Below are 71,929 nucleotides of genomic sequence, written 5' to 3' on the forward strand. Positions count from 1 at the left end.
AATTAAAATGGACTTTGATATACCTTGGGATCCGGGTGGATCGATTACTTGATCACTTTATGCCTAGCTTAATGGCTTTAAAGAAAGCGCTGCCAGGGAGATGCTACCTCTTGAGCACTGCGTTGGTTTTCCCTTGAAGAGGAAAGGGTGATGCAGTAAAGTAGCATAAGTATTTCCCTCAGTTTTTGAGAACCAAGGTATCAATCCAGTAGGAGACCATGCTCGAGTCCCACACACCTACACAAACAAATAAGAACCTCGCAACCAACGCGATAAAGGGGTTGTCAATCCCTTCACGGTCACTTACGAGAGTGAGATCCGATAGATATGATAAGATAATATTTTTGGTATTTTTATGATAAAGAGAAATAAAGATGCAAAGTAAAATAAACGGCGCCAGAAATAGCTTGTTGACGGGAGATTAATATGATGGAAAATAGACCCGGGGACCATAGGTTTCACTAGTGGCTTCTCTCAAGATAGCATAAGTATTACGGTGGGTAAACGAATTACTGTCGAGCAATTGATAGAATTGAGCATAGTTATGAGAATATCTAGGTATGATCATGTATATAGGCATCACATCCGTGACAAGTAGACCGAAACGATTATGCATCTACTACTATTACTCCACACATCGACCACTATCCAGCATGCATCTAGAGTATTAAGTTCATAAGAATAGAGTAATGCTTTAAGCAAGATGACATGATGTAGAGGGATAAACTCATGCAATATGATATAAACCCCATCTTTTTATCCTCGATGGCAACAATACAATACGTGCCTTGCTGCCCCTGCTGTCACTGGGAAAGGACACCGCAAGATTGAACCCAAAGCTAAGCACTTCTCCCATTGCAAGAAAGACCAATCTAGTAGGCCAAACCAAACTGATAATTCGAAGAGACTTGCAAAGATAACCAATCATACATAAAAGAATTCAGAGGAGATTCAAATATTGTTCATAGATAAACTTGATCATAAACCCACAATTCATCGGATCTCGACAAACACACCGCAAAAGAAGATTACATCTAATAGGTCTCCAAGAAGATCGAGGAGAACTTTGTATTGAGATCCAAAGAGAGAAAACAAGCCATCTAGCTAATAACTATGGACCCGAAGGTCTGAGGTAAACTACTCACACATCATCGGAGAGGCTATGGTGTTGATGTAGAAGCCGTCCATGTTCAATGCCCCCTCCGGCGGAGCGCCGGAAAAGGCCCCAAGATGGGATCTCACGGTACAGAAGGTTGATGCGGTGGAAATAGGGTTTTTGCTCCATATATGATGTTTCCAGGGTATATGGGTATATATAGGAGGAAGAAGTACGTCGATGGAGCAACGAGGGGCCCACGAGGGTGGAGGGCGTGCCTGGTGGGGGTGGGCGCGCCCCCTACCTCGTGGCTTCCTCGTCTGTTGCTTGACGTCCACTCCAAGTCCTCTAGATCACGTTTGTTCCAAAAATCACGTTCCCGAAGGTTTCATTCTGTTTGGACTCCGTTTGATATTCTTTTTCTGAGAAACACTGAAATAGGCAAAAAACAACAATTTGGGCTGGGCCTCCGGTTAATAGGTTAGTCCCAAAAATAATATAAAAGTGTATAATAAAGCCCATTAATCATCCAAAACAGAATATAATATAGCATGGAACAATCAAAAATTATAGATACGTTGGAGACGTATCAGGAGACAACCCAGAAGTTTTAGAGAGTCATTTTATTCTGTTGTGTGCTTTTATAAAGTTTAAAAACAAAAAAATATAGAGGGGAACTTAAAACTTTACAAAAGGAAAAGTGAAAGCGAGAAGGACGAGCACCGTGGAAGCGGGGGCATGCCTTGAACTTTGTTCATGCCCATGGAAACTTTGTAAATCTTGAATTACATAAACTTTTCAACAAAAATAATTATCCCCTTTTACAAATCCATTGTATTATGAAAATAATGTGCCAAGATTTGCCTTTAGGATGATTAGATTGTTTGTTGGTATGTGCGGTGCAAAAACAGAAACTTTTGCCGTAGTGTGTGATTTTACATAATTCTGAATTTTTTTACACAGTGCTGCTATGCAAATTGTTTATTTTGTCCTAATTTTTCAGAATTTTTGGAGTTACAAAAGTATGGTCAATGTTCAGATTACTACAGACTGTCCTGTTTAAGACAAATTCTGTTTTTGATGCATTGTTTTGCTTGTTTTGATGAAGCTATCGATTCTATCGGTGGTATAAGCCATGGAGAAGTTACAATACAGTAGCTACAATGAAAAAACAAAATATGAATGGGTTTGCAACAGTACTTGAAGTAGTGATTTGCTTTATTATACTAACGAATCTTACCGAGCTTTCTGTTAAGTTTTGTGTGGATGAAGTGTTCAAAGATCGAGGAGGTCTCGATATGAGGAGAAGGAGGAGAGGCAAGAGTTCAAGCTTGGTTATGCCCAAGGCACCCCAAGTAAATATCCAAGGAGACTCAATCATCTAAGCTTGGGGACGCCCCGGAAGGCATCCCATCTTTCTTCAACAAGTATCGGTATGTTTTCGTTTTCGTTTCGTTCATGTGATATGTGTTAATCTTGGAACGTCTTTTGTGTTTATTTTTCATTTTTCTTTTATGCACCATGCTGGTATGATATAGTCCATGGTTGATTTATAGAATGTTCATTACACTTCACTTATATCTTTTGAGTATGGCTCTATAGAATGCTTCATGTGCTTCACTTATATCATTTGAAGTTTGGATTGCCTGTTTCTCTTCACATGGAAAAACGTCATTGTTGATCGCCCTTTTGCTTCACTTATATTTATTAGAGCATGGTCTTTTCTAGAAAGAATTAAACTCTCATGCTTCACTTATATCTATTTAGAGAGTCAACAGGAATTGTTCAATTGCATGGTTAGTCATAAAATCCTACATAAAACTTGTGGATCACTGAATATGATATGTTTGATTCCTTACAATAGTTTTGTGATATAGAGATGATAATATGTGGGAGGTACTAGTGGATGATCGTGTTTAGTAAGATATTGGTGTTAAAGTTTGTGATTCCCGAAGCATGCATGTATTGTCTCCCGTAATGCTATGAAATTGGAGCATGATTTATTATTGATTGTCTTCCTTTGTGTGGAGGTCGGGGGCGAGCGATGGTTAACTCCTACCAACCGCCCCCCTAGGGGCATGCGTAGTAGTACTTTGCTTTGAGAGATAAAAAACTTTTGCAATAAGTATATGAGTTCTTTATGACTAATGTGGGTCCATGGATTATACGCACTCTTACCTTTCCGCAATTTGCTCGCCTCTACGGTACCGTGCATTGCCCTTTCTCACCTCGAGAGTCGGTGCAAACTTCGCCGGTGCATCCAAACCCCATGATATGATACACTCTATCACACATAAGCCTTATTATATCTTCCTCAAAACAACCATCATACCTACCTATTATGGCCTTTCCATAGCCATTCTAAGATATATTGCCATGCAACTTCCACCGCTTCCATTTTGATGACTTGAGCATTCATTGTCATATTGCTTTACATGATCATAAGATAGCTAGCATGATATTTCCATGGCTTGCCCGTTTTTTATATCGTTGTTACGCTAGATCATTGCACATCCTGGTACACTGCCAGAGGCATTCATAAAGAGTTATACTTTGTTCTAGGTATCAAATTGTAATTTCTATTTCTTTTGAGTTATAAGTAAAAGAAGTGTGATGATCATCATTATTCATTATTAGAGCATGTCCCGGTGAGGAAAGGATGATGGAGACTATGATTCCCTCGCAAGTCGGGATGAGACTCCGGTCTAAAAGAACAAAAGAAAAGAAAGAAAAAGTGAGGCCAAAAAGAGCCAAAGAAAAGAAAAATAAAAGAAAAGAAAAAGGGAAAAAAGAAAAAAAATAAAAAAAATGAGAGAAAAGAGAGAAGGGGCATGCAAATACCACACTTGTGTTTCAAAATAGCACCATGTTTAAGATAAAAGTTTAATATTGACATAAAAGTAATAATACTTCAAGCATACTAACCAAGCAATTATGTCTTCTCAAAATAACATGGCCAAAGAAAGTTCATCCCTACAAAATCATATAGTTTGGTCATCCTCCATTTTCGTCACACAAGAATGCTCTCATCATGCACAACCCCGATGACAAGCCAAGCAATTGTTTCATACTTTAGTAATCTCAAAAAATTTTCAACTTTCACGCAATACATGAGCGTGAGCCATGGATATAGCACTATGGGTGGAATAAAATATAATGATGGGGGTTATGTAGAGAAGACAAAAAAAGGAGAAAGTCTCACATCAACGCGGCTAATCAACGGGCTATGGAGATGCCCATCAATTGATGTTAATGTGAGGAGTAGGGATTGTCATGCAACGGATGCACTAGAGCTATAAATGTATGAAAGCTCAACAAAAGAAACTAAGTGGGTGTGCATCCAACTTGCTTGCTCACGAAGACCTAGGGCATTTGAGGAAGCCCATTGTTGGAATATACAAGCCAAGTTCTATAACAAAAAATTCCCACTAGTATATGAAAGTGACAAAACAAGAGACTCTCTATCATAAAGATCATGGTGCTACTTTGAAGCACAAGTATGGAAAAAGATAGGAGCATTGCCCCTTTTTATTTTCTATTTTTGGGCCTTTTTTTATTGGGACAGTGCTCTATGAATGATGATCATCACACTTCTATTTATTTACAACTCAATGATTACAACTCGATACTAGAACAAAGTATGACTCTATATGAATGCCTCCGGCGGTGTACCGGGAAATGAATCAAGAGTGACATGTATGAAATAATATGCATGGTGGCTTTGCCACAAATACGATGTTAACTACATGATCATGCAAGGCAATATGACAATGATGAACGTGTCATGACAAACGGAACGGTGGAAAGTTGCATGGCAATATATATCGGAATGGCTATGGAAATGCCATAATAGGTAGGTATGGTGGCTGTTTTGAGGAAGATATAAGGAGGCTTATGTGTGATAGAGCGTATCGTATCACGGGGTTTGGATCCACCGGCGAAGTTTGCACCAACTCTCAAGGTGAGAAAGGGCAATGCACGGTACCGAAGAGGCTAGCAATGATGGAAGGGTAAGAGTGCGTATAATCCATGGACTCAACATTAGTCATAAAGAACTCACATACTTATTGCAAAAATCTACAAGTCATCAAAAACCAAGCACTACGCGCATGCTCCTAGGGGGATAGATTGGTAGGAAAAGACCATCGCTCGTCCCCGACCGCCACTCATATGGAGGACAATCAAAGAACACCTCATGTTTCAAATTTGTTACACAACGTGTACCATACGTGCATGCTACGGGATTTGCAAACTTCAACACAAGTATTCCTCAAATTCACAACTACTCAACTAGCACAACTTTAATATCACTACCTCCATATCTCAAAACAATCATCAAGCATCAAACTTCTCTTAGTATTCAACACACTCAAAAGAAAGTTTGTACTAATCTTGAATACCTAGCATATTAGGACTAATTTCACAATTAAAGCAAATTACCATGCTGTTTTGTAGGACTCTCAAAATGATATGAGTGAAGCATCATAGAACAATAGTTTCTATAAAACAAAACCACCACCGTGCTCTAAAAGATATAAGTGAAGCACTAGAGCAAAAACTATATAGCTCAAAAGATATAAGTGAAGCACATAGAGTATTCTAATAAATTCCAAATCATGTGTGTCTCTCTCAAAAGGTGTGTACAGCAAGGATGATTGTGGTAAACTAAAAAGCAAAGACTCAAATCATACAAGACGCTTCAAGCAAAACACATATCATGTGGTGAATAAAAATATAACTCCAAGTAAAGTTACGATGGACGAAGACGAAAGAGGGGATGCCTTCCGGGGCATCCCCAAGCTTTGGCTTTTTGGTGTCCTTAGATTACCTTGGGGTGCCATGGGCATCCCCAAGCTTAGGCTCTTGCCACTCCTTGTTCCATAATCCATCAAATCTTTACCCAAAACTTGAAAACTTCACAACACAAAACTCAACAGAAAATCTTGTGAGCTCCGTTAGCGAAAGAAAACAAACACCACTTCAAGGTACTGTATTGAACTCATTATTTATTTATATTGGTGTTAAACTTACTTTATTCCAACTTCTCTATGGTTTATAAACTATTTTACTAGCCATAGATTCATCAAAATAAGCAAACAACACACGAAAAACAGAATCTGTCAAAAACAGAACAGTCTGTAGTAATCTGTAACTAACGCGAACTTCTGGAACTCAAAAAATTCTACCAAAATAGGACGACCTATATAATTTGTTTATTGATCTACTGCAATTGGAATCAGTATTTTATCACGTTCTGGTGATTTTTAACAATTGTTTTTGTGAACAGAAAGTTTCTGGAATTTTCAGCAAGATCAAATAACTATCATCCAAGAAGATCCTATAGGTTTAACTTGGCACGAACACTAATTAAACACATAAACAAATCTAACCAGAGGCTAGATCAAATATTTATTCCTATACAGAAGCAAAAAGAAAAAAAAACTACAATAAAATTGGGTTGCCTCCCAACAAGCGCTATCGTTTAACGCCCCTAGCTAGGCATAAAAACAAGGATAGATCTAAGTATTATCATCTTGGGTCTTTAATTTTTTTAGCGGAGTTATGCTCGAATCCGGGAGGTTCTTTACGCTTCCCTTCATATTCCAAGATTTTCTGATCTAAAGAATCCAACCGCTTATTGCAAAGAGTAATCAACATATTCATGCGGTGAAGATTCCACAAACACTCTTAAGTGGTTCAAGAGATTTTTGTAAAATTTTCGTTACTTCGCAACTTTTCTCAAAAACTTGCGTTTCTTCCGGGGTATGATGAGGCCCCTTTTGTTGAGGTAGTGTTCCCACTATACCCTCTATAATTTCATGCGCAACACTGATCAATTTCGATAAAATTGCCTTTGGCAACGCAATCCAAGAGTTGTCTATGAGACATATTCAGTCCAACATAAAAATTGCGAAGCAAAATTCTAAAGTTCACCTGTAGGGTACAATTACAATAAGATTCCATCATTCTAAACCAAGCATCTTTTAAGTTTTCTCCTTGTCTTTGTTTGAAGTGAAGAACTTCAAACTCGGGAGACAACAGAGTAGATAGAGGACTAGCCATAATGACAAGGCAAGCAAGAAAGCGAAGAACGGAAAAGAGAGGGCGAATAAAACGTCAAGGGTGAAGTGGGGGAGAGGAAAACGAGAGGCAAATGGCAAATAATGTAATGCGAGGGATAAGAGTTTGTGATGGGTACTTGGTATGTCTTGACTTGTGCGTAGACTCCCCGGCAACGGCGCCAGAAATCCTTCTTGCTACCTCTTGAGCACTGCGTTAGTTTTCTCTTGAAGAGGAAAGGATGATGCGGTAAAGTAGCGTAAGTATTTCCCTTAGTTTTTGAGAACCAAGGTATCAATCCAGTAGGAGACCACGCTTGAGTCCCACGCACCTACACAAACAAATAAGAACCTCGCAACCAACGCGATAAAGGGGTTGTCAATCCCTTCATGGTCACTTACGAGAGTGAGATCTGATATATATGAAAAGAAAATAAAAAAGAAAAATAATAGAAAAGAAAAATGAAAAAAAGAAAAGAAAAAAATGAGAGAAAAGAGAGAAGGGGCATGCAAATACCACACTTGTGCTTCAAAATAGCACCATGTTTAAGATAAAAGTTTAATATTGACATAAAAGTAATAATACTTCAAGCATACTAACTAAGCAATTATGTCTTCTCAAAATAACATGGCCAAAGAAAGTTCATCCCTACAAAATCATATAGTTTGGTCATGCTCCATTTTCGTCACACAAGAATGCTCTCATCATGCACAACCCCGATGATGTAGCGACCCGACCTCAGACAGTCAAGTCTCTGTGTATCTGTGCCATCCCTGGATCAGTATGCTGGCACACACAGTACATCAATGTATATATCAAAGTGCAATCACATGTATAAATAACGTAAAACCGATATATACCTCATAAGTCTCAGCGGAAACAAACAATCGGGTGTGGAGTCCCATCAACGCCATCGGCAGGTTGAGTGTAGACCGTAACCCAATCAATGAAACTCACTCGTCGTAGAAATAATCCTGCAACATGATACATTGCAGCCGTGTAGGTCAGTACATTGAATGTACCGGCAAGATCACTGTAATAAAAACAGATGATAAACTATACTATATGCAATATGGCTTTGTGGCTCTGTATCTGAGTTTTGTTTGCATAAAATCTGGTTTTATTTTCCTATAACAAAGGAACATCAGGAGTCTGTACTACGGAGTTTTCTATCATGACATGGTTCCGCCAACCGATGTCTCATAGCCCAAAATCATCATAACTTGCCCACAATTATGTTATCAGTCCGGTGTTGAGAGTTCCGAGATAGATCCAAGTCCAGAGGCTCAAATTGTCCATAACCGGGGACACGGCTAATCGATTAGGTTTTAACCCTCTGCAGAGGTTTGTACACTTTACCTGCAAGATTCGATCCCTCTTTTTACGTTCTCGCACTTCAGGGTGTTTGAGAACAAGATGACCGAAACATGGTCTTCCAAAGAGTTCCTCTGACCACTGTCCGGTGCTCATCCAATCCTACCGTAGTTCTACATCTGCTAGTACCGTCCCAGCCAGAGTCACAACTAAGGTCAACCAAGCCAGAGCCCATAGTGACTTGCGGTTGCACAGGTAAGCTTCCGGGCATGAAGTATTCTTCCGTCTCTTTGAGTCTGGGTGAAGCTTTCCGCAAGATGTCATGGCGCTTCTCCATGCATCCCGGCCATCCACTGGTTGCTCCAGGGTGCCCGTCAACCGTCCTTCACCCAGTAGTGTGTATTGAATTCTTGTCTCGAGTCTCGAAATCTTGAAGTCTTGAAGTCCTGAAGATGCAGTCCTTGCCGATGCCATCATGAATTTGTCTTCATTGACGTAGAGTCCTCCATTCTCACACCACTCTCGTGCACTCATACCAAATCCCGTCTACTATAGCGTAGCATTAAAACTATATAACGTCCCGGGCTTGGTAACAGGGAGGTGGGTTCCTACCTCATGCATTCTACTCAACTACAAGATTCAATAACACTACTGGAGGGATTGTTGAAAGGGTGCTACTACATGCAAATAAAACATAGGTATGAAAAACATGGTCAAAGTGAACTTGCCTGGTATTACTTGATGAAGACTATATCGCTCTCAGAGAAATCCTGATAGTGCTATTCGTCGCTCTCCGAAGAAATCTATTAAGTCAAACATAGCATTCATATAAGCAAACATCCTAGCAAACAATTCTAGCACTCAAAATAACAACCAAAACAAGGAAAATCAATAATAAAACTCAATCGCAATACAAAGAAACTACAAAGAAACACTACTAAGGAAAGTCTAAGACTTTACTATAAACAATAAAATTAGTTTTCTTTGTCCTACATAAAACTAAACAACAAAATAAAGCTCTAAACTCATAAATTAACAGAAAATAAAATGTAAAACAACTAATTTAACCGAAAGTATTTTTCATAAACTTTTAATAGCAAAAAGAAACAAATAAAAAGCTTTTATAAAACTATAACTATGACCTATACAAGTTTTCATACAAAACTAAAGAAACATAAATTTTTAAAATAAGAATAAAATTGTCTACTGTTTTATAACAGAAACAAAACTATATTTGTCAAAAGTGACAAAAAATAATAATTTAAAAACAATTAAAACTATAAAGAAAAGACTAATTAAAACTAGAACTAAAATAGTACTATTTCGCATAAAACCCTAATTAAAAATAAATCACTATATGCTAATGAATATACAAAACAACAACAAAATAGTAGCAAAAAGAATCAATCAAAAATATGTTCTAGAACTCAAACTAGAGCCAAAACAGCGTTTGAAGCATATTTGAAATAATTCAAATTCAAACTACCCAAATACAAAATTTCAAGTAACTAACATAAACTTCACAAAATTTTGAAACTACAGCAAAAGAAATCACTCAATTTGGAAGTAAAACATAAACGTTATAAGCAATCAAAAATTGAAACTATTTCTGTTTTTAAAACAGAAACGAAAATAAATGAGAAAAACAACAAACGGGCAGGTGCTACGCATTGGGCTCCTACTGGGCCTAAGAAGTGGGCGATCTGAACTAAACGACGCTCGGCCGATCTTTAACAGACTAGCGCGCGTGCACAGAAAAGAAAAACCGGCTAAACCGATTAGATCTAAACCGTAAATAAACCAAAGCTAAACCGATCTAGTAAAAATAACCTAACCGTCCAGATTAGATCTAATCTAGGGCGTCTATTTTAGATCGGACGGTGGAGGGGGAGTGGAGTGCTCACCGCGGTGGAGGTGAACTCCGGCGAGGTCGCCGGCAGCGGTGGCGGCTCCTCCCGTGGGTCTCCGGCTTCAGGGAGGGCTCCGTTCGACGTGGGCGACGGTGACGAGCATGAAGGTGGCCTCGGCGTGGCTCGGGGACGGCGGTCTCGAGCGGGGCGAGCTCGACGGCGGCGGTGATGTCCGGTGGTGAAAGGGGCGACGGCTCCAGGGATCCTTGGCGACGGCGGAGCGGCTCAGGGAATGCGGAGGAACGAGGGGAGTCTGGGGGTTTGCACGGGGGCGTCGGGGAGGTGTGTGGTACTCGGGTGGGTGGCAATGGCGGCGGTGGCCGAGGTGAGCTCCGGCGAGCAATGTGGCGATGGCAGGAGGTTTGGGGAATCGGGAAAGGGCGGAACGGGTTGAGGGGGGGTATAAATAAGGGGGAGGTCGACTTTGAGGAGGGGGCAGATCGGGGAGAGGTTCCCGAGGATCATGGGATTTGGCGGCGCGGCCGGTGCGTTCTGGCGCGGGCGGGGCTTGCGGAGGAAGAAGACGACGCGGGTCCCCACTGTCAGCGAGTGCGGGAACGAGGGAGAGGTGCGGGCGATCGGGTGGTAGCGACTCGAGCGCGGCGCTGGCTGGCTGGGCTGGAAAGGCCAGGTGGGCCGGGGAGAGAGGTAGGGGTCCGCTAGGCTTCGGCCTTTTTTCTATTTATTTTTAAACATAGACAGGAAAAAAAACAAATCACAAATACATAAAATTATTATATAGGCATATAATATATCAAATTGTTCAGAAAAAGAAATCCTAAAAGTTGAACTATTTCTAAAGTCCAAATAAAATCAACAAAAACTCAAATAAGGCAAACTGTGCTACTGTTGCAGTAAAGCCCAATAAAATCATTCTTAAAATACCAAAATGATTTCAAATTTATTTTCTCCTAATTTTTCATGGAAGGGAATCATTTTACCCTTATTTCAATATATTTTAGTTTCGGAGAAAATAATTTGAATAAAGAACCAAATAACTACAAATTGAAAGGGGGTTTCAAAATAATTCCAAATGACTTTCAATTTTGATTCTTTTTAACTTCCAACTCATATTTCATATAATTGAAGAAGTCATTTTATCTTATCCCATGAAAATCATTGGGTTGCATAAAGTTTCAGAATTTGAAATATTTCCAAATAGAATTCAAATCTTTTCAAAAACCCTTTTGATTTCAAGGAAGAAGTCATGTCATCTTCACTCTAGGGTTTTGTGATGAAATGGGTTTGAATTCATGGACGTCAAATTGCAAAGATGAAAGTTTTGGGAAAGTCCTTTTATTCCCTCTCAACAAAACTTCAAAAGTTTAAAATTCCAATCAATTACACTCAATCAATCACTCAACAATCAATCAAACAATCATATATTTTAATTATTATAACATTCCAAAATTTAGAATTTTGGGATGTTACAGATGACAAGCCAAGCAATTGTTTCATACTTTAGTAATCTCAAACTTTTTTCAACTTTCACACAATACATGAGCGTGAGCCATGGATATAGCACTATGGGTGGAATAGAATATAATGATGGGGGTTATGTACAGAAGACAAAAAAAGGAGAAAGTCTCACATCAACGCGGCTAATCAACGGGCTATGGAGATGCCCATCAATTGATGTTAATGTGAGGAGTAGGGATTGCCATGCAATGGATGCCCTAGAGCTATAAATGTATGAAAGCTCAATAAAAGAAACTAAGTGGGTGTGCATCCAACTTGCTTGCTCACGAAGACCTAGGGCATTTGAGGAAGCAATTTGTTGGAATATACAAGCCAAGTTCTATAACGAAAAATTCCCACTAGTATATGAAAGTGACAAAACAAGAGACTCTCTATCATAAAGATCATGGTGCTACTTTGAAGCACGAGTATGGAAAAAGATAGTAGCATTGCCCCTTTTTATTTTCTTTTTTTGGGCCTTTTTTTATTGGGACAATGCTCTATGAATTATGGTCATCACACTTCTATTTATTTACAACTCAATGATTACAACTCGATACTAGAACAAAGTATGACTCTATATGAATGCCTCCGGCGGTGTAGTGACATGTATGAAATAATATGCATGGTGGCTTTGCCAGAAATACGATGCCAACTACATGATCATGCAAGGCAATATGACAATGATGAACGTGTCATGATAAACGGAACGGTGGAAAGTTGCATGGCAATATATCTCGGAATGGCTATGGAAATGCCATAATAGGTAGGTATGGTGGCTGTTTTGAGGAAGATATAAGGAGGCTTATGTGTGATAGAGCGTATCGTATCACGGGGTTTGGATCCACCGGCGAAGTTTGCACCAACTCTCAAGGTGAGAAAGGGCAATGCACGATACCGAAGAGGCTAGCAATGATGGAAGGGTAAGAGTGCGTATAATCCATGGACTCAACATTAGTCATAAAGAACTCACATACTTATTGCAAAAATCTACAAGTCATCAAAAACCAAGCACTACGCACATGCTCATAGGGGGATAGATTGGTAGGAAAAGACCATCGCTCATCCCCGACCACCACTCATATGGAGGACAATCAAAGAACACCTCATGTTTCAAATTTGTTACACAACGTTTACCATACGTGCATGCTACGGGATTTGCAAACTTCAACACAAGTATTCCTCAAATTCACGACTACTCAACTAGCACAACTTTAATATCACTACCTCCATATCTCAAAACAATCATCAAGCATCAAACTTCTCTTAGTATTCAACACACTCATAAGAAAGTTTTTACTAATGTTGAATACCTAGCATATTAGGACTAATTTCACAATTAAAGCAAATTACCATGATGTTTTGTAGAACTCTCAAAATGATATAAGTGAAGCATGAGAGAACAATAGTTTCTATAAAAAAAAACCACTGCCGTGCTCTAAAAGATATAAGCGAAGCACTAGAGCAAAAACTATATAGCTCAAAAGATATAAGTGAAGCACATAGAGTATTCTAATAAATTCCAAATCATGTGTGTCTCTCTCAAAAGGTGTGTATAGCAAGGATGATTGTGGTAAACTAAAAAGCAAAGACTCAAATCATACAAGACACTCCAAGCAAAACACATATCATGTGGTGAATAAAAATATAGCTCCAAGTAAAGTTACCGATGGACGAAGACGAAAGAGGGGATGCCTTCCGGGGCATCCCCAAGCTTTGGCTTTTTGGTGTCCTTAGATTACATTGGGGTGCCATGGGCATCCCCAAGCTTAGGATCTTGCCACTCCTTGTTCCATAATCCATCAAATCTTTACCCAAAACTTGAAAACTTCACAACACAAAACTCAACAGAAAATCTCGTGAGCTCCGTTAGCGAAAGAAAACAAAACACCACTTCAAGGTACTGTATTGAACTCATTATTTATTTATATTGGTGTTAAACTTACTGTATTCCAACTTCTCTATGGTTTATAAACTATTTTACTAGCCATAGATTCATCAAAATAAGCAAACAACACATGAAAAACAGAATCTGTCAAAAACAGAACAGTCTGTAGTAATCTGTAACTGACGCGAACTTCTGGAACTCAAAAAATTCTACCAAAATAGGACGACCTATATAATTTGTTTATTGATCTACTGCAATTGGAATCAGTATTTTATCACGTTCTGGTGATTTTTAACAATTGTTTTTGTGAACAGAAAGTTTCTGGAATTTTCAGCAAGATCAAATAACTATCATCCAAGAAGATCCTATAGGTTTAACTTGGCACAAACACTAACTAAAACATAAATCCAAATCTAACCAGAGGCTGGATCAAAGATTTATTCCTAAACATCAGCAAAAAGCAAAAAAAAACTAAAATAAAATTGGGTTGCCTCCCAACAAGCGCTATCGTTTAACGCCCCTAGCTAGGCATAAAAACAAGGATAGATCTAAGTATTATCATCTTGGGTCTTTAATTTTTTAGCGGAGTTATGCTCGAATCCGGGAGGTTCTTTACGCTTCCCTTCATATTCCGAGATTTTCAGATCTAAAGAATCCAACCGCTTATTGCAAAGAGTAATCAACATATTCATGCGGTGAATATTTCCACTAACACTCTTAAGAGGTTCAAGAGATTTTTGTAAAAATTTTGTTACTTCGCAAATTTTCTCAAAAACTTGCATTTCTTCCTGGGTATGATGAGGCCCCTTTTGTTGAGGTAGTGTTCCCACTATACCCTCTATAATTTCATGCGCAACACTGGGATCAACTTTGATAAAATTGCGTTTGGCAACGCAATCCAAGAGTTGTCTATGTGACATATTCAGTCCAACATAAAAATTGCGAAGCAAAATTCTAAAGTTCACCTCTAGGGTACAATTACGATAAGATTCCATCATTCTAAACCAAGCATCTTTTAAGTTTTCTCCTTGTCTTTGTTTGAAGTGAAGAACTTCAAACTCGGGAGACAACGGAGTAGATAGAGGACTAGCCATAATGACAAGGCAAGCAAGAAAGCGACGAACGGAAAAGAGAGGGCGAATAAAATGTCAAGGGTGAAGTGGGGGAGAGGAAAACTAGAGGCAAATGGCAAATAATGTAATGTGAGGGATAAGAGTTTGTGATGGGTACTTGGTATGTGTTGACTTGTGCGTAGAATCCCCGGCAACGGCGCCAGAAATCCTTCTTGCTACCTCTTGAGCACTGCGTTGGTTTTCTCTTGAAGAGGAAAGGATGATGCAGTAAAGTATCGTAAGTATTTCCCTCGGTTTTTGAGAACTAAGGTATCAATCCAGTAGGAGACCACGCTCGAGTCCCACGCACCTACACAAACAAATAAGAACCTCGCAACCAACGCGATAAAGGGGTTGTCAATCCCTTCACGGTCACTTACGAGAGTGAGATCTGATAGATATGATAAGATAATATTTTTGGTATTTTTATGATAAAGAGAAATAAAGATGCAAAGTAAAATAAACGGCGCCAGAAATAGCTTGTTGACGGGAGATTAATATGATGGAAAATAGACCCGGGGGCCATAGGTTTCACTAGTGGCTTCTCTCAAGATAGCATAAGTATTACGGTGGGTAAACGAATTACTGTCGAGCAATTGATAGAATTGAGCATAGTTATGAGAGTATCTAGGTATGATCATGTATATAGGCATCACGTCCGTGACAAGTAGACCGAAACGATTCTGCATCTACTACTATTACTCCACACATCGACCGCTATCCAGCATGCATCTAGAGTATTAAGTTCATAAGAATAGAGTAATGCTTTAAGCAAGATGACATGATGTAGAGGGATAAACTCATGCAATATGATATAAACCCCATCTTTTTATCCTCGATGGCAACAATACAATACGTGCCTTGCTGCCCCTGCTGTCACTGGGAAAGGACACCGCAAGATTGAACCCAAAGCTAAGCACTTCTCCCATTGCAAGAAAGATCAATCTAGTAGGCCAAACCAAACTGATAATTCGAAGAGACTTGCAAACATAACCAATCATACATAAAAGAATTCAGAGGAGATTCAAATATTGTTCATAGATAAACTTGATCATAAACCCACAATTCATCGGATCTCGACAAACACACCGCAAAAGAAGATTACATCTAATAGGTCTCCAAGAAGATCGAGGAGAACTTTGTATTGAGATCCAAAGAGAGAAAACAAGCCATCTAGCTAATAACTATGGACCCGAAGGTCTGAGGTAAACTACTCACACATCATCGGAGAGGCTATGGTGTTGATGTAGAAGCCGTCCATGTTCAATGCCCCCTCCGGCGGAGCGCCGGAAAAGGCCCCAAGATGGGATCTCACGGTACAGAAGGTTGATGCGGTGGAAATAGGGTTTTTGCTCCATATATGATGTTTCCAGGGTATATGGGTATATATAGGAGGAAGAAGTACGTCGATGGAGCAACGAGGGGCCCACGAGGGTGGAGGGCGTGCCTGGTGGGGGTGGGCGCGCCCCCCTACCTCGTGGCTTCCTCGTCTGTTGCTTGACGTCCACTCCAAGTCCTCTAGATCACGTTTGTTCCAAAAATCACGTTCCCGAAGGTTTCATTCCGTTTGGACTCCGTTTGATATTCTTTTTCTGAGAAACACTGAAATAGGCAAAAAAACAGCAATTTGGGCTGGGCCTCCGGTTAATAGGTTAGTCCCAAAAATAATATAAAAGTGTATAATAAAGCCCATTAATCATCCAAAACAGAATATAATATAGCATGGAACAATCAAAAATTATAGATACGTTGGAGACGTATCAGGAGACAACCCGGAAGTTTTAGAGAGTCATTTTATTCTGTTGTGTGCTTTTATAAAGTTTAAAAACAAAAAAATATAGAGGGGAACTTAAAACTTTACAAAAGGAAAAGTGAAAGCGAGAAGGGCGAGCACCGTGGAAGCGGGGGCATGCCTTGAACTTTGTTCATGCCCATGGAAACTTTGTAAATCTTGAATTACATAAACTTTTCAACAAAAATAATTATCCCCCTTTACAAATCCATTGTATTATAAAAATAATGTGCCAAAATTTGCCTTTAGGATGATTAGATTGTTTGTTGGTATGTGCGGTGCAAAAACAGAAACTTTTGCCATAGTGTGTGATTTTACATAATTCTGATTTTTTTTACACAGTGCTGCTATGCAAATTTTTTATTTTGTCCTAATTTTTCAGAATTTTTGGAGTTACAGAAGTATGGTCAATGTTCAGATTACTACACACTGTCCTGTTTAAGACAGATTCTGTTTTTGATGCATTGTTTTGCTTGTTTTGATGAAGCTATCGATTCTATCGGTGGTATAACCCATGGAGAAGTTACAATATAGTAGCTACAATGCAAAAACAAAATATGAATGGGTTTGCAACAGTACTTAAAGTAGTGATTTGCTTTATTATACTAATGAATCTTACCGAGCTTTCTGTTAAGTTTTGTGTGGATGAAGTGTTCAAAGACCGAGGAGGTCTCGATATGAGGAGAAGGAGGAGAGGCAAGAGTTCAAGCTTGGTGATGCCCAAGGCACCCCAAGTAAATATCCAAGGAGACTCAATCATCTAAGCTTGGGGACGCCCCGGAAGGCATCCCATCTTTCTTCAACAAGTATCGGTATGTTTTCGTTTTTGTTTCGTTCATGTGATATGTGTAAATCTTGGAACGTCTTTTGTGTTTATTTTTCATTTTTCTTTTATGCACCATGCTGGTATGATATAGTCCATGATTTATAGAATGTTCATTACACTTCACTTATATCATTTGAGTATGGCTTTATAGAATGCTTCATGTGCTTCACTTATATCATTTGAAGTTTGGATTGCCTGTTTCTCTTCACATGGAAAAACGTTATTGTTGATCGCTCTTTTGCTTCACTTATATTTATTAGAGCATGGTCTTTTCTAGAAAGAATTAAACTCTCATGCTTCACTTATATCTATTTAGAGAGTCAACAGGAATTGTTCAATTGCATGGTTAGTCATAAAATCCTACATAAAACTTGTGGATCACTGAATATGATATGTTTGATTCCTTGCAATAGTTTTGCGATATAGAGATGATAATATGTGGGAGGTACTAGTGGATGATCGTGTTTAGTAAGATATTGGTGTTAAAGTTTGTGATTCCCGAAGCATGCACGTATTGTCTCCCGTTATGCTATGAAATTGGAGCATGATTTATTATTGATTTTCTTCCTTTGTGTGGAGGTCGGGGGCGAGCGATGGCTAACTCCTACCAACCGCCCCCCTAGGGGCATGCGTAGTAGTACTTTGCTTTGAGAGATAAAAAACTTTTGCAATAAGTATATGAGTTCTTTATGACTAATGTGGGTCCATGGATTATACGCACTCTTACTTTTCCGCAATTTGCTGGCCTCTACGGTACCGTGCATTGCCCTTTCTCACCTCGAGAGTTGGTGCAAACTTCGCCGGTGCATCCAAACCCCGTGATATGATACACTCTATCACACATAAGCCTTATTATATCTTCCTCAAAACATCCATCATACCTACCTATTATGGCCTTTCCATAGCCATTCTAAGATATATTGCCATGCAACTTCCACCGCTTCCATTTTGATGACTTGAGCATTCATTGTCATATTGCTTTACATGATCATAAGATAGCTAGCATGATATTTCCATGGTTGCCCGTTTTTTATATCGTTGTTACGCTTGATCATTGCACATCCTGGTACACTGCCAGAGGCATTCATAAAGAGTTATACTTTGTTCTAGGTATCAAGTTGTAATTTCTATTTCTTTTGAGGTATAAGTAAAATAAGTGTGATGATCATCATTATTCATTATTAGAGCATGTCCCACTGAGGAAAGGATGATGGAGACTATGATTCCCTCGCAAGTCGGGATGAGACTCCGGTCTAAAAGAACAAAAGAAAAGAAAGAAAAAGCGAGGCCAAAAAGAGCCAAAGAAAAGAAAAATAAAAGAAAAGAAAAAGGGAAAAAAGAAAAGAAAAAAATGAGAGAAAAGAGAGAAGGGGCATGCAAATACCACACTTGTGCTTCAAAATAGCACCATGTTTTTGTTGGGGAACGTAGCATGCAATTTCAAAAAAATTCCTACGATCACGCAAGATCTATCTATGAGATGCATATCAACGAGAGGGGGAGAGTGTGTCCACGTACCCTCATAGACCGAAAGCGGAAGCATTATGTTAACGCGGTTGATGTAGTCGAACGTCTTCACGATCCAACTGATCCAAGTACCGAACGTACGACACCTCCGTGTTCAGCACACGTTCAACTCGATGACGTCCCTCGAACTCTTGATCCAGTAGAGGGTTGAGGGAGAGTCCCGTCAACACGACAGCGTGGCGACGGTGTTGGTGATGTGATCCGCGCAGAGCTTCGCCTAAGCACTACGACGCTATGACCGAAGGCGTAAACTGTGGAGGGGGGCACCGCACACGGCTAAGAGAATTCTTGGTGTGCCTTTGGGGTGCCCCCTGCCCACGTATATAAAGGAGGGGGAGAGAGGCCGACGGCCAGGAGGGGCGCGCCATGGGGGAGTCCTACTTGGACTCCTAGTCCAAGTGGGGTTCGCCCCCCCTTCCTTTCTTCCACCGGAGGAAAAAGGAAGGAAAGGGAGAGGGAAAGGGAAGGGGGGCGCCGCCCCATCCTCCTTGTCCTATTCGGACTCCCTAGGAGGGGGCGCGTGGCCATCCCCCGTGGGCTTCCCTCTCTCTCCCTTAGGCCCACGTTGGCCCAACACTTCCCCGGGGGGTTCCGGTAACCTCCCGGTACTCCGTAAAAATACCCGAATCACTCGGAACCATTCCGATGTCCGAATACAACCTTCCAATATATGAATCTTTACCTCTCGACCATTTCGAGACTCCTCGTCATGTCCTTGATCTCATCCGGGACTCCGAAAAAACTTCGGTCACCAAAACACACAACTCATAATACAAATCATCATCGAACGTTAAGCGTGCGGACCCTACGGGTTTGAGAACTATGTAGACATGACCGAGACACATCTCCGGTCAATAACCAATAGCGGAACCTGGATGCTCATATTGGCTCCTACATATTCTACGAAGATCTTTATCGGTCAAACCGCATAAGAACATACGTTATTCTCTTTGTCATTGGTATGTTACTTGCCCGAGATTCGATCGTCGGTATTCTTATACCTAGTTCAATCTCGTTACCGGCAAGTCTCTTTAATCGTTCTGTAATGCATCATCCCGTAACTAACTCATTAGTCACATTGCTTGCAAGGCTTATAGTGATGTGCATTACCGAGAGGGCCCAGAGATACCTGTCCGATACTCGGAGTGACAAATCCTAATCTCGATCTATGCCAACTCAACAAACACCTTCGGAGACACCTGTAGAGCATCTTTATAATCACCCAGTTATGTTGTGATGTTTGATAGCACACAAAGTGTTCCTCCGGTATTCGGGAGTTGCATAATCTCATAGTCAGAGGAATATGTATAAGTCATGAAGAAAGCAATAGCAATAAAACTAAACGATCATTTATGCTAAGCTAACGGATGGTTCTTGTCCATCACATCATTCTCTAATGATGTGATCCTGTTCATCAAATGACAACACATGTCTATGGTCAGGAAACATAACCATCTTTCATCAACGAGCTAGTCAAGTAGAGGCATACTAGGGACACTCTGTTTTGTCTATGTATTCACACATGTACTAAGTTTCCGGTTAATACAATTCTAGCGTGAATAATAAACATTTATCATGATATAAGGAAATATAAATAACAACTTTATTATTGCCTCTAGGGCATATTTCCTTTAGTTTTTCATATAGAGAGTTTCCTATGTTGTCACTTTCATATACTAGTGGGAATTTTTCATTATAGAGTTAGATGCACACCCACTGAGTTTGCATGTTGAGCTTTCATACACTTATAGCTTTTAGTGCATCCGTTGCATGACAATCCCTACTCCTCGCATTGATATCAATTGATGGGCATCTCCATAGCCCGTTGATTAGCCGCATTGATGTGAGACTTTCTTACTTTTTTGTCTTCTCCAAATGAATATCTACCACCGTATTCTATTCCCCCCATAGTGTTATATCCATGGCTTGTGGTCATGTATTGCGTGGGAGTTGAAAAAGCTGAAGCGCGCTAAAAAGTATGAACCAATTGCTTGGCTGACAGCGGGGTAGTACATGATAGATACTTTGTGTTAAGAAGATGGAGCATGACAAGACTATATGATTTTGTAGGGATAGCGTTCTTTAGCATTGATATTTTGAAAGACAAGATTGTTTGTTGGGATGCCTGAGCATTGATGTCTTTATGTCAAATTGAAGACTATTGCTTTGAATCACTCTTGTCTTAACATTCATGCCATGATTAGATATATGATCAAGATTATGCTAGGTAGCATTTCACATCAAAAATTATCTTTTTTATCATTTGCCTACTCGAGGACAAGTAGGAATTAAGCTTGGGGATGTTGATACGTCTCCGTCGTATCTATAATTTTTGATTGTTTCGTGCCAATATTATACAACTTCCACATACTTTTGGCAACAATTTATATGATTTATTGCACTAACCTATTGATCCAGTGCCCAGTGTCAGTTCCTGTTTGTTGCATGTTTTTTGTTTCGCAGAATATCCGTATCAAACGAAGTCCAAACGCGATAATATTTTACGGAGAATTATTTTGGAATCCTGATATAAGTATCTAGGGAGAACATGAGGCTTCTCAGAGCTCAGCGAGTCTCGGCCGTCGGATCGGTTTTTTGATGCGTTGTGGACCGTTCGATCTCGCTCCTGGTCGATATCAGCCGTTGGATCAAAAAAGTTACTGCTACAATGAATAGTAGACCGTTGTATGCCCTCCAGTGTGCCACCGCCTGTAATTTCGCTGCCCTGCCGAGGGCATTTCTGTCATTTCACGTACAGGGGTATAAAAAGTGGGCCGCTGCCGTGGGATGACCTAAGCCGCCTCCTCCCTCCCGCACCCGCGCCTCCCCCGCGCCCAGCTCCTCCCGCCTCGCCTCTCTCTCCCTCGAAACCCTAACCCGCGCCCACCTCCCAGCCCCGCCGCCGCCGCCGTCGCCTCCTCTCCTCTTCCTCCCGCCCGCGCCTCCCTGCCCCGCTCCCGTCCAGGGCCAGCCCCACACCGCCGTCATCTCGCCTTCGCGTCCTCTTCCTTCCTCTCCTCCCCATGGGGAGACGGCGGCAAGGACGGCGCGCTACGCCCGCCCCCTCCGCTCCACAAGAGCCCTCCCCGTCCCCGTCTGCGCCCTCGATCTCGAGGACCCCCGGTCGCCCTCGGCCCCGGTGTCCTACCGGGTCCTGCTCGCCGTCCTCGCCTGCGTCGCCCTCGGCGTGCTCGTATTCGTGATTTGTGGGAGGTGGAATCAACGCAAACGGGGGCCCACAGCCACCATAAGGCACCAGGGCGGGCCCCTAACGCGTGGTGGTGGTTTGTGCCCTTCTCGTAAGTCGGTTGGAGCTCTACTTCGGGCGCAAGGAAGCTTATATCCGGAAAAAATCGTGTTAAAATCTCAGCGCAATCGGAGTTACTGATCTCCGGGAATATAAGAAACTATTTTCGGCCAGAAAATAGGAACGCGAAAGAGAAGAGAACAGAGAGGGAGGTCCAATCTTGGAGGGGCTCCCGCCCCTCCGCCGCCATGGAGGCCATGGACCAGAGGGGAACTCTCCTCCCATCTAGGGGGAGGCCAAGGAAGAAGAAGAAGGAGGGGGGATCTCTCCCCTCTCTCCCGGTGGCGCCGAAATGCCGCCGGGGCAATCATCGCGTGACGGCGATCTACTCCAACAACTCCGTCATCTTCACCAACATCTTCATCACCTTCCCCCATCTATATTCAGTGGTCCACTCTCCCGCAACCCGCTGTACCCTCTACTTGAACATGGTGCTTTATACTTCATATTATTATCCAATGATATGTTGCCATCCTATGATGCTTGAGTAGATTTTTGTTGTCCTATCGGTAATTGGTGAATTGCTATGATTGGTTTAATTTGCTTGTGGTTATGTTGCTGTCCTTTGGTGCCCATCATATGAGCGTGCGTGTGGATCACACCATAGGGTTAGTTGTATGTTGATAGGACTATGCATTGGAGGGCAAGGGTGACAGAAGCTTCTTCCTACCATAGAAATTGATGCATATGGGATTGAAGGGGGACCAATATATATCTTAATGCTATGGTTGGGTTTTACCTTAATGAACGTTAGTAGTTGCGGATGCTTGCTAATAGTTCCAATCATAAGTGCACAGAGTTTCAAGTAAGGGATGACATGCTAGCAGTGGCCTCTCCCACATAAAAACTTGCTATCGGTCTAGTAACGTAGTCAATTGCTAAGAGACAATTCCGCAAATCCTACCACCACTAATCCATACTCGTTTTACTAAGTTAATTGTCTCTTTACCCAAACAACACCTAACTTTTATTTTCACGTTCTTTAGTTTCTTGCAATCTTATACTACCACATCTTTCTTGTTCTTGAGTACCATTTGGTCCCTATGACATTATAATCTCCTCACTTGGGCCTCACCACAAGAGACCAAACCTTGTTGTAGGTGTAGTTGTTGAGTTCTTCATGTCTATCATCTAACTAATCCAGATCTTCCAAAGCCTCCTCTACCTCTTGAGGGATTTAATACAAGAGTCAAACGAGTGATGTTCACCAAAGTTTGCCAAACGTTTACGAGTGGTTACCCCTATGCAAATGCTACCAATGATGTTGTCAGTGAGGCGATCTAGAGTTTTCAACTTGGATGCCACTTTGTGTTGGTTCAAAGCAAGTGCTTCATTCTTCAGTGTGATGTGAACGCTGTGGCGTTGCTTGAACTTGATCTTGAGAACGACCTTGGGCCTCGATATATGGCGCATCATCACTTGGTTGAGCTTGCCATTGATCTTACTCGGGATCATGAGGGGCTAGTTCTTGTTCTTGGATTAGTACTTTCTTCTCTCGTACGCGGCTCGAGAAAAGTGACTTGGATCAGTGATACTTTTTTGTACGTCGGCAATGGGGCGAATTGGCCATCCTACAATGCTAACACCGACCAAGCCAAACCAAATGCTAAAAATCTCACCATATCAATGGGTCCCACCACAAAAACAATTGGTCGCAATTGATTCTCAGTTCTCCAATCCTAGAAAGCTTAGTGAAGTTAAAGGACTACGTGGACAACTAAGTAGGCCATTCATGTGGCATATTACCATTTGATCATAGATTTGTCTAAAGAGTTTGTTGGACTATTGATGCTTACTAACTAAATGCGCGCGTTGCAACGAGGAAATACATATTCTAATGAGTTAATATTTCTAACGAGTTAATATGATTATGCACTAAAAATTGGACTTTAAGTGGGGATTGAAGCTACACTTATAACAAAGAAAAATATCCCCCTAAAAAATATCTTTTAGTGTGGAGTATTTCAAGTGTGATAAACTTAATCACAGATTTAGTCACATTCCTCATCGCACACGGCATTCCTTTCGCCGTTTCCGCCCCTCGCCGGCGCCCTCGTCCCCTCCTACTCACGCCCCCTCTCTTCCTCGATCGGCTCGTCCGGCAACTGCCCCCACTGACCGACGCGCCCCGCCGCTACTGCGCTTCCTGCTGCCTCTAAAGTTCTGCGCTCCCCCCCACCCCCCACCCCATCGTCTCTTCGCCGCGTCTCCGCCGCCTCCCCGCGTCTGTCTGCCCCTCTGCCTCTGCGGTCACATCCTCCCACCGTCGGAGTGACCTGGAGATCCGCCCGGACCATCTTCGCCGCAAAATCTCGCCGGAGGAGTCGGCACAGAACTAGGCGTCGCCGGATATGGCCATGGCATCACCTTGGCAAGCTGGGAGATACATAAACATCGAGGGGATGGCGCGCCCGGTGGCGGTGGACCACCGCATCAGCCTCCCCTACTACTTCCGCATCGCCGACAATCTTCTCCGCCAGGTCAAACCCTAACCCGAGATTTAGAGTCTCTGCTCCGCGATCCCGTATTTTGGTGCTGATACTTCTCCATGTAACCGGCAGTTTCGGGTTCAGGGACGCTGAATCCATTTGTATTTGCTACGCAATCAGCGTACATACTGTCAATTAGCTCGCGGGCGTGTAACATTTGGGTCGTTTTATGTGGTGCACAGGCCAACATATATCGAGAGGAAAAGAACCTCATCGACCTGTACATTATCCTCCTGAGATACTCGAGGTGGGTTGTGCTCCTGTGTTGGTATATCTTAGCATTAGCTTGTCACAATATCTTAAGCTTGGTGTTGATGGTATGCTGACCACTGTTTACTGGCAGCCTGTTGTCTGAGACGATCCCGAAGCATCGTGATTACCATGCATTCAAGTCAAGAGAAAAGGAATTCCTGAAGAAAGGGCCGCATAACTCCGATGTATTACCTCTCTAAGCTTAATGATTATTTCGCCTACTGCTTCAGCATTTATTAGATTGCTTAATGAGTAACATAGAAGTGTAGTGTCAGAGTTTGTTATTTTTATTGGAACAGAAATATGTCAAATACTTATGCTGACTAGCTCAAATTTCTTGTAGAAACTCTTGAATGTTATCAGTGAGCTAGAGTCTCTGAAGCCGATTGTGAAACAGCAAATTGCTGAGCTTAATAGAAGAGCTGCAGAAGAACGTAATGGTCCACATGAAACCTATGCTGGAAATGGTGCAAGCATTAGGACAGATCAGCTTGCTGCAAGTCCATATATGGTACAGGTATACCATTTATTTCCCATCTGGAAGTTTTTATGCCACCTTTTTTAACAAAGGAAAGGGTTATATAATGCATATTTCTTGGCATCTTTCTTATACTATTGTTTTATTTCTTTTTTCATGGGATTTACATTTTTCTCATGCAGCCAGCGTTTGGAAACTCAACAGGACCATTGCAGAAATCATCCTCTAGGTGGAACCATCAAGAGGCATCGCCACAGGGTGTTGAACCTGATAGGCATCTAGTCAAATCGTACGTTTATCATTCGATCCTATTAATGTCCATGTTATACCAAGACCGATCTTATTTCGGAAATGGCCACAGGGTGTCGAGCCCTGTACGTGACCGATTCTGGAATCAGTGATTTGGAATTGGTCTTGGTATTTCTTAAAAATAAGATTTTGTTTGACTGCATTTTGGTTAACATGTATCCTCCTTTTCTGAAACTGTTCTCTATAATGAAATGAAAAATCAACGCAATTGTTTTTACATAGCTACTGAAAATCATGTTCCAATTTCTATTCATCTGTAACTCATCTAATCTCTTTGGTTATTTGATCCAACTTGCAATAGATGGGCCTCTGCTTCTTTTTATTGCTATAAACACATGAACTGTCATATACAACTGTTTACATACTGTATAGTCGTTGGCTAATGCTTTCGTTTAATAATTAGGGAGAAAATAATTTGCTTCCTCTGTGTAACTTACGCAGATATGCCAGTTTACCATATCCAAAAGATGAAACACTATCCAGACATTCAATACTAGGACCGAATGGGCTTCATGGCCAATGGACAAGACCTGTTAGTGGTGTGAAGGTATAATTATTATGTTCTCAATTTGCTTTATATGTTTTATTTAATGACATGAAACTATTGATTATGAGTTCTATAATTGCTTGTTTTACAGGTCCAGTATCCAAGTTACCCCGAACTGAACCAAAGCAATATCACTAGGTGAGAACTTGTAAAGGTTTTAGCTTATTCTCCATTTCTTTGTATAGATGCCAGCCCATACAGCTAATGTAGGTATAACTATTTCTGATTATATGCCCCTTTTGTTCCATTGCTTCTGCAGTTTAGTTCCAGCAATCTTGAACCAAAATGACTCACATGGTCCTAATACAACATCACTGGATGGATTGACAAATAACAATGGTGATATGCAGTCTGTTCTCTCACTTGATGATGGTCAATGGTCTTTACCAGTAAAAGAGCCAGCCTCTGTGTCTCCTGTTAGTTTCGAGGAAGAATTCTCCCAGCTGAATATCAGACAGCCTAACCCCCCACCAGTCCTGGCACAAGTACATCCTGAGCGTAGACCGATTTCTCCATCAAGAGTAGCTGATCCAAGACCAGGACTTGCTACCTGTGACACGGGGCGTTTCCAAAATTTGCATGTGGTAAATAAACTAAATTCAAATTGCAGGTTCTTTACTTTGTCATGGTATTGTTCCAGATCCGTTGTATTCTTAAGCATGATTATTTTATCCATATTTCATCTGTAGCAAATGTAGACCTGTACCTCTTGACCATTATGTTGTTTTACCTTGACAGCCGGTGGCGTTAATGGAGTCTTTTCTGAGACTTGCTGAGGCAAATACTGCAAAAAATCTGGAAACATGTGGGATTCTTGCTGGTAACCTGGTATATACCTCCCCACGAAGAAAAGAGAAGGAATATTATATTTGTTTACATCACTAACGTTTCTATATGCTTATGTAGAAAAAGAGAACTTTTTATGTGACGACACTGATAATTCCTAAGCAGGAATCAACGTCTGATTCAGTAAGTTGTTTTTCCTTCTGTATTTATTTCTTTCATCAGATGTTAACCCTCAAGTCAACCGAGTCCTTTCTCTAAGCAATTTATCAGGTTGACGAGCCTTTTGTAATTCGCGCTGCTCTTATACCTTTTTCATATAATATATTCTGTATCCATAGTTCACAGGGACTGGTAATTGCTTAGCAAAACATTTGAACAATTTGGACTGATGCTCATGATTGTAAACTCTAAACTGTACATGTTACAGAGCACCCTAACAAGTTTATATACGTTATCAGAAGAAAATGTGACCAGCGAAGGAGTTTCCTTTTATTAAAATAAAATGGAATATAACTTTGATTTAGATGCTCTTTATGATTTACTGTCATATGGCTTGGAGTCTGAGGGCAGTGAGAACTGGAGGTTTCATGTCCACGCTTGAGTTTTAGTAAATTAATTTGATTAGTGGCTAGTGGCTGATGCTGCACCCGCCATAAGCTCATGCAAGGAGCCTATGGTTTTCTCTTCTTACTCCAAGTTTACATATTACAGTGCAGTACCCCGAGTTTAGCATTTTACGAAATAACTTGTTTTCCTTTTCCAGTGTCAAGCTACGAATGAAGAGGAAATATTTGAAGTTCAGGACAAAGGCTCACTTTTCACCCTCGGTTGGATTCATGTAAGTTTAGCTTAACAAATTGTTGTTGTTGACTGATCAAACTATATTCAGACTTTTGAGTGTCCTGTTCATTTTCCCTGTATTTTAATGATTGTACCTAAACGAAATGTTAACTATAATTTGTCCTCCTGTTTTAGTTTCTACCAATGATGTCTATTTAAGACAGTGATCTAGAATGGCTAACTGTGGCTACTCGGACTATTAAAGACAGCAAGACACACTGAACTAGCATGACTGTCGCTACTCTGCTTAAGTACTGTGAAAAGGGTCCATATTATGACTATATCTATTTTGAAATCCTATTCATAGTTGAATTTTACTCCCTCTGTAAACAAATGTAAGACATTTTAGGTCATTAAAGTAGTGACCTAAAACGTCATACATTTGTTTACAGAGGGAGTATTTGTTTGTTGATGCATATTAGTGCCCATGTCCCCATCTGTGGGAAGTCCATTGTGCACTGTTCAAAAGCACCCAAGAAATTGCATGGATGTAGTACACATGGAGCACACCTACCAAATTCAAAAGTATCAATCCTATGCTTAAAGAATTTGTGTCCTATCAAATATATTTGAGCGGATGGGGTTATCTTTTGGGAACTTGTTGAAGCTAAGGTTATTGTTAACTCATTCTGTACTCTAAATTGCTACAGTTTAATACTCACTGTGGGAGTTTCGTGATGCTCAGTTGTGCCGAAAGCACCATTTGGTGTCTCTGTATCCTAACCTATGATATATTGACAATTAAACCCCCTTTTCACAATTTTATGTTCTTTTTCAGACACATCCGACACAGACCTGCTTTCTATCTTCCATTGATCTTCATAATCATTATTCGTATCAGGTAATCCCCATGTGCCATACTTCTGTTGTAGTAATTGTTATTTGTATTGTGCTTTGCACTCATTGATTCCATGTCCAGCAACTAGTTGATCTGAGCCAAAAAAGGTTTCTCGATATTTGGCTGTTGTTCAGTAGTGGCCCAAAGTCTCAGAATTTAAATGCACTATAACAATGAAGCTGGGTTGTAATTTCTCGATCAATAGAAAAATTATTGTTGTGTTTCTTATATGATTTTGCTTGACACAAGTATCTTGAAACTGTGTTCGTTGGGACGTTACATCCCTGAGATTGAGAGTGTGTAACAGGTGACTGCTGGCGGCTCACTTTGAGAAAATTCTTGTAAATTTTTCCCTTTATTCATTATTTACTCACCTAAAGTAGAAGGGTTAGTGCAGAAGATAGAATTCAGCTAACTGTGATGTCTCTGTTACTGACTTATCTCTAATTCCTTAAGTTCTAACTTTATGGGCAAGGATTTCTATGCTTCGGCACAACTTCCCTGGCACCGGGCTATGATTGCAGCATTGGTAATGAAGTTGTATACGGTAGTCATGGCATTTTCTTGTATGTTTTTGGTCCAGTCTGAAATGTTGTTGCTGAGCCAAAAATGATGGAATTCTTTATTGTTTCTGAAATCCTTATCACTAAACTAGTAAGTAACTAAACACGTGCAATGAACGTTTGGGAGGGGTACATCAGCATGCTATTCAGGAGGCAGCGGTGGGTGATTCATAATTTACAGCAAGCCTGGAGGTATTAGTTGTGTTGTGCTGCGCTGAAGATGGAATCAATATGGACCTTTAGATGTGGATAGCCGAGTCGTTAGGATGTTTTGGATCAGCCACAGCTGGTGCCTTTTATGTTAGTGGAGATGTTGTGAGGATCTACATACATACATCTTGCAGTCAAAAGCAGACCGTGCCAATATCATTTGTCAACTGCTTGCTTCTTACGAGTGTATTTCATAAACTACTCCAGCAAATCATTAGTGTTCTTAACTTGATCCTGTGTTTGGCATTGTTGTCTTCAACAGGTCATGCTTCCTGAAGCAATTGCAATTGTCATGGCGCCTACCGATACAACAAGGTATATGTTACATTGGACTCGCATGCAGTTTTTTGGGCAAATTAGTGCTGATTTCGTGGTTTGAATTTCCATTGCTGTATATTATTATTCTTCATTTCAGTATTTCTTAGCCATAGATTAACTAAATGCTATAATTTCCTTGATAGCTGGAGGAAAGAGTAGTTCCTAATTAAGACCATGAATCTGCAAATGATTATGTAGACACACACATGCTTTACGTTCCTCCCCTGCAGTTATTCCTCGGTCCTCAGTTTCATTGAATCCGTTGAACCTAAAATAACAAGTATACTAAGCAATGTTGCTTAATCCTTCCTGAAACAGATCCTCGGAAAATACGCATACTGTTGTTCATTGTCATGAATAAATCATTTACAATAGGTGCTGTCTGTTCATCCGATTAGACGATCTCATGATAATGGTCTATATTTTTCTCTGAGCAGGAAGCACGGCATATTTCACCTCACGGATCCAGGTGGCATGGGGGTGATCCACGATTGCCAGGAGACTGGTTTCCATCCTCACGAGGAGCCTCTTGATGGCACTTCAATCTACGAGCATTGCTCTCATGTGTACATGAACCCCACTGTGAAGTTTGATATGGTCGACCTCCGTCGCGTGTGAGCCTGATTCTGATTAAATTAGGCGTTTATACATGGTAGATAAGAAACTTGTACCTTGCTGCGGAACATAACAATGTACAGTACATATTGGAATTGATTGCTTTACGAGCTCACGCGTCAAGCGCCCTCCCTATTTGCCTCTTTGGTAACCACTACGCAGAGTGAGTTCTCATGTCATTTATTTGTGCGGGGAACAAAGAGACATTCACAGTTGATGATTGCTTGCAAAAAGAGAGAAGCAAATTAAACTACAGCTATATTTCACAAATGTGCACGTGGTTCTTTACATTGTTTTTTTTTGCCATAGGTTCCTTTGCACTTCGATGATTTTCCTCTGTTTTCATTGCACTTGATATTTTGCCACCCATTCCCTAGATAGCTGTAGTTTGGTGGAATTCCTAGTTTGGTTTGGTAAACAATTGGTTATCAACCCCGGAGCCTGGCATAAATTCACCCCGTGAAACATTGGCGGATTGAGGTGGTCAACCATGAGGAGGATGAAAGAAGGCCACGGGCTCGCTTTCCATGCCCGTCTTCCGAGAGATTTGGAATGAAGATAGTCTTCCGGAAAATATCTACAATGCCATCAATTAGTTTGGCTAACATCAGAAGAGAGATGGAGTCGTAGAGTGTTGTGGAGGCCAAGAGCATCTTCAACGCAGTACATCAAAGCGCCCCCCTAAATGTTTGAACTGCGGGATTCAGACATTTTTTTACAGTACAACATGGTACATCAAATGTCCGCAGAGCAATCCAGTCGTCTGAAATCCCACAAACCGGATGTAAACCTGAGGAAATTTAGCGGAGTCGAGACAGTCCTGCTTGGCCACTGTCAGTTCGACTACATGTTCTTATAGTCCATGTGCCTGGCCTACCGTGCTGGCCGGATTTGATGCCTAGTATTTGATGCATACAGTTGGATGAGTGACTCTCCTACCGTTGTTGTTCGTGGACACAACCGTCGAACATGTCCGCGGTTTGATGTGTCTGATTTGATACACGTCGTTGGAGTTGCCCTAAACATTTTGTTGATCATAATGTTAGGAGAGTAGTTATAATTTGGCTTCGGTCTCACTTTGTACACACTTTTCTTTCTTATAATTGATGAAACATAGGAAAAAACTTACCGTTGCTATGGAAAAACATTTAGAAGTAGATTAAAGTGTGCCAGAGATATAAGATCTTTGAGGGATATTGACGAACCGAGCAATCTTGATATGATGTACTTTCTCAGTTCCAAAATACTTGAAATCTTAGGTTTGACCAAATATATTTAGAAAAGATACTCTGTCCCTGCGCAATAATGTCATTATAAAGTCGATCAAATTTACAGAATTTTGACTTGAAACCTCCGGTATCTGCCTATCTGGTACACCTGACGCTGTCGTACCTAGCGGCGGTACAGGCGTATGGGGTGGTGCGTTTGCTCACTGCCGCCGCGTCGTTGACCTCGCCAACCGGCAGTTCCCCCCTCTGCAAGCTGCGACAGCCCGCCTACCGTACGGCCGGATAAACCGAGGCACTGGGTTTCGGTCTCGCTGACTCGTCAAGCCGCCGAGCCGAGCCAGCGGCGACCATTTCGCCTCCTGCTCCCGCTCCTCCTCTTCCTCTCCCCACTTGCTCCACGGACCACGGACCTCCCAGCTCCCTCGCCTCCACCTGTCCGCCCGCCTTCTCGCCGGAGCAAGTCGGGCCGGGAGCGTCTGCGCGCCCTCACCGCCGGATCCCACCTCTGCCCTCCCCAGCTCGTCGCCGCCGGACACCCCCAAGCTCGCCACTCCCGGAATGAGGTAGCAGGAAGGGTTCCGCCTAATCACTCCCCCCCCCCCCCCCCCCCCCCCCCCCCCCCCCCCCCCTTATCTATCAATCATGCGGCCTGGTTTCCTCCCAACTAGCATGTCTAGTTGTCCACATATGTGTATTTCCCATGGATTGAGGGTAGGTTTGGGACCTGCAAGTTCATGTGTGTTGAATTTGTTAACCGTGGATTTAGTTGAGGAGAACTCCTTTTGCTCTGTCCCTGCGCAATATGTCAGTACCCATTTTTTTTGGCCCTGTTCTAGGGTGCATCCCCAAGTTCATGTGCCGCTATGAGTGATTAGGAGCCCAGAATGTCTCTGGTATGCTGCAACCATAATTAAATATATGAATCACAGTGATGTTTGAAAAATATTTTGACAAGGTAATTTCGCGATGCTTGAAACTTGGCTTGTTCAATGTCTTTACTGGGCTCATCTCAACTCCTACATTTTAAAATTTGTCACCAGAAAATTCTGAGCAAATATTGGAACTGATCCTTGTAGTTTCATTTTATCTATAGTACGGATATATGAAAACTCTTGTGGAAACTGTAAATGCTTATAATTTTGCTCCACTACAATGCATTTTGAAGTATAGTATGGACGTATGGAAACTCTTGTGGAAACTGTAAATGCTTAGAATTTTGCTCCACTACAATGCATTTTGAAGTATAGTATGGACATATGGAAACTCTCTTGGAAACTGTTAATTCTTGATGCATTTTGAAGTATCATCGGTTTCATACGCATGCTTGACCAGACTGCAAAATGGGACCTGCTGTTAAACATAATACATAAGAGATTCAAGCATTAAATATTTGGATTATTGTTGATTGCCAGCACTGTTTTACCTTGTAGAATCCAACAGTTAGGCAATCATGTGGATCCTGGCACCCCTACCGGGAGAAAATCACCAGAGATTAGTACAACCAGTCCACTCGTGAACGGAGAAAAGAGTAAACTCTGGGATCAGATTGGAGGACAAGGTGCACTTGCAAGTCCCATGAGGAGAGAGATTGGGAACAGGCATGTAAGCTTCTCTTGATCTATGTGTTATTTTGCAGGCATTTATGGACCTCATTGTCGCCTCCTCAAATGAAAATATCAAGGAAGCATTTATGGCCTGGGCTAACACAATGCACTGTGCTTTTGTCTCATATTTTCTCCAGATCTTTGATGAGGTCCTTCTCTGTTGATGACGTTGACTTGGAAGATGTTGAGGCCTCAAAAGATAGAGATAGGCCGTCACACTTCCTCAGGCTCCCAAACATTCAGAATCAATCTCTTCTGTCTGGTCTTGCTTACTGTATAGCATCCTGCAGCATGATTTTAGTTAACAAGTTTGTTTTGTCTGGCTATGGTTTTAATGCTGGAATATTTCTGATGCTTTACCAGGTATATTGCTATGGCTGACCATATACTTCTTATGCAATCTTGTTTTCCTTCTGATGGATATGCTGCGTGGGTAACACTGATAGTTTCTTCATCGTGTTATGCTGCAGAACATTGTATCGGTGACCATAGTTTCCACACTGTCCCTCTCCGGTGTTATCTCAACTGAACCACTAACATGGAAGTTAATCAAAGTTTGGTTGCCTGTGAACATCATATTTGTCGGAATGCTAATTACAAGCATGTTTAGGTACGTATCAAATTTTCAAATCATTTTGATCTGAGGACTGTTTTCTGTGCAGTTTATGCTGGTCTGTACTTATATCCTTTCGATATCAGGGCATCTTGTAATTTTATGGAATTTAAGCAATTATTTTATGTTTCTATTGTATAGTCCCTGTTTCGGAAAATATGAATACTGCTCTCTATTAATTTGCCCCCACTCTCAGAGCCATTCATAAAGGAACACACATGGGATATAGCTTGTTCCTCCTTAAATTAGTATTGATGCTTAATAATGTTTGATAGCCCATAGATTTCATCTAAGGGTAAATTTTTTTTGTGCTGAGGCCCGTTTGCTCTTTCTCTGTTCATGTTCAATTAGTTTGTTCAGACTATGAAAATTTCTAAGTCTTCTGAACATTATGAGTTGAGCATTTCCATATGAGCTGTGAAGAAATTGTTCCTCAACTTGTAATAAGGAAATTCCAGATAAGCACTGCACATTCTAACATTTTCTGTACCTTTCAGTTTGAAGTACATCAATGTTGCGATGTTGACTATATTGAAGAATGTCGCCAATGTTCTTACGGCTTCTGGGGAAACCTACTTCTTTAAGAAGCAGCATGATAGACAAGTTTGGATTTCTCTAATGTTGATGGTATGTCATGAATTAATGAATGTTTGGGAAGGATTTGAATGCTTGAGGGGGCTTATTTTCTTCTTCTGTTGCTGAATAATTGCATGTAGTCAATTCATTGCTATATATCTAATCATAGGTGTTCATGAAACATGACTTAAATCAATACACTATTGGGCCCTTAAAGACCTGACTCGTCTCTCTGTTTCTGTAGATAATCTCAGCCATTGCAGGAGGAGTAACAGATCTGTCATTTCATGCAGTCGGCTATACATGGCAGATCTTAAACTGTTTTTTAACAGCATCATATTCGGTATTGTTCTTCTCAATGCCACTGAAAATTTACAATATGCAGCCAATTATCAAACTGTTACTCTTCCCAAATGTTCTAGATTCTTACATTCAGTTCCTAGATTCACACTATAGTTTATAGGACAAATATTTTCAGTTGTGAGGTACCTCCATATAAATTTTAACAAATGAACTACTTGCTTCCAGCTTACATTGAGGCATGTAATGGACAGTGCGAAGGAATCCACCAGGTCCGGGAATTTGAACGAGCTTTCAATGGTTTTACTGAATAATGTTCTTTCACTACCATTGGGAGTTATCCTCGTGCTTGGTTTCAATGAAGTGGAGTACCTGTTGGAAACGTAAGATTCAAACTTCACTCGTTCACTTGTTCTAGCATGAACCTAATAACTAAATGCAAACTGTGGAGTCTCCACCTGTGTGACAAGAACTATTTATCTTGAAAGTTCCTTTCATATCCTTCATGGCATTCCAACTCAGTTCCTATGGCACACCAACGTCAAATAATGCAGTCTAAAGAACCTGTTACGGCCATGGCACCTGAATCTTGACAGGGAAGTGGTGTATAGGGTCAAATTTGTTATCTGCTGTTAAAAAACCATTACTTAGGCTCCTACCAAGATACAACTATAGATACAACTATTGCAGCTAGCATATCTGACGGAACAATTAGTTGTAATTGCAAATGCTACTTGTGTCTTATGGAAAGTGAGTTTGCAGGCCTCTCCTGAGGATGCCCACGTTTTGGCTAGTCATCACCGCTAGTGGAGTTTTGGGGCTTGCTATCAGCTTCACTTCTATGTGGTTTCTTCGCCAGACAAGCGCTACAACATATAGGTGCCAAATGAATCTGATCAGCCTCTCTAAAATCGTGTCGCTTTACTCTTCTTGATCTTCTAATGCCAACACTGCCTCCCTGTTGCAGCCTTGTGGGCTCCCTCAACAAGATCCCTCTATCCATTGCTGGAATCCTTCTCTTTAAAGTCCGCACGAGCATGGAGAACTCCATAAGCATCATGTTTGGTATGTTTCGTCTATGACCAGGGCAAAGAAATTATTGCCTTATGGCTGCCGACATGCACCACATTTCACTAACAAAGAAACCATATATGCCTTTCACTCTGCAGGGCTATTAGCAGGAGTATTTTTTGCCAGGGCGAAGTTGCGCGAAAACTCCCAGTCATAGCTGTTGCTTGCAGATCCTACAGAGGGCAAGGCAAAGCAGGCTGCTCCCTCAAATCAGACCTCTGGGAAACTTGTGCAGGTGTGAGGTTGTTTCCCAGTTGGCCTGGTGCTTCGTTTTGTTTTTTATCTCGAAGCCGTCCTGGGGTTGTGGGTGGGTGGTGGCATATATACGTCCTCTGTAAGACACATGGTTAGATACTGCTGAAATCCCAGGCAGTTGGGGGTATAGAAGATGATTGGGTAAATACATACAGGTAGTAATTCATTCTTGGGTTGGAGGTTCTCCTCTGAAACCAACTCAGCTGGGCAGATCAGATCGATGCTGTATATTCTCTTCTCTTATCCTGGAGACACGGTCTCTGTTCTACCGGCTACTCTGAAAAACTTGGCCATGGGATGGATGGATATTCGTCCGAGAAAGGTCTTTCTGGGAGGGTTTCTCTCTACTGCATTTTCCATTGCTGGTCAAGCGCATTCACCTCACTCAAGCAACACGCGTGTTGTGCCCTAGTTTGCCATCTCTTTTGGTTTCTCTCTAGTGTATTTTTTCCCATCGCGTGCTTATAGTTTGTGTGGCAGACTTGTTTCGAGGCGAGGTTTGACTGCTGCTGTGGCTGTGGACGTGGCCTGGCCTAGTCTCTCTCTCTCTCTTGCTGTTAAGCTGTGCCCTTACGCTTTGTCATGAGTAATAAATATTTATTGTGGCCGCTCTCCCTGTGTAAAAAGATGAAGAGGAAAAGGCCGAGGAGACAGACGCTTGAATGCCCTTGGACACGAGACATGACTTGTCACTCAGTACAGCCGAGAGAACGAGGACTCGCACACTGCGCACACACATTCACTCACTGGAGCAAGTAGTATTGAATGTTGGCTCAGCACTGTCCTTTTCTCGCACTCAGGTTGGTAGGCAGGATTTCGCATATCTGCACGTGACAGTCAGGGCTCTTGGTTGAATGCAGTTACCGGTACTACTCTAGTAACCTTTGCTCAAGGCTTGAGTAGTTGAGTTAGCCATTCTCTCACTGAACTTGAAATTCTGTAAAACTGATAGATCATCAGTGGGGAAAAACGACCTCCATGAGAAGAAGAGAAAAACCACACGATCAAATCACGTGTGTTGTTGGCTGACGCGAGTAGGTAATCTTCTTATTGGAGTCCTCTGCTAGGGCCTGTCTGTGTGCAAGGAGATGGTAGCGAATCCCTGGGCCTGGAGTACATGTCCTGGGAGCGAATCACATGCTTTGCTTACGGGCACAAGTTCTTCAGAGGGAAAGACAAGGCTACAGCAATGATGAGCGTAGCTCCAAGGGCTCCAAAAAGCTCTTGTCTCGCTGTTTGGCCCCCCCTTTTCAGAGCCTTTATCATCTCCAAACAAAAAAAAAGGACACGTACCATTTTTCTTGTAAATAAAACTCGATTTTCATTATGTTTTTTTCTTCAAAATGAACTCGATTTACATTCAACATTCATTTTTTTTTCCAGACGATTCAGAAAAGGTCGCATATGTAAGCCAGTAGTACAAATGTATTGACATGACCTTGTTAGTCCATCGGAGCGACAATACGAAGTGATATCAGTCTCTTAATTACACCACCAAGCTTATAGTACAATATAGGGAACTCAGAAGCAGCTGTTAACATAGCAGCTCCTTGATCAATTAGTGCAGCGCCAACACCGGCTCCAAACTACTAGCAGTATGTAGTGGATCATTCAGCATCATCATCATAAACTCTATACCTAAACAAACTGACCAAAACTTATCCCAACAACCACTCCTTGCACAGCCATGTAGTGTAGTTGATCTTAGCGCATGCAGCCTCTCCCAACAACTTACAGTAGCCATGTGATCTGTGATGGGACGGATCAAAGATGCTGGAGGCTCATCAAACATCATCTTCTTGAGCAGGCCTCGGTCACGGGTTGAGGATCGGCCTCCTGTCGGCGCACCGGCACTTCCAGTTGAGCGGCTTGTAGTTGGTGGAGCCCTCGTCGTCGTCGCCGCCGAAGGCCCCGGACAGGCGGAAGTGGCTCCCCCCCTTGTCCCGCGGCGCCACCGGCACCTGCACCGCCTCGCACCGGCCGCACAGGGCGCACCGCCCCTCGCACCGCGGCGGCCTCGACCCGATCCTCACCGCCGACATCGCCTCCGCTCCCTCCGGCACCCCCACCACCTTTGGAGCTCGCTCCTTGAGCTGGTAATGCAGCGGCCCTCTACCTGCAAGAAAGCGGCAACATGATACATCAGCTAGTGGCAGAGAAAGTGAGGAAGATGAGGCGGTGTGGAGTATTAGAGACAGTAAGAAGATCTTGGCACGCACGTACCTTGAGTAGAGGCTAGGCCCTGGGAGGATAGCAAAAGGAGAAGCAGAAGCAGAAGCGAGGAGTAAAGTAGGAGGAGCTTCATGGGGGGAGGGAGCTCAGCTCGATCGGCTCGACTGAAGCTTGGAGGTAGCTAAGCACTCACTGATGAATGAATGAGGGAAGCAGCCGGGGAGTAGGGTACCGCTAGCCTGCTACTTATATCAGGGATCGCGCTCACATGGGCAGGGGTTCCTTGTAGCTGTGGCGCTGGGAATAAATGGTCCACACAGAGCGAGAGAGGGAGAGGGGTTGGCCCTGTCTATCTACGGTGGTGTGGTGCGCCGGTACTACTCCCTCCGTCACAGTTTATAAGGCGCACATCAGAAATCTCTGGGACCAAGGTGATCCACGATTGGCTTCAGTTTTCTTTCCTCTAAACTAAAAAATAGCTGCGTAAGTTAAACCACAACGCCTAATTAGCTGAGAAATCAAAGCACAGTAAACAACCGGGCCATTAAACGAGCCGTCCGCATGCATGCAGTTGTGGAGTAGTAAAGCCTGCCTAGTACTAGTCTAATTAACTATTCTAAGCAGTAAATGTCAACGCGCCTTAAACCTCACATATTCTGAAAATGCATGTAAACGAAAGTGTGCCTTATAAACTGTGATGGAGGGAGTACCACGGACGTTGGCCATTGAATGCGGCTGAGCTCTGAAGCCATAAAGGCTTCGTGCAGCGGCGTCAGAGCCAGAGGGGGAGGGGGGAGCACAAGAGTTGGGAGGAGAGAGAGGCAGCAGGAGGGCACAAGGGCTGGGGGCAGAGACAGCGACGCATGCCTGCCTAGCTCTCCCTCCTTTACATTGCACTGCATGCACGGCAGCAGGGGCACGGATTAGCGAGGTCCTTTGCTCCAGCACCAGCAGCCATGCAAGAAAAGAAGAGAACAGCTCGAGAGAAACGAAGCAGGATGAGATGAGATGAGATGCAAGGGGGGCAGAGCACTTGCGTGGAGCTGGGCTCGTTTCCAAAATAGCGGGGACCCGCCGGTGCCCCTGCGCAGACCCTTCTTCGGCAACCATTAACTCTTAGGGGGAAGATTCTTGTATTTGCATCTCCTTCTTTGATGTTTGTGATTCTTATCATATGGAAACTAATGTTCGGTGGAAACCGATGAAAACCACGAGAAAACGAAGTTTTTAAGTTTCAAAAAAATCTCAAAAAAATATGGGATGTTAAGAGGATGATGTTCTATTGCAATGCAAAATTTCAAGTACAAACAGTTACGGGATATGGGCTATAAAAAGACAAAATCAACGTTGAATAGTGCTGAACAGTAACTCACTATTCATTGCTGAATTTGTCTTGTTCATAGCTCCCATCCCATAATGTGTTTTCACTTGAAATTTCACATGACAATAGAATATCATCCTCTTAACATCCCACATTTTTTAGATTTTTTTAAAACTTTCAAACATGGTTTCCACGAAGTTTTCTTTGAATGTTTCCGTATGATATTCTCCCGTGCCCATTTCTAGCTTTCTCAAGCACAGCCAAGCCAACGACCCTCCGCTTGAACCTCCTTTGAAGGTCAAGCTCCGTCAAGCTCATGGTTCGAGATTCTTGTGCAACGTCAAGGCGAAGAATTATCTTCAAGGCCATATGGAGTTGAACTTTCGCATTGGAGAAAAGATTTTTAGTCCAAGCCTTTAATCTGATGCTAGTCTTCTTGAGCTTGTGGTGTAGCACCTGGTAGGGCTCGACATGGTTGTGATCCTCATTCCATGCCTCTTGAAAACCGGACATATTAACCCAAAAGTTCTCGATGCGGAAGCATTTGGAGCGCTGGTCAGAGAGGGAGGACGAGAGGGCGTGAGAACCGAACTCCAGTCCTCATTGCAAAAGAAGCTATCAAGCTTGCACAAAGTGGGCTCGCTCTAAACCTGGGCATGGGCCGGCAACCCGGCCCGAGCCCGGCCCAAAAAACCCGGGCCGGGCCAGGCTTTTGCCTCGAGACGGGCTCGGGCTTGAAAAACTGACCATAGCTAATTTTCGGGTCAGGCTCGGGCTTTAAAATTAGCCCGAATTGAAGCCCGGCCCGGCCCGAGTGTTGCCTGCAAACATGCCGAGAGCCAGCGAACATCAGCCCAGCCCAACAGGCCGGCCTTCTGGCCCAAAAAGCGCCTAACCATAAGTCCCTCACCCCTCCCTCGCGCACCCGCACTCACCAGTCCACCCTCCCCGAAACCCTTCCCTGTCTCGATCTCTCGAACGGCGGCGGCGACGCTGCTCCCGGCCCCTGCTATGGCGCGACCCCGATGGTCGTTTGGCCCCTCGATCTGACTAGCGACGGTGGCGACCCAAGGCCCTGGCGCCTGTTGTTGGGGAACGTAGTAATAATTCAAAATTTTCCTACGTGTCACCAAGATCAATCTAGGAGATGCTAGCAACGAGAGAGAGAGAGAGAGAGAGGGAGTGCATCTTCATACCCTTGAAGATCGCTAAGCGGAAGCGTTACAAGAACGCGGTTGATGGAGTCGTACTCGCGGCGATTCAAATCGCGGAAGATCCGATCAAGCGCCGAACGGACGGCGCCTCTGCATTCAACACACGTACAGCTCGGGGACGTCTCCTCCTTCTTGATCCAGCAAGCGGAGAGGGGAAGTTGAGGGAGAACTCCAGCAGCACGACGGCGTGGTGGTGGAGGAGCTCGTGGTTCTCCGGCAGGGCTTCGCCAAGCACTACGGAAGAGGAGGAGGGGTTGGAGAGGGGGAGGGCTGCGCCAGGGGAAGGGTCACGGCTGCCCTCCCACCCCCTCACTATATATAGGGGGAAGGGGAGAGGGGGAGGTGTCCTAGGGTTTCCCCTAGGGGGCGGCGGCCAGGGCAGATTGGATCTCCCTAGGAAAACCCCAGGGAGACTTGCCCCCCAAGCCAAGCAGGTGGAGGCTTGCCTCCCAAGCCAGGTGGAGGTGCCCCACCTCCCCAAGTAACGTGGGAAAGGGTGTGGGGCGCTCAGCCCCTTAGTGGGCTGGTTTGCCCCCTCCCCTTGGCCCATGAGGCCCTGCAACACTTGCCGGGGCTCCCGAAACACCTTTCGGTCATGCTGGCCATAGCCTGGTACCCCCGGAACACTTCCGGACTCCAATACCCTTCGTCCAATATACCGATCTTCACCTACGCACCATTCCGGAACTCCTCGTGACGTCCAGGATCTCATCCGTGACTCTGAACTACCTTCGGTAACCACATACTATTTCCCATAATAACTCTAGCGTCACCGAACCTTAAGTGTGTAGACCCTATGGGTTCGGGAACCATGCAGACATGACCGAGACCTCTCTCCGGCCAATAAACAACAGCGGGATCTGGATACCCATGTTGGCTCCCACATGTTCCACGATGATCTCATCGGATGAACCACGATGTCGGGGATTCAATCAATCCCGTATACAATTCCCTTTGTCCATCGGTATGTTACTTGCCCGAGATTCGATCGTTGGTATCCCTATACCTTGTTCAATCTCGTTACCGGCAAGTCTCTTTACTCGTTCCGTAACGCATGATCCCGTGGCTAACTCATTAGTCACACTGAGCTCATTATGATGATGCATTACCGAGTGGGACCAGAGATACCTCTCCGTCACACGGATTGACAAATCCCAGTCTCGATTCGTGCCAACCCAACAGACACTTTTGGAGATACCTGTAGTGCACCTTTATAGTCACCCAGTTACGTTGTGACGTTTGATACACCCAAAGCATTCCTACGGTATCCGGGAGTTGCACAATCTCATGGTGTAAGGAAACGATACTTGACATTAGAAAAGCTCTAGCAAACGAACTACGCGATCTTGTGCTATGCTTAGGATTGGGTCTTGTCCATCACATCATTATTCTAATGATGTGATCACGTTATCAACGACATCCAATGTCCATGGTCAGGAAACCACAACCATCTGTTGATCAACGAGCTAGTCAACTAGAGGCTCACTAGGGACATGTTGTGGTCTATGTATTCACACATGTATTACGGTTTCCGGTTAATAGTATTATAGCATGAACAATAGACAATTATCATGAACAAGGAAATATAATAATAACTATTTTATTATTGCCTCTAGGGCATATTTCCAACAGTTTCCCACTTGCACTAGAGTCAGTAATCTAGTTACATTGTGATGAATCGAACATCCATATAGTTCTGGTGTTGATCATGTTTTGCTCGTGGAAGAGGTTTAGTCAACGGATCTGCGACATTCAGATCCGTATGCACTTTACGAATATCTATGTCTCCATCTTGAATGTATTCACGAATGGAGTTGAAGTGACGCTTGATATGCCTGGTCTTTTTGTGAAACATGGGCTCCTTGGCAAGGGCAATAGCTCCAGTGTTGTCACAGAAGAGAGTCATCGGGCCCGACGCATTGGGAATTACTCCTAGGTCGGTGATGAACTCCTTCATCCAGACTGCTTCCTGCGCTGCCTCCGAGGCAGCTATGTACTCCGCTTCACATGTAGATCCCGCCACGACGCTTTGCTTGCAACTGCACCAGCTGACTGCCCCACCATTAAAAATGTACACGTATCCGGTTTGTGACTTGGAGTCATCCAGATCTGTGTCGAAGCTAGCATCGACGTAACCCTTTACAACGAGCTCTTCGTCACCTCCATAAACGAGAAACACATCCTTAGTCCTTTTCAGGTACTTCAGGATATTCTTGACCGCTGTCCAGTGTTCCATGCCGGGATTACTTTGGTACCTCCCTACCAAACTTACGGCAAGGTTCACATCAGGTCTGGTACACAGCATGGCATACATAATAGACCTTATGGCTGAGGCATAGGGGATGACACTCATCTTTTCTCTATCTTCTGCCGAGGTCGGGCATTGAGCCGTGCTCAATCTCACACCTTGTAATACAGGCAAGAACCCCTTCTTGGACTGATCCATATTGAACTTCTTCAATATCTTGTCAAGGTATGTGCTTTGTGAAAGACCAATGAGGCGTCTCGATCTATCTCTATAGATCTTGATGCCTAATATGTAAGCAGCTTCTCCAGGGTCCTTCATTGAAAAACACTTATTCAAATAGGCCTTTATGCTTTCCAAAAGTTCTATATCACTGCCCATCAATAGTATATCATCCACATATAATATGAGAAATGCTACAGAGATCCCACTCACTTTCTTGTAAACACAGGCTTCTCCATAAGTCTGCATAAACCCAAACGCGTTGATCATTTCATCAAAGCGAATGTTCCAACTCCGAGATGCTTGCACCAACCCATTGATGGAGCGCTGGAGCTTGCATACCTTGTCAGCATTCTTAGGATCGACAAAACCTTCCGGCTGCATCATATACAATTCTTCCTTAAGGAAACCATTAAGGAATGCCATTTTGACGTCCATTTGCCATATCTCATAATCGCAGAATGCGGCAATTGCTAACATGATCCGGACGGACTTGAGCTTCGCTACGGGTGAGAAGGTCTCATCGTAGTCAACCCCTTGAACTTGTCGATAACCCTTAACGACAAGCCGAGCCTTATAGATGGTCACATTACCATTCGCGTCAGTCTTCTTCTTAAAGATCCATTTATTCTCTATGGCTTGCCGATCATCGGGCAAGTCTGTCAAAGTCCATACTTCGTTTTCATACATGGATCCTATCTCGGATTTCATGGCTTCAAGCCATTTGTTGGAATCCGGGCCCGCCATCGCTTCTTCATAGTTCGAAGGTTCACTGTTGTCTAACAACATGATTTCCAGGATAGGGTTACCGTACCACTCTGGTGCGGAACGTGTCCTTGTGGACCTACAAAGTTCAGTAGCACCTTGATCCGAAGTTTCATGATCATCATCATTAACTTCCTCTCTAGTCGGTGCAGGCACCACAGAAACATCTTCCTGAGCTGCGCTACTTTCCGGTTCAAGAGGTAGTACCTCTCAAGTTCTACTTTCCTCCCACTCACTTCTTTCGAGAGAAACTCTTTCTCTAGAAAGGATCCATTCTTGGCAACAAAGACCTTGCCTTCGGATCTGAGGTAGAAGGTATACCCAATAGTTTCCTTAGGGTATCCTATGAAGATGCATTTTTCCGACTTGGGTTCGAGCTTTTTAGGTTGAAGTTTCTTGACATAAGCATCGCATCCCCAAACTTTCAGAAACGACAGCTTAGGTTTCTTTCCAAACCATAATTCATACGGTGCCGTCTCAACAGATTTCGACGGAGCCCTATTTAAAGTGAATGCGGCAGTCTCTAAAGCATAACCCCAAAATGATAGCGGTAGATCGGTAAGAGACATCATAGATCGCACCATATCCAATAGAGTGCGATTACGACGTTCGGACACACCATTTCGCTGAGGTGTTCCAGGCGGCGTGAGTTGTGAAACAATTCCACATTTCCTTAGGTGCGTGCCAAACTCGTGACTCAAGTATTCTCCCCCATGATCTGATCGTAAGATCTTTATTTTCCTGTCACATTGATTCTGTACCTCACTATGAAATTCCTTGAACTTTTCAAAGGTCTCAGACTTGTGTTTCATTAAGTAAACATACCCATATCTACTTAAGTCATCAGTGAGGGTGAGAACATAATGATAGCCACCACGAGCCTCAATGCTCATTGGACCGCACACATCAGTATGTATGATTTCCAATAAGTTAGTTGCTCGCTCCATTGTTCCTGTCGGCGTTCTGGGAACGGGGGTCCCCAGACTTGCCTGCCTGCGGCCCACGGCATGGCTCTGTGAGTAGGCCCGTACGGCCCATCTTCGTCAACGAGCACTCAAGACCCTCGCGAGGGGCCAAGCCTTGCGAGGCGGACGACGCAAGACCTCCTCGGGAGCGGCCTCACCAGGCTGGCTCATGAGGGGCGGAGAGATCAAGGCAAACCTCGCGAGGTTGTCATGACGTGAGCCATGACAACCAAGGCCAGGCGGGCGCCAGCGCGCATAGTGTCCTTGTTTCCCCTTTGGTGCTAAGGGGGCAAGCGCAGGCGAGGAGTACCGAGGCATCAAGCAAAGGTTTCCCTACCGATGCAACGAGACCAAGACCAGCAGGACGGCAAGACGGAGAGGTCACCGTGGAGCCCAAGACGGCGTCACCACCAGAGCCTTTGGCAGGCGAAGACCACTTTTTTCAGGATAAGCTGTACTAGCTGACCCCTTTCAAATTGGCCGTTGTGGGATCCCTTCCCGCTCAATATTTGGGAAGAGGACCGGGGCCTCTATAAATAGGACTAGCCACCACAGTAGGAGGGGGTAGATCGATCTCATCTTGAGCAATCCTCACACACCCTCAAGTTCACCAAGCACAAGAACACCTCTCCTCAGGAGGCTGTTCTTCCCCTTGTACTGTTCTGTTGGAAATATGCCCTAGAGGCAATAATAAATGGTTATTATTATATTTCTTTATTCATGGTAATTGTCTATTGTTCATGCTATAATTGTGTTATCCGGAAATCGTAATGCATGTGTGAATACATAGACCACAACGTGTCCCTAGTAAGCCTCTAGTTGACTAGCTCGTTGATCAACATATGGTCATGGTTTCCTGACTATGGACATTGGATGTCATTGATAATGGGATCACATCATTAGGAGAATGATGTGATGGACAAGACCTAATCCTAAGCATAGCTCAAAGATCGTGTAGTTCGTTTGCTAGAGCTTTTCCATTGTCAAGTATCTTCTCCTTAGACCATGAGATCGTGCAACTCCCGGATACCGTAGGAGTACTTTGGGTGTGCCAAACGTCACAACGTAACTGGGTGACTATAAAGGTACACTACGGGTATCTCCGAAAGTGTCTGTTGGGTTGGCATGGATCGAGACTGGGATTTGTCACTCCGTATGACGGAGAGGTATCTCTGGGCCCACTCGATAATGCATCATCATAATGAGCTCAATGTGACTAAGGAGTTAGTCACGGGATCATGCATTGCGGTACGAGTAAAGAGACTTGCCGGTAACGAGATTGAACAAGGTATTGGGATACCGACGATCGAATCTCGGGCAAGTAACATACCGATTGACAAAGGGAATTGTATACGGGATTGATTGAATCCTCGACATCGTGGTTCATCCGATGAGATCATCGTGGAACATGTGGGAGCCAACATGGGTATCCAGATCCCGCTGTTAGTTATTGACCGGAGAGGCGTCTCGGTCATGTCTGCATGTCTCCCAAACCCGTAGGGTCTACACACTTAAGGTTCGGTGATGCTAGGGTTGTAGAGATATGAGTATGCGGAAACCCGAAAGTTTTTTGGAGTCCCGGATGAGATCCCGGACGTCACGAGGAGTTCCGGAATGGTCCGGAGGTGAAGAATTATATATAGGAAGTCCAGTTTCGGCCACCGGGAAAGTTTCGGGGGTTATCGGTATTGTATCGGGACCACCGGAAGGGTCCCGGGGGTCCACCGGGTGGGGACACCTATCCCGGAGGGCCCCATGGGCTGAAGTGGGAAGGGAACCATCCCTTAGTGGGCTGGGGTGCTCCCCATGGGCCTCCCCCCTGCGCCTAGGGTTGGAAACCCTAGGGTGGGGGGGCGCCCCAGTTGACTTGGGGGGGAAGTTTCCCCCCCTTGGCCGCCGCCCCCCCATAGATGGGTTCTTGGCCGGCGCCCCCCAGGGGGCCTATATAAAGGGGGGGGGGGAGGGAGGGCAGCAATACCACAGCCCTAGGCGCCTCCCTCCTCCCCTGCAACACCTCTCCCTCTCGCAGAAGCTTGGCGAAGCCCTGCCGAGATCCCGCTACATCCACCACCACGCCGTCGTGCTGCCGGATCTCCATCAACCTCTCCTTCCCCCTTGCTGGATCAAGAAGGAGGAGACATCGCTGCTCCGTACGTGTTTTGAACGCGGAGGTGCCGTCCGTTCGGCACTCGGTCATCGGTGATTTGGATCACGGCGAGTACGACTCCATCAACCCCGTTCATTGGAACGCTTCCGCTCGCGATCTACAAGGGTATGTAGATGCACTCCTTTCCCCTCGTTGCTAGTATACTCCATAGATGGATCTTGGTGATGCGTAGGAAATTTTAAAATTCTGGTACGATCCCCAACATGTTCATCCTCATCCCAAGAGGCAATCCACCACCACACACTGGAGTAGGGTATTACACCACAACGGTGGCCCGAAACAGTATAAATCTTGTGTCCCTTGTGTTGCGAGTTCGTCGAGCTAGCCTAGAGATCGCGAAGCATGTGAGGGCGTGATCTGTGAGGGAGAGATCTTCGCGCGCACCCCAGAGTTCGAACCTTAAGGGTTTTGCCGGAACCCGAGATCCGACATTTGGCGCGCCAGGTAGGGGTGCGCCTAAGCTTTCCTTCCGTCGCTCTGCGCCCCGTTGCTTCGTCATCTCCATGGATGACGCCCGCCGAGCCCGCGCTGAGCGCAGGGCTGCCCTCGCCACCCGCGTCACCTAGACGGCTCCCGTCGGCGGGCCACCTCGTCGTCCTCCGTCGCCTGCCGCCAACGCCGCCACCGGCCCAGCGGGGAACGAGCAGCAAGCCTCCTCGCTGCACCCCTCGGTGCGGCGTGGCGGCCGCACCGCCACTCCGTCGCTGACCCCGGCCGGTTCGCGTCCCACGCTCGCCGCGCTCTCGTGGACGCGCAGGCCGCGCTGTGCATGGCACGTGAGCTCCTGCGCTACCGCCCCGTCGACGACCTCTACAAGGACTGGCTGGACCACATCGCCGAGCTTGTCAGCGCCGCAGGGGGCTCCCCTGCACCGTCCCTCTCGCTGCCTCGTCCACCACCAGCTACAGGCGACGTAGCTCACGGAGCACCTCCACCACCTCTGCACCAAGACGGCGCCCTGGCACCAAGGCGCGCGGCTCCGCGGCGCGACCCACCGCGTCCGGCGCCCGTGCGCGAAGAAGGAAGCTGCCAAGAATTCCCTCGCCCGCAAGAGAATGCTCCACCGCTCCCCGCACCGCCACGTCAGGATCGCTTGCTGCGGCAGGGCCCTGGGCTGCTCGATGTGGTGGCGCGCGGGTGCCAAGACCAAGCTCCACCTCCAAGACGGGCCCCAGTGACCACGGCCAGTTGCCGCGCCTTCACCCCCGAGCTGCGTAGCGTCGCCTGGCCGGGCAAGTTCAAGCCGGATCTGCCTCCTCGTTACGACGGCACCCCCGACCCCGCGGAGTTCTTGCAGCTCTACGAGCTGAGCATCGAGGCGGCCAACGGCGACGAGAAAGTCATGGCGAACTGGTTCCCCATGGCGCTCAAAGACGGCGCTCGTTCGTGGCTCCTGAACCTGCCTCCAGGCTTGATCTCCTCTTGGGACGAGATGCGCGACTGCTTCATCGCCAACTTCCAGGGCACTCGCGACCGCCCCCCGGCCACGGGTGATCTGCGCCGCGTCAAGCAACAACTAGGAGAGACCCTCTAGAAGTACATCCAGCGCTTCAACAACGTTCGTCTCAAGATCCCCAAGGTGACGGACGAGGCCATCATCTCGGCATTCTCCGATGGCGTCTGCGACGTCAAGATGAAGGAGGATCTCGCCATCCACGAGGAGCTGTGCACATCCCTGGAGCTATTCAACCTGGCGACCAAGTGTTCAAGGGCTGAGGAAGGGCGCCTTTCCCTTCTCGAGCTCCCAGCTGCCGACCTGGAGGAGAAGAAAGCCAAGGCCAAGGACGTGAAGCGCAAGGGAGCAGCCGTGCTCGCGGCAGAGCCAGACACGAAGCGTGGCAGGGACTAGCCCGAGTCATCCAAGAGCAGCCGACCATTTTGCGCCTTCCACAACATGCACAGTCACAACACCAACGACTGTCAAGAGCTCAGGGCCATTCGCGATGGACGCTTCGGTCGACGCCCCGAGCGCAACGACCGAGGCTACGACCGAGGAGGAGGACGTGGCGGAGGACGCTGGGACGACCGTGGCCCACGCCAGGAGTGGCGCGACCGGCCTCGTGAGAACCGCTGGCAGGATCAGCCTCGCGAGGGTGCCTGGAGGGATCAGCCTCGCGAGGACCGTCCTCAGGGCAATGCTGGGCTTCCTCCGCTATCGCCACCACCAAGAAGGAACGACGACCACCATCAAGACAAGGGGGACTGGGGGCTTCCAGGAGCCGCGTGCTATCGCCTGCATCTTGGGCGGAGCTCAAGCCCCAGCCTCACAGTGAATCTTCAAGCAGTTTGCCCGCGAGGTGAACGCAGTCCTTCCCAAGCTCGAGGCCACTCGCCCGCTCAGGTGGTCCAAGTGCACCATCACTTTCAGTTTGGCAGATCAGCTCAAGTGTGCGGCAACCGCTGGCGCTCTCCCAATGCTTTGTTCACCCGTCATCAGCAACGTACAAGTCACCAAGACCCTCATCGACGGCGGCGCAGGACTCAACGTCTTGTCCGTCGACACGTTCGACAACCTTCAAGTGCCCTACGACCAGCTTCAGCCTACCAAGCCTTTCTCAGGAGTGACCGACGGTTCCACCACCCCGATAGGGCAGATCCGCCTCCCTGTCACCTTCGGAGAACGCAACAACTACTGCACCGAGCTCATCGACTTTGATGTCGCACACATCCGTCTGCCATACAATGCCATCCTCGGGTATCCAGTCCTGGCCAAGTTCATGGCGGTGACGCACCACGGCTACAACGTCCTCAAGATGCTAGCGGGATCATCACAGTCCCCTGTGAGGAAAGAGACGCAGTGTGCTCCCTCGAGTGAGCCTTCCAACCAGCGTCAATCGAAGACCCCAACAACAGTGCAGCTCGATACCCTCCCGAGGTTGTCCCCAAGAAGAAGAAGTAGCTACTCCGTGCAGGACCTCAGGAGGGCAGCGTCACGAGTGGTACCTCGTCAGGATCAATGCCCGCACCTGGGGCGCCTCCGTCCCTCGCATAGGAATGCGCGCCCGGTGCCCTCCTTGGGCAGGGCTTGGGGGCTCTCTTCTGGAGGGCCTCAGACCTCGCCAACATCACGAGGGAGGCGCTCGGGCACCACTTGGAGGCATGCTTCGCGGCACGTTTCCCTTAGGAGGACACAGGGCGAGGAGCGCCCACCGCTCAGGAGTTCATCACCAAGACCACCCAGGATCTGCAAGACGCAAGGGCCATGCGTGGCGATCGCCGCTCACCTGGCGCAGCTCCCCATCCGGGCGAGGATGCCGGGCTGCGTGTGTGCATCGACGTTCCAGGACTCAACAGGGTCACGTCTCAGGAAGCCCTTCTGGACGTTCACCTGCCATTCGGCCTGCCGAGCGTGGCATCCACTTATCAGTGCAACTTGCGGCGCGTCCTGGCGGCTCAGGAGGCCAGGCACCGCGCCGTCCTGACGGAGATGGAGACGGTCCTCAAGGAACCGCCTGGACCCCCGGAGCCTCTTGAGGCTCAGGGTCCCGGTGGCTCGTGAGGAGCAACCCCTTCGCCATGCATCTTCAGCTGCCTCAACATTTCTTCAACAACAGAACCAGGTGACATTTTTTGAATTTATTTAGCTGGGAGCGCCCCTCGGGCTGCATCATTCCCAGGCCGCGTGGGTCCGTCCCCATGGCATGTATCCTCCTTTTTATGTCGTTAGCTTACCTTGCTGGGGGCGCTCCTCGGGCTGCATCATCCCCTTACCGCTCGGGTCTGACCCAGTGACACGTATCTTCCCTGCATTTACTTGAGCCAGTTTGCTTTCCATGCTTAATCTATATATGACTATCACCTGCTCGATTGCCACCCACCACGGGAGCTGCTCACGCTGGCACGGCGCTTGTGCTCGGGTCCGTCCCTGCAACGTCGACAAACCTGAGCGGTCGAGCTCTGGCTCGCGGCACGCCCCGCGCACGTCACCTCACCAGGCCCTCAGTGCCTTCATCTCCTCGCGGAGCAACCGGTGGCTGACCGGCAACCATAGTGGCAACCTGTGTTTCTCCTTGTGCTGGCTTGCAGGAATCCCCTGAGGATGACAGCAGGCGGCACCGCGAGCTCCCTCTTCTCCCATGCAATCCGCTTGCGCGTTAAAAGGGGGGCTCCTGAGCATCGCGACTCAGGAGCTCTTACTGGCTCTCCAGCCCTCACCCCCTGGCCTTGACCACGGCACGCGACCTGGCATACCAGCGGTGGCTGAGCTCGCTCGAGGGCCGGGACCTGAGGACGTAGAGCACAAAGGAGAACGTGGAGAAGAGGGGGAGGCTCGTATGGGCATGTCCTAGCTATGCTATTGACACCTACGCACGAATCTGGCGCATCACGAGGAATCGACTCCGGACCGTCAAGATAAGTCTCGCGCCTGGGTTGGCTAAAACAGCTAAGGCCCAGGAACCACACTAGCCGCAGCCCTGCTACGGCAACGTCACCCCCCTTTCTTACCTCCTGATGGCTGCTTGAGCGCTAAAGGGGACCTCCTGAGCATCGCGCCTCAGTAACTCTTACTAGACCTCGGGCCGCTCACTGATACGTCCATTTTGCATCATGCTTTTATATCAATATTTATTGCATTATGGGATGTTATTACACATTATGTCACAATACTTATGCCTATTCTCTCTTATTTTACAAGGTTTACATAAGGAGGGAGAATGCCGGCAGCTGGAATTCTAGGCTGGAAAAGAAGCAAATATTAGAGACCTATTCTGCACAACTCCAAAAGTCCTGAAACTCCACAGAAGTTATTTTTGGAAATAATAAAAATATTGAGCGGAAGAAATACCAGAGGGGGCCCACACCCTAGCCACGAGGGCGGGGGACGCGCCCCCCTGCCTCGTGGGCCCCTTGTTGGCCCTCCGGTGCCCATCTTCTGCTATATGAAGTCTTTCGTCTGAAGAAAAATCATAAGCAAGCTTTCGGGACGAGACTCCGCCGCCACGAGGCGGAACCTTGGCGGAACCAATCTAGGGCTCCGGCGGAGCTGTTCTGCCGGGGACACTTCCCTCCGGGAGGGGGAAATCATCGCCATCATCATCACCAACGCTCCTCTCATCGGGAGAGGGCCAATCTCCATCAACATCTTCACCAGCACCATCTCCTCTCAAACCCTAGTTCATCTCTTGTATCGAATTCTTGTCTCTAAGTCTGGGATTGGTACCTGTAGGTTGCTAGTAGTGTTGATTACTCCTTGTAGTTGATGCTAGTTGGTTTATTTGGTGGAAGATCATATGTTCAGATCCTATATGCATATTAATACTCCTCTGATTATGAACATGAATATGCTTTGTGAGTAGTTACGTTTGTTCCTGAGGACATGGGAGAAGTCTTGCTATTAGTAGTCATGTGAATCTGGTATTGGTTCGATATTTTGATGAGATGTATGTTGTCTCTCCTCTAGTGGTGTTATGTGAACGTCGACTACATGACACTTTACCATTGTTTGGGCCTAGAGGAAGGCATTGGGAAGTAATAAGTAGATGATGGGTTGCTAGAGTGACAGAAGCTTAAACCCTAGTTTATGCATTGCTTCGTAAGGGGCTGATTTGGATCCATATGTTTCATGCTATGGTTAGGTTTACCTTAATACTTCTTTGTAGTTGCGGATGCTTGCAATAGGGGTTAATCATAAGTGGGCTTGTCCAAGTAAGGACAACACCCAAGCACCGGTCCACCCACATATCAAATTATCAAAGTACCGAGTCATATGAACGTGATGAAAACTAGCTTGACGATAATTCCCATGTGTCCTCGGGAGCGCTTTTCTCCATATAAGAAATTGTCCAGGCTTGTCCTTTGCTACAAAAAGGATTGGGCCACCTTGCTGCACTTTATTTACTTTTGTTACTTGTTGCTCGTTACAAATTATCTTATCACAAAACTATCTGTTACCTATAATTTCAGTGCTTGCAGAGAATACCTTGCTGAAAACCGCTTATCATTTCCTTCTGCTCCTCGTTGGGTTCGACACTCTACTTATCGAAAGGACTACGATAGATCCCCTATACTTGTGGGTCATCAAGACTCTTTTCTGGCGCCGTTGCCGGGGAGTGAAGCGCCTTTGGTAGGTGGAATTTGGTAAGGAAAAATTTATATAGTGTGCTGAAATTTATTGTCACTTGTTACTATGGAAAGTAATCATCTGAGGGGCTTGTTCGGGGTATCTTCACCCCGACCAGTAGAGCAAAGAGTTGCTCCTCAACCTACTGAACCTACTGAAAATGAAAATGTCTACTTTGAAATTCCTTCGGGTATGGTAGAAAAACTGCTAGCTAATCCTTTTGCAGAAGATGGAACATTACATCCTGATGAGCACCTAATCTATGTGGATGAGGTTTGTGGATTATTTAAGCTTGCAGGTATGCCCGATGATGTTATTAAGAAGAAGGTCTTCCCTTTATCTTTGAAGGGAGATGCATTGACATGGTATAGGCTATGTGATGATATGGGATCATGAAACTACAAACGATTGAAATTGGAATTTCATCAGAAGTTTTATCCTATGCATCTTGTTCATCGTGATCGCAATTATATATATAATTTTTGGCCTGGCGATGGAGAAAGCATCGCTCAAGCTTGGGGGAGGCTTAAATCAATGTTATATTCATGCCCCAATCATGAGCTCTCAAGAGAAATGATTATTCAAAATTTTTATGCTCGGCTTTCTGATAACAATCGCACCATGCTCGATACTTCTTGTGTTGGCTCTTTTATGATGAAGACTATTGAATTGAAATGGGATTTATTGGAAAGAATTAAACGCAACTCTAAAGATCGGGACCTCGACGAAGGTAAGGAGTCAGGTATGACACCTAAGTTTGATTGTGTTAAATCTTTTATGGATACCGATGTTTTCCGTAAATTTAGCACTAAATATGGACTTGACTCTGAGATAGTAGCTTCTTTCTGTGAATCTTTTGCTACTCATGTTGATCTCCCTAAAAGAAGTGGTTTAAATATCATCCTCCCATAGAATTAAAAGTAGCTGCACCTATTAAAGTTGAAGAAAAGACTATCACTTATAATGATCCTATTGTTCCTACTGCCTATGTTGAGAAACCACCTTTCCCTGTTAGAATGAAGGATCATGCTAAAGCTTCAACTGTGGTTCGTAAAAGCAATATTATAACTTATACACATCCTGAGCAAGTTAAAGTTGAACCTAATATTGCTATTGTTAAAGATCTCTTGGCTGATAATATTGATGGGCATGTTATTTATTTCTGTGATGAGACTGCTAGAATTGCTAAACCTTGTGCTAAAGATAAACATAGACCTATGGTAGGCATGCCTGTTATTTCTGTTAAAATAGGAGATCATTGTTATCATGGCTTGTGTGATATGGGTGCTAGTGCTAGTGCAATACCTATTGACTTATACAAAGAAATTATGCATGATATTGCACCTACTGAATTAGAAGATATTGATGTCACAATTAAACTTGCCAATAGAGATACTATTTCACCAATAGGGATTGTTAGAGATGTTGAAGTCTTGTGTAGGAAAACTAAATATCCTGCTGATTTTCTCGTTCTTGGTTCCCCACAAGATAGCTTTTGTTCGATTATATTTGGTAGACCCTTCTTAAACACTGTTAATGCTAAGATAGACTGCAAAAAGGATGTTGTTACCATTGGTCTAGGTGATATGTCTCATGAGTTTAACTTTTCTAAATTTCGTAGACAACACCGTGAAGAGGAATTGCCTAGTAAAGACGAAATTATTGGTCTTGCTTCTATTGCCGTACCTCCTAGTGATCCTTTAGAACAATATTTGCTAGACCATGAAAATGATATGTTTATGAATGAAAGAAGGGAAATAGATGAAGTGTTCTTTAAACAGGGACCTATTCTGAAACACAACTTGCCTGTTGAAATCCTAGGGGATCCTCCTCCACCCAAGGGTGATCCCGTGTTTGAGCTTAAACCATTACCTGATACTCTTAAATATGCTTATCTTGATGAAAAGAAGATATATCCTGTTATTATTAGTGCTAACCTTTCAGAGAAGGAGGAAGAAAAATTATTGAAAACTCTGAAGAAGCACCGTGCTGCTATTGGATATACTCTTGATGATCTTAAGGGCATTAGTCCCACTCTATGTCAACACAAAATAAATTTGGAGAAAGATGCCAAACCAGTTATTGATCACCAACGACGCCTGAACCCTAAGATGAAAGAAGTGGTAAGAAAGGAAATACTAAAGATCCTTGAGGCAGGTATAATCTATCCCGTTGCTAATAGTTAGTGGGTAAGTCCTGTCCATTGTGTCCCTAAGAAGGGAGGTATTACTGTCGTTCCTAATGATAAAGATGAATTGATTCCGCAAAGAATTATTACAGGTTATAGGATTGTAATTGATTTCCGCAAATTAAATAAAGCTACTAAAAAAGATCATTACCCCTTAACTTTCATTGATCAAATGCTAGAAAGATTATCCAAACATACACATTTTTGCTTTCTAGATGGTTATTCTGGTTTCTCTCAAATACCTGTGTCAGTTGATGATCAAGCTAAGACCACTTTTACTTGCCCTTTCGGTACTTTTGCTTATAGACGTATGCCTTTTGGTTTATGTAATGCACCTGCTACCTTTCAAAGATGCATGATGGCTATATTCTCTGACTTTTGTGAAAAGATCTGTGAGGTTTTCATGGACGATTTCTCCGTTTATGGATCCTCTTTTGATGATTGCTTGATCAACCTTGATCGAGTTTTGCAGAGATGTGAAGAAACTAACCTTGTCTTGAATTGGGAGAAGTGCCACTTTATGGTTAATGAAGGTATTGTTTTGGGGCATAAAATTTCTGAAAGAGGTATTGAAGTTGATAAAGCTAAAGTTGATGATATTGAAAAGATGCCATCTCCCAAGGACATCAAAGGTATAAGAAGTTTCCTTGGTCACGCTGGATTTTATAGGAGGTTCATTAAGGACTTCTCAAAAATTTCTCGGCCTCTGACTAATTTATTACAAAAAGATATACCATTTGTCTTTGATGATGATTGTGTAGAAGCATTTGAAATACTTAAGAAAGCATTGATCTCTGCACCTATTGTTCAGCCACCTGATTGGAATTTACCCTTTGAAATTATGTGTGATGCTAGTGATTATGCTGTAGGTGCTGTTCTAGGGCAAAGAGTTGATAAGAAATTAAATATTATTCAATATGCTAGTAAAACTCTAGACAATGCCCAGAGAAATTATGCTACTACTGAAAAGGTATTCTTAGCAGTTGTATTTGCTTGTGATAAGTTCAGACCTTATATTGTTGATTCTAAAGTAACTATTCACACTGATCATGCTGCTATTAAATATATTATGGAAAAGAAAGATGCTAAACCTAGACTTATTAGATGGGTTCTCTTGCTACAAGAATTTGATTTGCATATTATTGATAGAAAGGGAGCTGAGAACCCCGTTGCAGACAACTTGTCTAGGTTAGAAAATGTTCTTGATGACCCACTACCTATTGACGATAGCTTTCCTGATGAACAACTAAATGTCGTAAATGCTTCTCGTACTGCTCCATGGTATGCTGATTATGCTAATTACATTGTTGCTAAATTTATACCACCTAGTTTCACATACCAGCAAAAGAAAAAGTTTTTCTATGATTTGAGACATTACTTTTGGGACGACCCACATCTTTATAAAGAAGGAGTAAATGGTGTTATTAGATGTTGTGTACCTGAGCATGAACAGGAACAGATCCTACGCAAGTGTCGCTCCGAGGCTTATGGAGGACACCATGCTGGAGATAGAACTGCACATAAGGTATTACAATCCAGTTTTTATTGGCCTACTCTCTTCAAGGATGCCCGTAAGTTTGTCCTATCTTGTGATGAATGTCAAAGAATTGGTAATATTAGTAGACGTCAAGAAATGCCTATGAATTATTCACTTGTTATTGAACCATTTGATGTTTGGGGCTTTGATTATATCGGACCGTTTCCTGCCTCTAATGGATATACACATATTTTAGTTGTTGTTGATTACGTTACTAAGTGGGTAGAAGCTATTCCAACTAGTAGTGCTGATCATAACACTTCTATTAAGATGCTTAAAGAAGTTATTTTTCCGAGGTTTGGAGTCCCTAGATATTTAATGACTGATGGTGGTTCACATTTTATTCATGGTGCTTTCCGTAAAATGCTTGCCAAGTATGATGTTAATCATAGAATTGCATCTCCATATCACCCGTAGTCTAGTGGTCAAGTAGAATTGAGTAATAGAGAGCTCAAATTAATTTTTCAAAAGACTGTTAATAGATCTAGAAAGAATTGGTCCAAGAAACTTGATGATGCATTATGGGCCTATAGAACTGCATATAAAAATCCTATGGGTATGTCTCCGTATAAAATGGTTTATGGAAAAGCATGTCACTTACCTCTCGAACTAGAACATAAGGCATATTGGGCCATTAGAGAGCTCAACTATGATTTCAAACTTGCCGGTGAGAAGAGGTTATTTGACATTAGCTCACTTGATGAATGGAGAACCCAAGCCTATGAGAATGCCAAGTTGTTTAAAGAAAAAGTTAAAAGATGGCATGACAAAAGGATACAAAAGCGTGAGTTCAATGTAGGTGATTATGTATTGCTATACAACTCTCGTTTAAGATTTTTTGCAGGGAAACTTCTCTCTAAATGGGAAGGTCCCTACGTTATCGAGGAGGTCTATCATTCCGGTGCCATAAAAATCAACAACTTCGAGGGCACAAATCCAAAGGTGGTGAACGGTCAAAGAATCAAACATTATATCTCAGGTAATCCTATAAATGTTGAAACCAATGTTATTGAAACCGTAGCCCCGGAGGAATACATAAGAGACACTTTCTGGAACGTTACAGACTCCGAAAAGGAATAGGTATGTGGTACGGTAAGTAAACCGACTCCAAAACAGTTCTAATGGCAATTTTTCTCCGTTTTGGATTATTTAGAAAAATAGAAAAATAAGAAGCAGTCCGGGAAGGACACGAGGCCTCCACGAGGGTGGAGGGCGCGCCCTACCCCCTTGGGCGTGCCCCCTACCTCGTGGGCACCCCGTGTGCTCTCCGGACTCCGTTTTCTTGCATGATACGTATTTTGGTCATTAAAATTCATTATATAATCTCCCGAAGGTTTTGACTCTCGTATCACGCAAATATCCTCTGTTTTTGTTTCGAGCTGTTGCTGCTGCAGATTATAGCAGGATGTCTTCTCAAGAGTCAGTCGGGGAGAGCCGGGTGTATCATCCGGCATCGAGATCAAGGACAAACAGCGATGCTGACCACTTTGGGCCAGCAACGGAGGAAGAGATGGAGGCTGATTTGAAGAGGATAGATGCCATGGAGGAGGATCAAGAAGTCACTTCTCGCTTCCGAGCTGGATTCATGATGGGGGAACTACAAAGCTTGGCTATTCCAAACTCGGTTATCCCTTCCAATGTTAGATTTCTTTCTTACGAGAATATGAAAAAGAGTGTTACCTGTTCCCCTACAGCTATGCAACATCCATGGGTGCGAGGAGCTTTAACCATTACGGGTAAGCTCCGTAAGGAGATAATGGATCTCAAGCAGCAACTCAATAAGCTCGAGGAAGAGAATCGTATCCTGAGGAGTATCATCGCCAAGAATATCACACCATCACCTCCGAAGAAGGAGACATAATCATATGGGTATGGGCACTCCCCTTGGCAACTGCCAAGCTTGGGGGAGGTGCCCCGGTATCGTATCACCATCACACTCCTATCTTTACCGTTTTCTTAGTTCGATCCTTTTAGTATTATCTTGATCTAGTAGAATAGAAGTTTTAGTATGATCTAGTTTTGAGTTTTGCTTTATGATTCCTCTATGTAATTGAGTCCGTGAGCTATATAATAAAGATTAGTGTTGAGTCAAGGGCTTGATTATTTTGCCATGATCTTGAGGGAATAAAAGAAAAGAGAAAGAATAAAAAGAAATAAAGAGATCAGATTGATGTTATGGAGAGTAATGACTTCACATAGAAAGAGTATGATGATTAAAAGTTGTTGAGAGTTGACAAACATAGCTTTGGTCATCGTTGCAATTAATAGGAAGTAATAAAGAAAGAGAGGTTTCACATATAAATATACTATCTTGGACATCTTTTATGATTGGGAGCACTCATTAAAATATGACAGGCTAAAGAGTTGATGTTGGACAAGGAAGACAACGTAATGGGTTATGTTTTCTTATATCTGAAATAAAGTATATTGTCATGGATCATCCAACATGTTGAGCTTGCCTTTCCCCCTCATGCTAGCCAAATTCTTTGCACCAAGTAGAGATACTACTTGTGCTTCCAAAAACCCTTAAACCCAGTTTTGCCATGAGAGTCCACCATATCTACCTATGGATTGAGTAAGATCCTTCAAGTAAGTTGTCATTGGTGCAAGCAATAAAAATTGCTCTCTAAATATGTATGATTGATTAGTGTGGAGGAAATAAGCTTTATACGATCTTGTGATGTGGAAGAAATAAAAGCGACAGAATGCATAATAAAGGTCCACATCACAAGTGGCAATATAAAGTGACGTTCTTTGGCATTAAGATTTTGTGCATCCAACCCTGAAAGCGCATGGCAACCTTTGATTCCCTCTGCGAAGGGCCTATCTTTTACTTTTATCTTCTACCTTATGCAAGAGTCATGGTGATCTTCACCTTTCCTTTTTTTTACATTTTATCCTTTGGCAAGCACAATGTGTTGGAAAGATCCTGACATATATATCTAATTGGAAGTAAGTTAGCATGAACTATTATTGTTGACATTACCCTTGAGGTAAAAGGTTGGGAGGCGAAACTATAAGCCCCAATCTTTCTCTGTGTCCGATTAAAACTCCGTAACCACAAGTATTGTGTGAGTGTTAGCAATTGTGAAAGGTTAAATGATAGTTGAGTATGTGGGCTTGCTAAAAAGCTCTGACATAGACTCTTTCTTATGTTATGATAAATTGCAATTGCTTCAATGACTCAGATTATAGGTTGTTAGTTCTCAATAAAGTTTCTGATTCATACTTTGCATTGTGAATAGATTATTACTTAAGCATAAGAAATCATATGACATTATCCATATATGTTGTTGTTATAAGAATGATCATGATGCCCTCATGTCCGTATTTTATTTTATCGACACCTCTACCTCTAAACATGTGGACTTATTTATCGTTATCGGCTTCTGCTTGAGGACAAGCGAGGTCTAAGCTTGGGGGAGTTGATACATCCATTTTGCATCATGCTTTTATATTGATATTTATTGCATTATGGTGTCACGTCCATAGTTCTGGTATGACCTAGACTAGCTAGCCATGTGTGCATCATGTTTAAATTTCATTTAAATTTGAAATGGGGATTCGTGAAACCCTCAGAAATCATTTCTGGAAATGACCCAGATAAAAATTGCTCCAAAAAGGTCCAAGAAAATGTTCATGTTACTCTCTGAAAATATTGGACAGAGATAAAAAATCAAACCAATATTTTCAGGAGCTCATAAGTATTTATTTTGGCCATTTGGAATTAATGCATAATTATTTGCTTTGGATATATATTTGCTATATATATAATATATGTCCAAAAATTCTGTTAATTGGTGAGGAGTTTTGGAGCAATCCAACTAGTTCCTACAAAAATTGACAGAAGTAAATAAAATGATTTAGTGTTTAAAACTAAATCAAAACAAATTACAGAAAACAAAAATAGAAAGAAAGGAAGAAAACCCACCTGCACTTACCTCCCTCTGCAGCCCGTCACTGTGCAGCCTGGCCTGGCCCAGCGGCCCAGCAGGCCGGCCCAGCCAGCTGGCCGTGCCAGTCGTCCCCTTCCTCGCGCCAGGAGGACGATGGGCACGCGCTTGCCGCCCGCGCGCATGCGCGCCACCTCCTGCTTCTCCCTCTCGTCGCCTGGAACGCCTGGACGTCGCCACGCGACCCCCCAAGCCTCTCTCACTCTCTCCCGTTTCCCCTCCTCCCCTGGTTCTCTCTCTCGACCCGGCCGAACGCCACCGTCGCCGCCGCTCGCTGCTGCCGCAGCCACCGCCGTCCCCTCGCACCTCCGTCATGCCCAGAAGCTCCGCCACGTCGCCGGCTACCTCTCCGTCGAGCCACGCGCCTCGGGAGGCCCTGGAGCGCCTCCATCGCCGTCGTCTTCATCTCCGGCCACCGGAGATCGTCTTCGCTGCCCCACCGTCTCCAGTGCGTCCCCGAGCTCTCTGACGACGCTGTCGAGTCCACCGTGAGCTCCTGCCCCGTTCCCCTCTCTCCGTTTCTCCGTTCCCGCGCTGTAGCCCCGACCCCCACCATGGCCGTAGCTCCTCGCCGCCGTCCATGTCGCCGCCGTTGCCCTGGCCACCGCAGGCCGCAACCGAGCGCGTCACCGTGCTCCTGGTGACGCCATGAGGCCGTAGAGCCTCTCCGCTCACTCCCCTGTTCCCCGCAGCACCTCACCGCACTTGGCCGTGCTCCGGCCGCCGCCGCGAGCTCCGCTCCGGCGAGCTCCGCCGCCCCCGCAGCCTCTCGCAGGCTCCCCTGGATGCGCGGGAGCGCGGGCAACCCCCTGGTGCCCCCAGCCGCCGCTCCCGTGGCTTCCAGTGGGGACTCCGACGTGGCCAGTGGTCGCCGGCGACGAGCCCCGTCGCCTGAGTCCTGCCACATGGGTCCGGCCTGTCAGGTGATTAGCTTAGTGCTAATCACCACCTAAGCTAACCCCTGACACTGACTAGTGGGCCCCAACGCCACTAACACTGTAATTAGGATAAACTAACCCCTTGTTTAACCCTGTGTCACTGACGTGTGGACCCCACACGTCAGGTTTGACCTGGTCAGCCGTGGTTGACTCGCTGACGTCATGCCACCGTCATGCTGACGCATTTATTCCTTTCTGGATTTAAATTAAATCAGGAAATTCCAGAAATTAGTAAAACTTCTAAAATTCATAGAAATTCAACCGTAGCTCAGATTGAAATAATTTATATATGTAAAATCATCAGAAAAATGCAATCTATCCATCTGTACTAGTTTCATGCATGACAAACCAACTTATAGCTACTGTATAGGTGAAAACATATAAATGGCATATATAAGAGCTTACTTTGGAGATGCATTTGAATCTTTGGTTCAAATGGATTTCACCCAAATGAATGCTAGATGCATTAGCACAAACAGCATCACATCTACATGCCATGATCATGCATCATATTGTTGCATATGCTTGTGTATTGATTGTCGACACCACTCCTTCTCGATAGGTCTTACTCCAAAGAGTGCTCGAGAGTACCTGCCTGTGAATTAGTGCCTCCTCTGTTGATCTACCAGGCAAGCAAACCCCCTTGTTCATTCCGATACAATCCTACTCTCTCGCTCCTGCTCTCTTTTATGCATTAGGACAACAACGATTCAACTGCTACTTTATGCTGCGGTAGTTGAACCCATTCTCTGCATGACCTGTCATTGCCACAGTAAATAGTTGAAACCCACTAGCATGTGTAGGAGTTGATTGAGCCATGTTGTGTTCCTACCATGCCATGCCTGCTATTGCTTAGAGTTGTGTCAGGCCTGGTTCATTGGGAATGAATTGGAGTGTTACGATATGTTCTGGTGCCGAGAGTTAAGCGTGTGAACACGATTTGGTAAAGGTAGCGGTGAGAGGCCATGTAGGAGTACATGGTGGGTTGTCTCATTGGGACCGTCCTTAAGAACCGAGTTCTGTGTAAGTTGTCCAATGACTAGCTACTACCACACATTGGGCTCCGGGCGCTCCAAGCTCTCTCGACTTATTAACCGCCTTGGTCTCTGTCCAGGAGTTGCAAGTTTCTGGTGTTTGTAGGTAGTGCTATTTTTCTACCGAGTGGCACCCGGCAGGGTGGGCTTGGGACAGACTAGGCACACGTGGCCTGGTGTACCGAGTGGCACCCGGATGGTGGGCTCGGGAACCCTGCACACATCATTTGGGGCCGTGAGCGAAACCTCGGCCGGATCTCCTTGCGGATGGAACCCGAATAGGCGATAAACCTGGACTAGAGTCGTGTGTGGTTAGTCAGGTCGTGGCCGACACCCTCGCCAGGCTTCCGCTTGAAGGTTGCCGAGGTACACGACGTGTACATGGCGGTAAGTGGCGAGAGCGTGTGTGAAGCAGTACACCCCTGCAGGGTTACCATGATCTATTCGAATAGCCGTGTCCTCGGTTATGGACTTCTTGGATGCTTACGTGGTACATAGACAACTTGAAGTGGATACTCTAAAATGCTCAAGATAAGTGTGAGTGCTATGGATGGCTTCTCGTAGTGAGACGGGAATGAATCCATAGTGGTGTATTGAGGTGGTGATTAGTGGACTCGTGTGCGCCTTCTTACCTCAAAGAAGTTTCTCGTAGTCGTAGAACAGGATAGCCACTGAGTCAAAGCTGGCTTGCTGCAACTAAACCCCACACTACCTTCTTGATACAAATGCATGTATGGTAGGATGTGATGTAAGTCTTGCTGAGTACCTTTGTACTCATGTTGCTTTATTTATGTTCTTGCAGCGGAGACTTCAGTCTTACTAGTAGTTCCGCTTGGACTTCGACGAGTAGCTTGTACCTTAGCTACGATCTTGTACCCTTGGGAGGGGCTTGTAGATAGTCAGGCTTCTCGCCCTTTTCTTTTGTAGTTGTCTGTACTCAGACATGTAATGCTTCCGTTGCTTGTATGCTCTGAATGATGGGTCATGTGACCCCTGTTTGTACTTAATGCTATGTGGCTCTTCTAGGCCTTTTATCTATATGAGTTTGCGTTATGTTGTGATGCCATGTTGTACAGCACATACTTGCATGTTATGCGTACGTGTAACGTGTAATGCTATGTGTGGGATCCGACAACCTAGTTGTCTATCCTTGGTAGCCTCTCTTATGGGGAAATGTAGTCTAGTGCTTCCACCGAGCCATGGTAGTCCGCTACAGCCCGGTTTACCGGAGTCCTGCTAGCCCAGCACTACTGCTCCGGAACACTTAGACTGGCCGGCATGTGATTCACTTCGTTCCTGTGTCTGTCCCTTCGGGGAAATGTCACGTGGTGACATCCGGAGTCCTGCCTAGCCTGCTACAGCCCGGGTTCCCGGAGTCCTGTTAGCCCAGTTGCTACAACCCGGATTCACACGCTGCTGACCGACATGCTCGATGTTGTTTCATGTATGCCTGTCCCCGTAAGCTAGTGCCACTTTGGGTTCACGACTAGTCATGTCGGCCCGGGTTCTCTGTCATATGGATGCTAGCGACACTATCATATACGTGAGCCAAAAGGCGCAAACGGTCCCGGGCCATGGTAAGGCGACACCCGTGGGAATACCGTGCATGAGGCCGCAAAGTGACATGAGGTGTTACATGCTAGACCGGTGTGACTTAGAATCGGGGTCCCGACAGCTTTGGTATCAGAGCCTGACTGCCTGTAGGTTTTCCAAGCCAACCTGGTCGAAGTTGAGTCTAGAAATTCTTTAGTTATGTAAGGGAATTGATTGTGGAAGGGAACGTAAGGCTCTTTTTACTTCTTTTACCTCATGCCCTTCTGATCTGAGTCATCCTATCTTTCCTACGGGGTTAAGGAACTAGGCTTCCTCTTCTGTCTATCAGGATCACGTGTTACTACTCCGTAGTCTCTTAGGATTGGTTGATCAGAGTCATATCCCAGTTTGAGTACCTCCGGTGTAGCCTGTTTAGTAATATCTCAGAACCTTGAGTGATGATGTTGAGTATGGTGCTACCCTGTCCTTTGCAGAATGTCTCACTTTGAGCATTTTACTGCCGTTATGCTGCCGGAATTGTCCTAGGAGTTTGAGAGATACTAAATTTCCTTGTGCTACATGTTGCATCCTATAGTTGTTGTTGACCTCGTCCTTGGTTCCGCTTCTCAGGATGTCGTCAGTTAACCGAAGTTCTGTTGCTCGTTGCTTGAACTACGGAGGTGGTAGGGATGAGGAGGATCCTTCCGACCAGCCTTCGTTGGCAGAGTTTATGTTAGAGATGGAGAGGAACAAGCATGAGTCTAACCGCTTGTTAGCACGTATCGAGGAGAACACCGTACCCCAGTGCAAAGAGTCAGCGACCATCTATGATTTCATTGGTCTGAAACCACCTACCTTCCATCATTCCATTGAGCCACTCGATGCAGATGACTGGCTCCGTAGTATCACACACAAGCTGCATTCTGCGAACGTAGCTGAAGGTGACAAGGTCACCTATGCTGCATATCACCTGAAAGGTCCTGCTAGTCTTTGGTGGCAGAACTATGAGGCTATGCTTCCAGCTGGCCAGATACCGACCTGGAGAGATTTCACTGAGGCTTTTCGCGAGCATCACATTCCTCAGGCTCTCATTGACCGCAAGAGAGAAGAGTTCTGTAGTTTCACCCAGGGTAAGATGGCTGTTGATGGTTACAGTAGAGAGTTTGAGAACCTCGCCCGCTATGCTATAGAAGAAGTGTCCACGGACGCTAAGAAGCAGGCTAGGTTCCGGAAGGGTCTCAACCCCAAGTTGCGTCGTGATCTCCACTTGCACCATTGCAATACATTCCAGGCTCTTGTGAACAAGGCCATTAATGCGGAGACAGCTCAACTCACCTACGAGGAGTCTCATAAGCACACCCGTGATTTGGTTTCTTCCTCTGGTTCTAGTTCTCATAAGCGCCGGATTTGGGTTCCGAACTCCGCGCTTCCACCCGGATATTCACCGAGGCCATCTTATGTGGCGCCTCACCCAGTTCAGCAGTATGCTCCACCCAGGCCTATTGGTAGAACGCTTGTCAATGCGGGTCCACATCCAACTTCAGGGACTTGCTTCACATGCGGGAAGCCAGGACACTATGCACGTGACTGCTCTCAAACCAACTATGCCCCACCCCTGCCTGAGAAGTCTGTTGGCAGTGGTAAGCCATCACGCAAGATGATCAGTGTCAAGTCAGCTCCCACTGAGCGTGGACGTGTGCATCACGCCTCAGCTAAAGACGCTCATGATGATCCGGATGTCGTTCTTGGTACACTCCTTGTCAATTGCCATCCAGCTTCGGTTCTATTCGATACTGGAGCATCTCACTCCTTCATCTCTAAAGGCTATGCGCGTTTGCACGACATGTCATTCTGTGATATGCCAACTCCACTTGAAATCCAAACTCCAGGGTCTAGATGGCAAACTACCAGAATAAGCCATGGTAATGAAATCCTTGTTGACAGACTTGTATTCCTTGCCTCACTTATAGCCCTCAAGTCTACAGATATTAACATCATCTTGGGTATGGACTGGATGACAGCTCATCATGCCAAGATTGATTGTTACACCAGGTCTGTTCAACTCACACACCCATCTGGCAAGTTAGTCACTGTCTCCACTAGAGTTGCAAAGCATCAACTCTATTCTCTTAATGCCAGCCCTCTTCCAGACCTTGAGGATATCCCGATAGTCCGTGACTTTCTGGATGTCTTTCCAGAAGAACTGCCAGGTATTCCACCTGACAGAGATGTAGAGTTTGTCATAGATCTTATCCCAGGAACCGCCTCAATCTCTAGGAGACCTTACAAGATGGCACCTTTAGAACTAGCTGAGCTTAAGAAACAACTTGATGAGTCCTTGCAAAAGGGTTTCATCCGTCCTAGTTCTTCTCCCTGGGCTTGCCCGTCCTCTTCGTCAAGAAGAAGGATGGTACGGACCGGATGGTTGTAGATTATCGTCCCGTTAATTTGGTCACGATAAAGAACAAGTATCCGCTCCCCAGGATCAACGACCTGTATGATCAACTCGCTGAATCCTCAGTCTTTTCCAAGATGGATTTGAGGTTAGGCTACCATCAAATCAAGATTAGAAACGGGGACATTCCTAAGATGGCTTTTGTCACTCATTATGGCCAGTACGAGTACACCGTCATGTCTTTCGGTCTAACCAATGCTCCAGCCACATTCTCCTGCTTGATGAACTCGATCTTCATGGAGTACTTAGATAAGTTCGTCGTGGTTTACCTCGATGATATCCTTATTTACTCAAAGAACGAGGAAGAGCATGCCGAACATCTTAGACTTGTGTTAGAAAAACTCAGAGAGCACCGCCTTTATGCCAAGTTCTCCAAGTGCGAATTTTGGTTGCCAGAAGTGACCTACCTAGGCCACGTGATCTCTGGTAAGGGCATTGCTGTCAATCCTGAGAGAGTTCAGGCCGTTCTTGATTGGACTCCACCTGAAATAGTTAAACAAGTTAGGAGTTTCCTTGGTCTAGCCAGTTATTGTCGCCGCTTCGTTGAAAACTTCTCCAAAGTAGCCAAACCCCTCACGGAACTTCTCAAGAAGGATAAAAAGTTTGAGTGGTCCCCACAGTGTGAATACAGTTTTCAGGAACTGAAAAGACGCCTGACTTCTGCCCCCATACTTGTGCCACCGGATTTCACTAAAGACTTTGTTATCTACTGCGACGCCTCACGACAGGGACTAGGCTGCATTCTTATGCAGGATCGTCATGTGATTGCCTATGCATCTCGACGGTTGCATCCACATGAGGAGAATTATCCTACACATGATCTAGAGCTCGCAGCCGTAGTCTATGCTCTTAAGACATGGCGACATTACCTTCTTGGTAAATGTTGCAAGATTTACACCGATCACCAGAGTCTCAAGTATATTTTCACCCAACCAGATTTGAACCTTAGGCAAAAACGTTGGTTGGAGTTGATCTCAGATTACGACTTAGGGATTACCTACATCCCAGGCAAGGGCAATGTCATGGCTGATGCGCTAAGTCGTAAGTCCTATTGCAACAATCTTATGTTGCAGCAGGGCCAACCACTTCTCCATGAGGAATTATGTAAGCTTAACCTTCACATTGCTCCTCACGGATTCCTTTCTACCTTGGTGGCGAAACCTACTCTTGTGGATCAGATCATCTCTGCTCAGAAGCAGGATACGGGAATTTCCCGGATCAAGAGAAACATTAATAAGGGAGTTGGTGGAAGTTTCTCTATAGATGATCAAGGTGTTGTTTTCTTTGAGAATCGCTTGGTGGTTCCCAAGAATCAACATCTTCGGCAACTGATCCTTAAGGAGGCTCATGAATCTCCTCTCACGATTCATCCCGGTAGTACTAAGATGTATCAGGACCTACGCCAGAGGTTCTGGTGGACTAGGATGAAGAGAGAAATCGCTCAGTTCATTGCTAACTGTGACGTTTGTCGTCGCGTTAAGGCAGAACATCAAAGACCTGCTGGCACCCTTCAACCTTTAGCCATTCCTGAGTGGAAATGGGATAAAGTTGGTATGGATTTCATCACCGGATTTCCCAGGACCAAGAAAGGGAATAACGCTATCTTCGTAGTCATTGATCGTCTTTCCAAAGTGGCTCACTTCCTACCTGTTCGAGAGAGTATCACTGCTAGTCAGCTCGCTGACTTATATATTTCTCGAATAGTGTCACTTCATGGTGTTCCACTAGAGATCAATTCAGACCGTGGTAGTCTCTTCACTTCTCATTTCTGGGAGAGTTTCCAATCTGCCATGGGCACCCATCTTTCTTTCACTACCGCTTTCCACCCTCAGTCGAGTGGTCAGGTGGAAAGGGTCAACCAAATTCTCGAAGACATGCTTAGAGCTTGCGTTATCTCATTCGGTATGGATTGGGAGAAATGCCTACCTTTCGCCGAGTTTGCTTATAACAATAGCTATCAATCCAGTCTTAAGAAAGCTCCTTTCGAGATTCTGTATGGACGAAGACGTCGAACACCTTTGAACTGGTCAGAAACCGGTGAAAGACAATTCTTTGGACCGGACATGATCCAGGAAGCAGAAGAGCAAGTTCGCATCATTCGTGAGAATTTGGAAACAGCCCAGTCTCGTCAAAAGAGCCAGTATGACCGTCGTCATAAGGAAGTGGCTTATGAAGTTGGCGACAAGGCTTACCTTCGGGTTACTCGGTACCCATCGTTTCGGTATCAAGGGCAAGTTGGCTCCTCGTTACATTGGTCCTTTTCGCATTCTCGCTAAACGAGGAGAGGTTGCCTACCAGTTGGAACTACCCCCACATCTTTCTCGAGTCCATGATTTCTTCCACGTCTCTCAACTCAGGCGTTGCTTCTCGGATCCCATCCGCGGAGTGGACCACGAATCGCTTGATCTCCAAGATAACCTCACATATCGAGAGTACCCTGTTCCATCCTTGATCAAGCAGAGCGTGTTACCCGACGTCAGAACATCAAGTTTCTCAAGGTTCAGTGGTCTCATCATTCTGAGAGAGAAGCTACTTGGGAGCGAGAAGATCGTCTTCGACTGGAGTACCCCACCTACTTTCCATCGACCCCTGAATCCCGGGACGAGATTCTTTCAAGTGGGGGCGAGTTGTCACGTCCCTAGTTCTGGTATGACCTAGACTAGCTAGTCATGTGTGCATCATGTTTAAATTTCATTTAAATTTGAAATGGGGATTCATGAAACCCTCAGAAATCATTTCTGGAAATGACCCAGATAAAAATTGCTCCAAAAAGGTCCAAGAAAATGTTCATGTTACTCTCTGAAAATATTGGACAGAGATAAAAAATCAAACCAATATTTTCAGGAGCTCATAAGTATTTATTTTGGCCATTTGGAATTAATGCATAATTATTTGCTTTGGATATATATTTGCTATATATATATAATATGTCCAAAAATTCTGTTAATTGGTGAGGAGTTTTGGAGCAATCCAACTAGTTCCAACAAAAATTGACAGAAGTAAATAAAATTATTTAGTGTTTAAAACTAAATCAAAACAAATTACAGAAAACAAAAATAGAAAGAAAGGAAGAAAACCCACCTGCACTTACCTCCCTGTTCAGCCCGTCACTGTGCAGCCTGGCCTGGCCCAGCGGCCCAGCAGGCCGGCCCAGCCAGCTGGCCGTGCCAGTCGTCCCCTTCCTCGCGCCAGGAGGACGATGGGCACGCGCTCGCCGCCCGCGTGCATGCGCGCCACCTCCTGCTTCTCCCTCTCGTCGCCTGGAACGCCTGGACGTCGCCACGCGACCCCCCAAGCCTCTCTCACTCTCTCCCGTTTCCCCTCCTCCCCTGGTTCTCTCTCTCGACCCGGCCAACACCACCGTCGCCGCCGCTCACTGCTGCCGCAGCCACCGCCGTCCCCTCGCACCTCCGTCGTGCCCAGAAGCTCCGCCACGTCGCCGGCTACCTCTCTGTCGAGCCACGCGCCTCGGGAGGCCCTGGAGCGCCTCCATCGCCGTTGTCTTCATCTCCGGCCACCGGAGATCGTCTTCGCTGCCCCACCGTCTCCAGTGCGTCCCCGAGCTCTCTGACGACGCCGTCGAGTCCACTGTGAGCTCCTGCCCCGTTCCCCTCTCTCCGTTTCTCCGTTCCCGCGCAGTAGCCCCGACCCCCACCATGGCCGTAGCTCCTCGCCGCCGTCCATGTCGCCGCCGTCGCCCTGGCCACCGCAGGCCGCAATCGAGCGCGTCACCGTGCTCCTGGTGACGCCAGGAGGCCGTAGAGCCTCTCCGCTCACTCCCCTGTTCCCCGCAGCACCTCGCCGTACTTGGCCGTGCTCCGGCCGCCGCCGCGAGCTCCGCTCCGGCGAGCTCCGCTCCGGCGAGCTCCGCTTCGGCGAGCTCCGCCGCTCCCGCAGCCTCTCGCTGGCTCCCCTGGATGCACGGGAGCGCGGGCAACCGCCTGGTGCCCCCAGCCGCCGCTCCCGTGGCTTCCAGTGGGGACTCCGCCGTGGCTAGTGGTCTCCGGCGACGAGCCCCGTCGCCTGAGTCCTGCCACGTGGGTCCGGCCTGTCAGGTGATTAGCTTAGTGTTAATCACCACCTAAGCTAACCCCTGACACTGACCAGTGGGCCCCAGCGCCACTAACACTGTAATTAGGATAAACTAACCCCCTGTTTAACCCTGTGTCACTGACGTGTGGACCCCACACGTCAGGTTTGACCTGGTCAGCCGTGGTTGACTCGCTGATGTCATGCCACCGTCATGCTGACACATTTATTCCTTTCTGGATTTAAATTAAATCAGGAAATTCCAGAAATTAGTAAAACTTCTAAAATTCATAGAAATTCAACCGTAGCTCAGATTGAAATAATTTATATATGTAAAATCATCAGAAAAATGCAATCTATCCATCTGTACTAGTTTCATGCATGACAAACCAACTTATAGCTACTGTATAGGTGAAAACATATAAATGGCATATATAAGAGCTTACTTTGGAGATGCATTTGAATCTTTGGTTCAAATGGATTTCACCCAAATGAATGCTAGATGCATTAGCACAAACAACATCACATCTACATGCCATGATCATGCATCATATTGTTGCATATGCTTGTGTATTGATTGTCGACACCATTCCTTCTCGATAGGTCCTGCTCCGAAGAGTGCTCGAGAGTACCTGCCTGTGAAGCAGTGCCTCCTCTGTTGATCTACCAGGCAAGCAAACCCCCTTGTTCATTCCGATACAATCCTACTCTCTCGCTCCTACTCTCTTTTATGCATTAGGACAACAACGATTCAACTGCTACTTTATGCTGTGGTAGTTGAACCCATTCTCTGCATGACCTGTCATTGCCACAGTAAATAGTTGAAACCCACTAGCATGTGTAGGAGTTGATTGAGCCATGTTGTGTTCGTACCATGCCATGCCTGCTATTGCTTAGACTTGTGTCAGGTCTGGTTCATTGGGAATGAATTGGAGTGTTACGATATG

At 44.9% G+C, this 71,929-nt stretch overlaps 3 protein-coding genes across 4 annotated transcripts; 2 read left to right on the forward strand and 1 right to left on the reverse strand.

Annotated features, from left to right (window-relative positions):
• Positions 1-24,275: 24,275 nt before the first annotated feature.
• LOC109732804 (AMSH-like ubiquitin thioesterase 3) lies at positions 24,276-30,642 on the forward strand. The gene is made up of 14 exons (XM_020291998.4): positions 24,276-24,770; positions 24,962-25,026; positions 25,123-25,216; positions 25,375-25,548; positions 25,692-25,798; positions 26,260-26,365; positions 26,457-26,503; positions 26,625-26,949; positions 27,104-27,193; positions 27,272-27,334; positions 27,915-27,989; positions 28,770-28,832; positions 29,865-29,917; positions 30,358-30,642. The coding sequence occupies exons 1-14, from the start codon at positions 24,642-24,644 to the stop codon at positions 30,536-30,538; spliced, it is 1,572 nt and encodes a 523-aa protein (XP_020147587.1). The 5' UTR covers positions 24,276-24,641; the 3' UTR covers positions 30,539-30,642.
• A 1,272-nt stretch (positions 30,643-31,914) lies between these two features.
• LOC109732803 (GDP-mannose transporter GONST1) lies at positions 31,915-36,530 on the forward strand. Of its 2 annotated transcripts, none has more exons than XM_020291997.4 (10): positions 31,915-32,327; positions 33,195-33,362; positions 33,506-33,731; positions 33,839-33,978; positions 34,479-34,608; positions 34,802-34,900; positions 35,086-35,240; positions 35,620-35,736; positions 35,825-35,922; positions 36,027-36,530. In XM_020291997.4, exons 1-10 carry the CDS (start codon positions 32,323-32,325, stop codon positions 36,083-36,085), a joined length of 1,197 nt encoding a protein of 398 aa, XP_020147586.1. In that variant the 5' UTR covers positions 31,915-32,322; the 3' UTR covers positions 36,086-36,530. The 2 variants fall into 2 exon arrangements, with proteins under 2 accessions (XP_020147586.1, XP_020147585.1); XM_020291996.3 differs by having other exon boundaries at positions 31,947-32,327; positions 33,195-33,366.
• A 1,119-nt stretch (positions 36,531-37,649) lies between these two features.
• LOC109732799 (EPIDERMAL PATTERNING FACTOR-like protein 2) lies at positions 37,650-38,664 on the reverse strand. Its single transcript, XM_020291992.4, has 2 exons — positions 38,407-38,664; positions 37,650-38,299 (listed from the first exon to the last, which is right to left on the reverse strand). Exons 1-2 carry the CDS (start codon positions 38,486-38,488, stop codon positions 37,998-38,000), a joined length of 384 nt encoding a protein of 127 aa, XP_020147581.1. The 5' UTR covers positions 38,489-38,664; the 3' UTR covers positions 37,650-37,997.
• Positions 38,665-71,929: the final 33,265 nt, after the last annotated feature.

This window comes from Aegilops tauschii, chromosome 4, assembly GCF_002575655.3.
Source record: "Aegilops tauschii subsp. strangulata cultivar AL8/78 chromosome 4, Aet v6.0, whole genome shotgun sequence".
Classification (NCBI taxonomy): domain Eukaryota; kingdom Viridiplantae; phylum Streptophyta; class Magnoliopsida; order Poales; family Poaceae; genus Aegilops; species Aegilops tauschii.

Coding starts and splice junctions, on each gene's coding strand:
- LOC109732803 (XM_020291997.4), top strand. Junction 33,732..33,838: donor TATTTCTGATGCTTTACCAG/GTATATTGCTAT, acceptor GTTATGCTGCAG/AACATTGTATCGGTGACCAT. Junction 34,901..35,085: donor TTTTAACAGCATCATATTCG/GTATTGTTCTTC, acceptor ACTTGCTTCCAG/CTTACATTGAGGCATGTAAT.
- LOC109732799 (XM_020291992.4), bottom strand. CDS start 38,488: ATGAAGCTCCTCCTACTTTACTCCTCGCTTCTGCTTCTGCTTCTCCTT. Junction 38,300..38,406: donor GGGCCTAGCCTCTACTCAAG/GTACGTGCGTGC, acceptor GCTTTCTTGCAG/GTAGAGGGCCGCTGCATTAC.
- LOC109732804 (XM_020291998.4), top strand. CDS start 24,642: ATGGCCATGGCATCACCTTGGCAAGCTGGGAGATACATAAACATCGAG. Junction 24,771..24,961: donor CCGACAATCTTCTCCGCCAG/GTCAAACCCTAA, acceptor TGTGGTGCACAG/GCCAACATATATCGAGAGGA. Junction 26,950..27,103: donor GTTTCCAAAATTTGCATGTG/GTAAATAAACTA, acceptor TTACCTTGACAG/CCGGTGGCGTTAATGGAGTC.